This window comes from Denticeps clupeoides, chromosome 6 (assembly GCF_900700375.1).
Source record: "Denticeps clupeoides chromosome 6, fDenClu1.1, whole genome shotgun sequence".
Classification (NCBI taxonomy): Eukaryota; Metazoa; Chordata; class Actinopteri; order Clupeiformes; family Denticipitidae; genus Denticeps; species Denticeps clupeoides.
The window spans coordinates 8,567,544-8,636,794 of NC_041712.1; the positions used below are offsets into that span (position 1 = coordinate 8,567,544).

The window sequence follows — 69,251 nt, forward strand, 5'->3', positions numbered from 1 at the left end:
TTTTGGTTCTGGGGTTCCTCTGGGGAACCCGGAGGTCCGTTCCCGCATTATTTTCTGTCTGTGTTTATCTGTTTGAATACAAACACTGATCAATAATTCAGCTGTTACCATGACTGCGGTTCAGATCTGCTGTGTGCACCAGAGGGCAGACAATGACCAGCTAAACCCATGGACAGCTTCTATACAGACTTACATGAAAATTTGTATTGAATTGAACTTTTATAAACTTGAAGACTAAAAACTACCACAACATAACTCTTAACTGGACTGTACAGAGAATGTTTCATTGCAGTGAAAATGTTCTGTAGTTCTGTAATAAATCTCATACCTGTACCTGACATTTGGAAATTGCTAGACGTGGTAGGATAATACAGTCAACTATCTTCAGATCTTGACATGGATCATTATGAACACTGTGATGTCACTGTGAATCAATTCCTTTCTTGGCATGTTATTTATGCATGAGTTACGTTTGCAACTTCTGCTTTTTTAAAAAAGTGAAACAGTAAATGAAGTGAAACGGTAGTGAAACAGTAAAAAGAAGGGCTTGTCTCCCTGTTTATTCCAAAACTTCTTTTTGGAGTCATTAAAATGATTTCACTGCTGATCCGTGCTGCAGTCTCAGAAGACTGTAGATTAGTGTTCTCTTAGGTGAAATTTTGATGATGTTCTAATTAGTCTGTTTTCACTCTCACCTCAAGGGAATTCTGGGTAATGACCTGACTGGAGCCAGTCTGTAAACAAAGATTGACTAAGACCTGAGAGCAAACTAATTAATCTCAGACTGCTCTAATGGAACCATCCTCTTTTCCTCTTACAGTAGGTACACACTTAAAAGTGTGAGCTCTCCAGCATTAACCATATGCAAGAGTTACACAATCTAGACCTTGACCTCAAGGTCATAGCTGTGAAACATTTAGCTTAGACATATGATCTCACACTGATCTTCATATTTCATAACAGAATATAAATTAAGACTTTAGTTCCATGTTATGACATCTTAAACACTATTTTAATTTACTGTAAGATAGTTTGAAAGCTCATAAAAAGTTATCATATAATAATAATAATAATAATAATCATACATGGACTTAAATGGCATCATGTTGTCATTGTTTTTAAGCCTACTGATTTCACTCAACAGTTTTGCATACTGTTGCATGTGATTTTTCATGTTCTCAGTGTAGCTGTAGCTTACACCTGTACATTGACCACATGACACATGACAGTCTACAGATCATTATGAATTTTCCCCAAAAACCGCAATGACCAGACATTGTTCTGTATGAAGTGAAATATTTAGTAAATATTTAATACATTTAATAAAACTAATTTACCACATGTGAAACACTCTTCCCAATCACCGAAAACAAATTTACAAGCAAATAATATGGAAAGGATAGTTACTATATATTATATGTAAGTTTGTGTTTCCATACCGACCGGACCAGAGCCTGACTAAAATGATAGAAATTGAGTATGAACCCGACTCGACCCGAGCCAAGATTTACAGCTCTTGTCTACAGTGCATCCAAATTCAAATTTCAGTTTTATATGTCACATACACAGTCAAACACGGTATGATATGCAGTGAAATGCTTTAGCGACTGCTATAGACCTCAATCTTGCAAATATTGCAAGTATACAGTGAACCAATATGCAAACATTGCAAACAAATATTACACTTTTATGTTTTTAACATAAAATATGTGTAACAGGTAGGGTGAAGGTGTGCAAATGTGTAAAGTGAAAGTAAAGTAAAAATTTGTGCAAGATTCTAGGGGGATAGAGTCCAGAAGCTGGAGTGTATTAGCGTTCTGTTCTATGTAGCGGTGTTGTTGTTGAGAGCTCGTATAGCCAGAAAGTATTCATAGCACATCACTTTTCCCACATTTTGTTATGTTGCAGCCTTATTCCAAAATGGATTAAAACATGTCACATGTAGTAATTACAGCCTCAAGTCTTTTTGAACATGATGGCACAAGCTTGGCACACCTATTATTGGCCAGTTTGGCCAATTGGCTCTTTGCAGCACCTCTCAAGCTCCATCAGGTTGGATGGGAAGCGTTGGAGCAGCCATTTTATGATCTCTCCAGAGATGTTTAATCGGATTCAAGTCTGGGCTGTCCTGAAGAGTTGTCCTGAAGCTACTCCTTTGATGTCTTGGCTGTGTGCTTAGGGTTGGTTTTCTGCTGAAAGAGGAACCGTCGCCCCAGTCTGAGTTCAAGAGTTCTCTGGCACATGTTTTCATCCAGGATGTCTCTGTACATTGCTGCAGTCATCTTTACCCATATCCTGACTAGTCTCCCAGTTCCGGCAGCTGAAAAACATCCCCACAGTATGATGCTGCCACCACCATGCTTCACTGTAGGGATGGTATTGGCCTGGTGATGAGTGGTGTCTGGTTTCCTTGAAATGTGATGCCTGACATTCACACCAAAGATTTAAATTTTTGTTTCTCATATAACTTTGGTAACCTCAACACATATAAAATTCTGTACCCCCAGACCCCAGGTTGGGAACCACTGCAGAAGAGCCTCTTTAAAGTCGGTCACTGAAAAAAAATGGCCTTGCCATTTGTTTAAACATTCAGCCTGCAATTTCTTCCAAGCCAATTTCATTGACGGTAGTTGCTTAATGATTAAAAGTGCCAGAATGCAGACTTGAGCTCATGTGTGAGGAAAATGAAATAAATGTAAGCACCACTTCTCCATGCACAGTCAAGTAGAGCTGGTGCCCAGGACCGCGAATCGATGTAGGGTTCATTAACTGCAGCGCACAGATCCTGGTGGGCGGTAGGAGTCTCCGCAGAGGCGACTCACTGCAAACATTAACTGACCTTAATTAGTACTAATTATGAAAACAAAACAGGCCTGTTGTTGTAACCAGTTAATGCCCAAATGGGCAATTTCCTATCTGCTCACTAATCAGTCTCCAAAGCACAATATAATGAACCATGAATGTCATAACCCTTTTAATAATGTTGCAAGGGGAGAAGAGCCCTGCATTTGACTGGGAATTAATACTAAAAGTATTCATATTTTTACACTACACCATAGTTTAATTCATTAAAGGTGTCAGATGATAGATTTTTAAATGAAACATTTTTTTTTTAATACTTTTAAAGGGTTTTCAACTCATGATGAAATAAAGGTCAATGACAAAACGTGATCTTTTTTTGTAGAGATCCATTACACAACGTTCTGTAATAGATTTTGCTGATGAAGGAGGAAATGGATAGCTTTCGCTCAAATTTCAATGGCAGCTATTATAACTGAAAATCTGCAATGAGGTTTGTCTTGACCTGTCACTTCCTTTGGAATCCAGTGGAAAACTGTCTTCTAGTTCCGGTAGAACTGAATGTTTGGTAAGCCCTTTTAAAAACTGGCCCACATCCCTCCTGCCTCTCAATACCGTACATTTGGTTTTCACACTATTTGATGCGTGTCGTTGTCTTGCACTGATTTTATTGGCTTGTAGTAAATCGCACTGTCTATCTCCTGCGCTTTAGTTTATGTCTTGCACTTTTAAGTGTTGCACTAGTGTTACAGAGAATTCTATACACTTGCATTTGGCTGGGAAATAAGCCATTCATTCAATTCTATTCTATTCTTGGATAAAAAGCAAAAAGGTTTCTTTGGGGGGACCACACAGCCCTCCTTGTACGGAGGTAGTCTGACTGCCATTAGGTACCAAGATGAGATCCTCAGACCCCTTGTGAGACCATATGCTGGGGCGAACTCAACGGGGCACATGTCGGACACCATGTCTCACTCCATCCACCAAAGCCACGTTACACCACAGACTGTCCAAGAGGATGCCTCAGGAGACCATCCACCACCTCATCAGGAGCATGTCCAGGCATTGTAGGGAGGTCATACAAAGCAAAAGATAAAGTGATTGTTACTTGTGATACACAGCAGCACAGCACATGGAGCACACAGAGAAATTTGTCCTCTGCATTTAACCCCTCACCCTGAGTGAGCAGTGGGCAGCCATGACAGGCGCCCAGGGAGCAGTGTGTGGGGATGATGCTTTGCTCAGTGGCACCTCAGTGGCACCTTGGCGGATCGGGATTTGAACCGACAACCTTCGCTTCCTTAACCGCTAGGCCACCACTGCCCACTACACACTACTACTACACACACTACTACTGACTACACACACACTACTGAGCCTCATTTTACTCATTTTAAAGACATCAATGCTGGATCAGCCTGTAGTGTGTTTTTCCACTTTAATTTTGAGAAGGGCTCCAAATCCAGACCTCCATGGGTTGATAAATTTAATTTCCATCAATAATGTTTGTGTGATTTTGTTGCTAACACATTCAACAAAGTATTTAATAAGAATATTTCATTCATTCAATTCTAGGATGTTTGCTTTATTTTTTGAGCAGTGTATTTTAAATGTGGTAAAGGTTTTTTTTATGTAGCTTCCATGGAAATGTGTTGTATATATTTTCTTGAATACTTTTTTTGAAATACAGACAACGGACCAAATAATATGCAATGAACTGTGCTAACAGCTTTCAGAAAAACTCAATTTATATGCTTCCTAATACATTAGCTGGAGCCCAGAACTTCATGGTTAATATGCTAATGCCATTGAAATAGTCGCTTGACCTGATGCCTCGAAGAATGATGTGGAGCGCTGCCAGCAGGCCACACAAAGGAGCTGTCTGTACCGTCTGCACTGCCGAAATGAATAATTTTTTGTGGATTTCCCTCTTTAATCTTCACCTTCATTTCCCCCCCTGCTTTGGTCAGCACAAATTCCCACCCAATGCATAAGAGTCAGTCAGTCGGATTAAGTAATTGACTTTCCAGAAGGGACTGTGGGTTTAAATGGAGTGGGCTTGAAGAAAGTTGGACTGGTTCCTCACAAAATGACTGAGCCCTGCTTTCAATTTTTTTGTTTGCACGTCCCTTTACTGCACTGTAAAATGAATAATGATTTTAATCGAAATTTAAAGTGATTCTCACATTTTCCCCCTTTGCAAACACTGTTTTTCTACTGGCACCAGGCACAGCACGAAGCATGGGGCTTGGGCACTATTGTAAGGTAAGTCGTCCTCAGGATTCCTCATTCCTACGTATCACAGCTGCATTCCTGCTTACAAGATACACGCTGTATTACTAACTGCCACTCTCTCTTTAAAATCTGTTTTTGCAATAATATCCAGTGTTCTTTGTTCCATGTGTTGCACACCTTTTTCATTCTTTTGGAAATGAACATGGTGGTTGCGTCATAGTCTTTGCAAGCTATAGGGGTCAAGGCCTTGCCTATCATTCGCCCTGCTTTAATTATTCATTCAAGTCAATCCGCATTAACTGGTTACGGCTGAGATTGGGTGAAACACTGTCATCCCTTCCTCAGACGGTCCTGGAGTCTGGACCGGTGGAATGTCTTGACGTTAATTCTAAATAGCATCTGATATCCTGAACACCAGTAACTGGCAGGCTAACGACGGAGATCTCCTTCTGACTGGAATATCTGTGCTCCCCCTGTTTAGATCACCTTAAAGGTTGGTGTTTCATTAAACGGATCAGTTTTCAAAAACAAACATAGGACAATTATAGTATCTGTAGTACCAGAAGAGCATGAAGCCATGATTAAAATGCCAATTCTGAATTCATGACTCTTCATGAATATTTACATTGAAGATATATGTCACCAGAGGTGGAAAGTTCAGGGTTAGAAAGTAATCCATACTAGTGCCACCCAGGTGGTGAAATTTGATATCAGCAAACTAATGACCAACTAATAAAGATCTTGAGTGTGTTTGTGAGTTCAGTCTGGTGTGGTCCAGGAACAGGTTTTAAAAGCCATCGTCTAACCTTTTACTCAAATTAACACATTATTTTGTGTTAAACGTAAATGTGTCTTCTTCTGCACCAAATGTGGCATGGTAGTGTGGCGACTTTTACTTTCTGCTCCTGCTTTTCCACCAGACATCAATTATGTATTCCACTAGACTGCTTTCCAAAAATCTCTCCTTGGACAGTGTCAGCCTCAGGTCTCTGGAAGATCAACAGAGGTCCACTTGAGTCCTGCAACGGGCACGGATGCTCGTTTGACCTTGCAGAAAAAAAACCCATGCCACATCGTCTGGAGTCCATTAATTAAAATGGGTAAATGAAGCAGCGTAATTTATAGGGCATGGGAGTGACTGCGCTCCTTCGCTGCTGATGAGATTAATCCCGCTCCTGCTATAATTATGGCCGAGATTTGTCTTCAGTTCTTGTCATGGTACTTTTATTAGCAACAAAACCCTCTCATGTGGCCATCCGTTAAGTGAAAAGATAGCCTTTTTTGACAAATAATGATTTAAAAATCCCCCAATGCCATGGGGCATGTCCTGCCCCCCGTAAAAGATGAATAATAATACATTATGGTGCATTGGCCTGAAGCAATGGCCAGGGTCATGCTACATGTGATAAAAACTTTCATCTCTAGTTCTGACATACGACGTATAAAACATCAGACTTGAGTTGGAAAAGAGATGGAAAAAAAGATGAGGATTTGCACAGTTTTATTAAATAGCATTGCAAATCATTATAGTTAAAAAAAACTCAGTTGTAATTATGCTCTAGATTACATTATAGTTTCACAAATATCATAATGTGATTTTGTGCATTTACAACACAATGCCAAGGCATAGATGACAGAAACACAGACATCTGTGACTTTGGTCTCAGACTAGAGACTGTCCCTCTTATTCCCAGACATGCTTTCTTAAATACAATTTCAGATTTTATTAAAAGTTCCTTCAGATTTTGTGAATATTTGGCACAGTTTTAAAGATTTTTAATAACCCCGCCCCGGTCCATCTTGCTCTTGCTGTTCCTCAAACACACACACACACACACACACACACACTACACATATATACACTTCTTGAAGAATCTCTGTTATTATCAATTATATCTACACATTGTTCTAGAACTCTAGAGTCTGGGCTCATATGTCCTGGGATAAGTGGTGCCTTCTTATTATGATCATGGTTTACCATGTATGTCTATGGTATAAACTCTACTTATTACATGCTCTGATCGTTTGAATCATCACACGGCTTTACAGTTTGCCATTACATTTTCACCCCGGCTAATCCAAACAGCACCTCTATCACTTTTTTAGACAGTTTGTCTTATTTACACCTATAAAATTGAGTTCTGAGTTTTGAATGGATACTTTTCTAAATTCCACACTGAACCGAGGACCTCTAGACCCCATAACACTATTAGGACCAATTCCATTACATGTTAGTTACTGAAGAATACAGAGGAACTGGGTTGGTTTGGAGTTCTGGAGAGCCTCAGACAGCCACGTTAGCCAGCCTGGGGTCCGAATCCTGCTCGTATCTGTAATGGTAGACCTCCATCTGGTCGCGGCAAGCTTCCCGAATGTTGTTGAGCCACCGCTTGATCCCCCCTCGGTTTAAATAGAGCACCATGAGGAACACCACCCCGATGAGCGCCAGCACGATGCCCAGGAAGACGTAGGACACGGCCTCCAGCTCCGCGCTGGCGCACTCCACGTCCTCCCGCCGAAGCTTCTCCACCTGCTGCCCCCGTCTCTCGTCCGGCTGGGCGCAGAGGAGGCGGTGCATGTCCGGGCATTGCTGCGAGGAGTTCTTCAGCCAGTGGTAGAACGCCTGGAGCTCGCAGGCGCACCGGAACGGGTTGAGGGCCAGGTAGACGCGCAGGCTCCGGAACTCGCCCAAGCTGGTCACGTTCTCGCCGGCCACGGTCTCCAGCGAGTTGTTGGTCAGCACCAGGGCGTGGAGGTTGAGGGTCTCGAAGCTGGCCAGGGGGATGGTCTTCAGCCGGTTCCCGGACAGCTCCAGCCGGAGGAGGTTGCGCAAGCTGTCCGAGGCGAGCGCGCCGGGCAGCTCGGCGGCGGCCGACGCGCCCAGCGTGCCGTTCAGGTACAAGTAGCGCAGTTCGCGCAGGCCGTGGAACGCGTCCGCGGACACGGAGCGCAGCCGGTTGTAGCTCAGGTCCAGCAGCTCGAGGCGCGGGAGCCCCAGGAAGGCGTGCGCCCCGATCGCCCGGATGCCGTTGCGCGACAGGAGCAGAGAGACCAGCTCCAGCTCGGTCCCGTTGGAGCAGAACGCGCCCGCGGGTAGAGCCGACACGTTGCCCCCGCGCGCGTCCAGGGTGCTCGCCCAAACGGGCACGTCGACGGGCACGTCGCCGTCCCGCCACTCCGGGCAGGACACGGTGGCGCTGTCCTCTGCGCACGTGCAGGACCTCGGACAGCTCCCCGCGCCGGAGCCCGGCAGCGCCAAGGCGACGATTACGCACAGAGGAAAGCTGCCTCCCCAGCCCATTTTCCCGAGGTGAGAGCAGGAGAATCAGAGGCTGGCGCCCACCTCTCCCCGCCCGTCCGTGCAGAGATGTGAAGAGGAGACGGCGCGCTCCTCATGCTCTCCGCTCAGGGGACCCCACCGGACACCCGTCTACACACACAGGGTGCAACATTAAACCTGCGGGTACTAAACTGTTCCTTTCAGTTGGTTGTACCTCCAAAGGATCAGGACGGATCATTTGTGAGCACCGCTCATACTGCAGCACAGCACACGTGACACAACGAAATGCGTCCTCTGCCTTTCACCATCACCCTTGTTGAGCAGTGGGCAGCCCTGACAGTGTGGAGCAGTGTGTGGGGACTGTGCTTTGCTCAGTGGCACCTTGTCGGATCGGGATTTGAACCGGCGACCTTCTGATTACAGGGTCGCTTCCCTATGTTGTACCTTTAGAGGTACATGATTCGGGAAAGTACATATTTGTACCCATGAGCCTGTACCACATGAAAATAATCCCAATGAACCCCAATGTACCAACAAAAATGCTTGTAAATTGCTAGAACGGCTAGTGGATGAGACCAATTTTTCCAAAACTGGCTGATGAACACAACAAAGGACAAAAGGACATATTTATCTGAAAATATGACAGAAAAAAAAACACACAGACAGACAGCCACAGCAGCATGTAGCTCAGTGGACTGAGACTCTGTGCCTGTGAGTTGAAGGTTGCCGGTTCGAGCCCAGCCTCCCCACATCTGTGGCTCCTTACGCAAGGTTTATAACCCCCAGCTCCCTACCCATTGCAGACCACTACATCATACTTATATGTAAATGTCATGACAGGTACACAATTGTGCCTTAAATGGTACAGAGGACTGAGGTACAAAAAAGTGCCTGCGAGGACAGGTCCATTACTGTTCTTCCGAAGGGTGCTGCCCCTGCGAGTATTTGTACCCATGTAGGTACACAGTGATACGTCCATTTCTCTGCGTGTACTGAAGCTCGACCTTTCCGCCCAGCAGAGGATAGATGTCAGAGTGACAGTGAGCCAGGGCGACTATTTGTTTGCTTGCGCAGTTATGCAACACATGGGACGCATGGGTTCCGAATGTGCAATAAAAAATGTTGCGTTCAGGTCAAGAATGAATAAAAAGTGAACCCCAAATATTTATTAAACGAAGACTGAGAATGTTTTTTTTTTTATGTTAGATGGATATAAGAATCTGAGACACATGCAGGTAAAACCTGTCAATTAATGGTGCAATTGCATGCAAATGTTTGGGCTAAAGAAGGCACGTTCCTTTAATTCTGTTTCGATCATATGCAGGCTAAAACAACCCACCCAAAGAATGAAAATGGACAGAAGCCAAAGATGGCATACCAGTCATGGTAAGGACTATGTATCACACATTGGGAACACTTTTTGTTCAGAGCTAAGTGTCTTTCGGTTCTTAGCTGCAGAATCTTTGCTCATTTGTCCTCAGGAAATGCCTCTAATTCCACTTCGTTCATCCTGCATGCACTATTGTCTTTAGATTTATCCTCAGATTTTTAAGGATGTCAGGGAATTGTGAATGCGATGGCCAAACCATCGGCTTGTGTGTCTTGAAATACATCATTTTTTCCTCCAAAAATATCTTTCCGCATTATTGTCAAAAAAAGTTCTTGTTTTGAACTGATCAGTTGACTGGGCTTTTTCTCCTCTAATACACAGTGGCCTGTTCAGAGGTTCAGGTGCAGACGTCAGATGCTGAATTTTGGGACTGGGTCACAGAAAAGGTTTTCTTCTGCTGACTCTACCATGAAGGTCACATTTGCCCAGGTGTCACTGCACAGTAGAGTCTCCAGAGTCCGAGGCAACGCAGATGAAACAGAATTGTCCGTGATACGAGTGAACCCAATTGCAGAAAATACGCAAAAAAAAAAACTGGTGTGTATCGCAATTTTTTTCTAAGGCAGCAAACACTGCGATTTCAACCAGTTGGAAGAGGCGCATTGAACAAAAGCAACAGAGAGAATGATGGGGCTTACTTGCTTACTTGATTAAAATTTGATCAATTAGACATTTTTTCAGCCAGAGTGCACACATTTTTGTGTCTCTGTATATTCCAGCGTAGTATGTGGATGTTCCGCAAAGTGGAATTTGACAAAGGATCTGACATTGCATGCGTCACAAATCTACCACGATCTAGTGCAGTGTCTGAAGCAGTCACACTTTTGCATGGCAGCCCAGCTCAGCCCAGCAGACTGTGGAGGTGTGTGCTGTGTCAGTGAATTCTAAACCCCTCATCAGCTGCACATTCGTTTCCTTATCACTCACACTTTCATTACGACAAAGCAAATTTACACAACCATGGATTTGTATAAGCTTGCTTGCAGTGCTGCCACAGATTTGTCAGGGTGTAAAAATCCCACAAAAATAATTGTAAGATGTACAAAAGTGTAGTTGTTGCAGATCAGTGGTTCCCAACCTGGGGTCCACGACCCCCTTGGGGGGAGGGGGGGGGGGGCGCCAGAGATTGCAGGGTGTGTGTGTGTGTGTGTGTGTGTGTGTGTGTGTGTGAGTGCAGAATTATAGCTGAGGTTACCCGATCCAGGCCAGGTTGGGTTCAAACTAATTTCTATCATGTTAGCCAGGCTTGGGTTCAGTTTATAGTACTGGTCAGGACGAAGTTCGGCGGATGCAGACGCGGACATAGGGTGAGAGGAGGCAGCGTTCGTGGGCGTGGGAGAGGCGGTGCGTAGATGGCGGGGAAACAATGGACAGGTGTAGTCAGGAAGCAAGAGTTAGGCAACAGCGTGGGGACTTTGCCCGAATCGGTGGGCAGAAACATACAAAGGGCGATCCAGAAAGCGTTAGTCAGGTGCATGAAGAGAATAAGAACAAAAATCCACATATGCTGTTTATTTGTTTTGCAAATAAAAGATTTTAATTAATCTTTTTTAAATTATTCTTTTAATGTGTGTATGGGCCACCAATTGGGAATTGGAGTTGTGGGGTCCTGGCTTCTATTAGACACAGGCAGGGGGGCTTCGGGGAAAAAGGCTTGGAACCACTGGCCTAGATAATGTGCAAAATCAACAAATGCATAAAACACTACAGGGGGGATAATATAGAGATCGTGTTTACAGTATTGGCATTCATGTACATTGCAGACAGCATTGAATGTTGTTCACAAAGTTTGCACTTCAGGAAATGTCATTTTACCATGTGTGTTTGTGTGTGTGTCTACAGTCTGTTATCTAAGCCTGCTAGACAGGCATGCAATATGATCATAGCGGTGAAGACCTCATGTCCTCAGGGTTTACTGTTACTTAACCCTACTCCCACCCCTCTCACACACATACACATATACACACCATGCACACCACACAGGCACTCAAAGTCAGATCAATCTTTTAAACAGGTCTTTTGTACAGGACAGGAAGGAGAGGCAGGGATGCGTCTGTAGATGAAAAGACAAGGATAGTAGTCATATGACTCCCATCCTCCGAGACTTCATATTAGACCATCAGTCATTCCATCCATGTTCAGCAGTCAACAAGGTTAATTCAATTTCATCCCACTTTTCAATACACAAGTGCACACATACACATCAAATGAAGTGGCAATGGGGATCAAAAGGATTACAGCTGGAGTAAAAGCAACAGGTACAAAGAATGCGATTACGTGAAGTGTCATAATATGACGTCCCCTCAGGACCCGGGCAGGAAGCCAGCGCTCATTAACTGTGTGCCGCATCTCTGTTACTGTTTCATTCAATTAGGCCTCAGCATTGCGTGAGACCCACCTCAGGACTGTCACTCTTAAATGGGACCATTCAGTGCACCGGGCCATGCCTGCTGGATGCTGGTCTCATTGGCAATGTTTTGGCAGAGTGATGTTATTCTGTGCCCCGCCCCCTCCCCCTGGCTGTACGTGTTTTTGGGTTAGTAGCCCACTAATGATTCTCTGAGATCTGACAAAGCAGGACACACTGCATCACTGGATATCAGTCATTAGATAGGTATGGGTTGACAGTCTTTTTGGCAGGTGTGTGTTTCCTGTGTTCCAGTTGGCAGGTTCTGACAGGTGAGTGTGTGAATCGGTGGGAAGTGTGTGTCAGTATGTGTTCATTTGGCAGAGTGGACAGCTGGAGTACATGTGATACTTCCTGATCTCCTTAGAAATCGCATTCACTATGTAACAAATAAGCATGTGTCTAACAACACCAACACCAGCAAAACTTCTGGGGACAATACTCATACAATACAAAAACAGAACAAGACAAAACTGATGGCTTGTGTCTATGTTAAACTTTTTTATTCCTCAGCAAACTACTATCACATTTGAACAATAATTATGTCATCCATAAAAAAAAACAAAAAAAAAACAGGGTCGTACGGTGGGCTGGGGGTTAAAGACATGGACTCACACCTCAAAGGTTGTGTGTAGGACTCCCTGTGTGTGTGGCAAGTGTCTATGGAAAACGAGCTACTGAGTGGGAAAAAATAATACATAATAATACATAATAATTGTACACATCTAACTAAATTATACCAGTGTGTACGCACTATTCCAAAATATAATAAATGCCGTCAACAGTTGTAACAGGATGAAATAGGAGATAGGAGAGTTTGGAGAAAGTGTGTTGGGGTGGAATTCAACAGAACGATTGCCATAGACAGGCAGTTCTGTTTAAGTAGGTCCCTTATTTTCTCCAGACCTGTGGACGCACAGATAGAAAAAAAATTAATGTGACGGATGAAAAGAAAACATAAAAAGAAAGATGCTTGTTGAGTACTGTGCGCAGATGTACAGGGCGAGCACTCGCATCTACATAATGTATTTTTTATTTATACACTTTGAAGGACACTCATTGTTGGTGGCAATACCCACAGGAGCCTTCGTCCTTGTGCTAGAGTGGGTGTGTGGGCGAAGGCAGGCGCGTCAAAAGCAAAGATTAGTTACCCTTTGACAGAGGCCCACATTCACAAGCACTGATGCATGTGTTTGCATGCGCGTTTGCCAGAGGATGCGGTAACAATGGGTCACTGGACAGACCCGACCCAGGGCCTGAATGCAACGCTCTGCTGGTGTGGCCAGATAAGCAAAGTGCTGTGATAAACAAGTTTATTCTTCTTATTATTATCATTTCCTGCCATGCGGGAGGGGTTGTGATGGATGTGATGGGAAGGCCGGCACCTCTGCACCGGGACGGCAGCAGTGCAGAGTGCGGGCAGATGCCTCGTCTGCGGCAGGATTTATGGTGTGTGGATAATCCAAGCCTGTTGTTGTCATATTATTACCGCTCGGCTGGCGCCGAGTTGACATTGAACCCTGAAAATTGATTTAACTGAGGAAGTCCGCGGGGAGAGTGGCTTGGTGTGGTCAGCCCTCTCCACAATTAAACCAGAGCGGTCTTCTCCTGCGCTCATCCTCCACTCTCTCTATCTCGCTCTCTCTCTGCTGTTTGTGGTCTTTGGCTCCGTCCGGTTTCCCTGATTGCATCATTCCACACAGCGCAAAACAAATCATAGCCCTGTGTAAGCCTAATGAATTTTTATCATTTGCACAATGAACAAGACAAAAAAATGATTTAAACATGTGTCCCTATAAGTCGTAAATCTGTGAGCATGGCAGCGTATTTATTACTCCACAAACTGCACGTGCTTTTGGAATCTTTCTCCGTACAGAAGCATGTAACTTCTGGCTTGTAGCGAATGCACCTAGTGGCACTTTGAAAGTAGGGCCCAAAGAGAGGCTGCTTCTGGATGAGAAAGAGACGAAACCCCGGCTATACAGTACTTGTCCAGCAGCTCTTGCGCAGAGACGATGCACGTGTCCACTCCTCTGCCATGTTTCATTTCCTCAGCTATGCGTTGCAATTCAGTGTCAGCAATACGTGGCCAGCTGATTTCACACAGTGCCAATGGCAAGCAGTAAATTGTCCAGTTGTGTGTGTATAAGAGCTTCTGCTGTATATCAACAGAAAATGGTGTGTTGGGGGGTGTGGGGGCTGTGCTTTGAAAGTTATCCGTAGAAGTCATGTGTGAGTCAGGTTCGGAACTTGTGAATCTGCCCAGTGGGGCAATTTGTTTAGCATCAGGGAATGAAGGGTGTCCCCGGGGTCAGGGATTTGCGGGTAAATGCTGCAGTGGCACCCCTCCCTCAATCATCTGCCTTGTCCTTCACAGCTGTCTCTGAGGCCAGGGTGAGGAGTTGAAGGACTCCTGGCAGTGAGACTAATCCGACATACACGCACACACACTCTGCTCCACGTGGATGCTCTGTGGAGACAAGTGCTCATTTATCAGCTTGTAAAAAAAAAACAAGACACCTGTCTCTCAAGACAAACTGCACCACAGCATCACAATAGGGCACGTCTGTCAGAGCAGCGTGATGTTTTGTCCTCAATGCTGAGCTCTAGAGCTATTTTATCCCGTCTTAAACCTCACAACCCCTTAGGACTACTTGATCCAGTAACCAGAGAACAGAAGAGTCATACATGCCTGCAATCTAATCTCTCTGAAAATCAATACACTTTGAAAATCATCGGGATGAAATAAGTTGTTTAGAGGTAAATGGAATTTTGGGGTCAACCTTGAGAAGCAAACCGAGGAAATAACGGAATTTAGCACCCGAAACGTTTGTAAGGTGTGAAATGTCATACTGCTTCCCAAAGCAATTCTCCCAGTTCACAGCTGCAACTTACCTTACCTGTGAAGCTTGCTTAAAGGGCCAGCGGAGCCCTCTGCAGAGTAAAGGAGGTGGCGTGCCTTAAACACTACTCCTCGCCCAATGAATTAGTGATGCCGGTGGAGTCCTCCACTGCCTGCTTTGCATGTCTAATGTGCCCCGTGGGACATTTTGTAATGGATATATATATAAAAATGGTGTCACTTGTCGATGGGCCATCAATTAGTCATTCAGTGTTGTAATTGAGTGGGGCAGAGTAGCTGGCGTGGCGTTCCAGAATGGCAAAAAGCTTTTTGTGTGACTTGCGGTCAAAAGGCTCTTCAGCGCTCTGCTTCCAGAGCATGCATTGTCCTGACCACAGTACTGAACGCTGTATGCTTGCTGACTGGGACACTGTGTCACTGTTCATTGGTCATTAAGTGTGTGAAATGTGCTTGCATTCTGTGATTTTGCAGTCATTAATAAAAACATTAAAATTCTTTTTTTATTTGAATGAAAAGGGTTCTAATAATGAATAATGTATTTTACCATGTTAGTCATATTTCCTTTGAATCTGGAAAAAATTGGTATCCTGGTATACAATGACCAACGATCAGAGGTGACCCAAAGTCACAACAAATCACATCAGGGCTTTTTTTAATACAATTCCCTTTGAAAGCATCCTCCTTAGCAGAGCTCGGGTGATCTCTGTGGATGTGTTCTTTGGAACTGACACTACCTGTGTGGTGCAGGGCAAGTACTGTGTTGCCCTGCTGACACCATATGTCAGTGTGTCCATTATGATGCCGGTGGCAGGTCCACCCTGTAAATACAATACAAGAATATCGCAATTAAAAAAACCTGATGAGTTATTATTTATTTCAGTTTAACAGTGTAGGAAATACAACAGTTTGTACATGTGCATGTCACTTTTAAGGGACCAAAGGTAATGGGACAAATTAAAAATCATAAATTTATCATTCACTTTTTAATACTTTGTTGCAAATCCTTTGCAGTCCATTACCACCTGAAGTCTGGAATGCATAGACAACACCAGTCGTTGGGTTACATTCCTGGTGATGCTCTGCCAGGCCTCGACTGTCTTTAATTCCTGTTTGTTCTTGGGGAACAGTTTGGTCTTCGGCAAGTGAAGTACAGGCTCAATAGGATCTCTCTGTTGCTGAAAATCATGAAATAGTTGAATGCCTTGAACAAGGTATGAAAACGTAAGCGTTATCATCATGCTAAGAGATTAGTGGCTGATTTAAAGCACACACAGGTTTGCGCAGATAAAGGTACACTGAGGAAGGTTTCTGAAAGACAAATACATCAGATTAGGAGAGCAGCTGCTACAGTGCCATTACAAAGCAGCAAACATCTGCCAGTGTATAACTGCAAGCCTCTGGAGGATCCTACACCTTGACGTTCGTTCATAAACCATCTATTCAGTTACCATTAAGCATAGCTCACAAGCAGAAGTGGTTATAGTGGGCCCAGAAATACACAAAGACTCATTTTCTCACTGATGAGTACCGTGCAACCATAAATGAAGTGGTGGATAGTTGGTGGATGGCCACAATGTCCCAACAAGGTTGAAGGCGTGGAAATGACCTCCAAAAAGTATGTGTTCCTGATAGAGGACTTTCTTCCTTGGTACATAAAGAACAACTGTGATTTCTAGGAGCTGTTTCTCACTAGTACCCAAAGATTTCTGGGATTGGCTCCAGCTTCTTTGTGACCCTGACATGGACAGTGGTTTTAGAAAATGGATGAATAGAAGCTGTCAGTACAGGGAAGCCTCATCATGAATCAATTAAGCCGGCTGTAATTTCGCTGTCGACTTCCCATACAAATGGTGCCATAAACAAGACCCTGAACACCTGGTGGTGCTATCCAGTGCCAGTATTGTGTAACTATAAAACAACCTAGAACTTGACAAAGGGAAAGTACAAAGTTAAAATGTAAAAAAAATTCAATGTGGACTTTCAAAGTTTTTGAAAGTGCGAGCACACCTAATAAATTTACGGAGTCACCTGTGCTCTTTAATGGAGGCTGAGGAATAATTAACAGCCATGTTACCAGCTTCTTCTCCTTTCAACTGCTCCCCTAATGGTCACCAGAGCGGTTCTTTTTTCAGTTCTTCCAGCCTCCTTTCGGCTTTCGGTACTGTTTACCCTCTGTGTCTGGTTCCCTGGTATGGAAATTTCTGCATATTGATTTGGCAGTAGTTGTACACTGCACACACCCTCCGGATTCACCCATTCTTGCGAATGGCACACAGAAATATACTGGCTTGGGCATCCCCAGTGGTTGCAGTGTAAAATTACATAACACCACAACAAAAAGGTCTTGTATCACAAATGCATAAAAAGGGAGTGTAGTGAAATATGAACCATCATGAAAACTAATGAAAATATAGGGGTTTATAGGGGATTATAGGGGATAGAGGGGTTCAATCTATACATTCTATAAAATAAAAACACAAGAGTATTTTAAAATCATAGTTATAATAAGAGCAAAGTAAAATGATTTAATTTTCTTTTTTTTCATTTCAGGTATTAGTCTCAAAATAATATTGTAAGGGAAACCAGCACCGGCATGAAAATCTAAAATATCCAATTGACTTTTGAGATACGCCAAGTATCCTGTCTCACTGTGTCTCATAGTGCTTCCTTTCACTTGAAACCCTCATAGTGGAGCATAATTACCTCCAACTCAGGACATAAATCTCTCTCTCTATCTTTGAAATGAGGAGACTGGGCAGTGGACCTTGCTTTCTGCTGTAGGTAGTGGACCTTGTGGACTTTGATGGTTTCACTCTGACTGAATTATTTAATATTTATTATTTACAGTTTCTCCTTCTCCCAGATTCTTTCTGTACGTCAAGAAAACACACTTGATGTGAGCAAAAATCCGTGACTGGACATTTCAGACCACCATTCTTTGATTAATTATTGACAACTCTCACACATGCTGTTTTGTCATTCAGGATGATTTAGCCCATTAATGCCACGTGCACAAACATCAGGATTTCTTTCTTTTCATTTATTCAAAAAACCCAAGAACACATTTGATCTTACACCAGCAAACATGCCCCACGCTTAGCAGCCATGCTATATAAGAAACAAATGTTTTTTTTTCCACACCCAGTTATCCAGGTCAGGGTCGCAGTGACGCATGAGCCAATCCCAGAAGTTTCCAGGTGGCGGGCAGGAGAAAAGTGTGCCAGACCATTTCAGGGTGAAAACACATGGGCAATTCAACATTTCCAATTCACACGACCTTCATGTTGTTGAACTATGGGAGAGAAGTGGAACACCCGCAGGAAACATTCACCAACACATGCAGAACATATGAAGGTCTCAGTGTTGTCCTCCCAACCAACAAAATTCCAGAGTAAAAAAATTTTTTTTTCTACTGTCCACTAAAACATAACTTGACCCAATGCACTTAAACACACCTGCACACACCCTCCAGCACTCTGCTCTTAGAAGGTACTATTAAAGATTCACGGTTCAAGGACAGGCCCTCAATTAGTGAGCTTGCTTCATATATTACAGTAATGGGCCCGACAGGGAGAGGAGCTTAGTCTTTTATTCAGTTTATGTTATGGAGGTTAAGGCCAATCCATCATGGATCATGCGCCGTGGAAAATGGACACCTTGGATGATTGATTTAGTCAACATCAAACTGGGGCAACTGGGAGTGGTGGCCTAGCAGGTAAGGAAGCAGACCCATAATCGGAAGGTTGCCGGTTCACTCTTTCTGTTGTCTGAGCCAGCCAAAGTGCCACTGAGCAGAGTGCACTGAACTGAAGTGATTGTCATTGTAATACACAGCACAGCGCAAGGGACACAACAAAATGTCACCCTTAGTGAGCCATGAACAAAGCAGACGTGTTGGCAGTGTTTGCTCAGTGGCACCTCAGTGGAACATTGGCAGCACAGGATTTGAACCGGCAACCTTCTGATTGCGGGGCCACCACTGCCCTATCATGACTGCTCACTAAGGGTGATGGGTTAAATGCAGAGGACACATTTCCTGCTTTGCTTGCTGTGCTTCACAGTTACAATCACTTCACTTTCACTAATAAAGATGATCTGGGGTGTGTTTGACCCAAGAGCTTTTGACCTGCTCAGCGCAATAACCCAGATCTTAGAGTGTATTTACTGTGTTCTATGTTCATTTGTAAACTTTTCACTAGATGGAGGTACTAGATGGTGGTTGGGGATGGTTTCCAATAATTCATATACAAGGCGACGTCTGTAGCAAAAATATTCTCTTTCCAGTTCTTACAACAGACAAGTCCAGGAGGCTCTTTGTCTTAATCCTAGCATGTCGTGTGCACTGTGCCCTGAATCCGGTCTGTTCAGCACATATATTTTAAGATGCAGGGTGCCTCGGCACAAGGGAGATGTGTCTATGCATGGAAAATAACTTGCAGGTTGTTCTGTTGCTGACGTAGGCCAATCTGCATGCAGGCGGTCAACAGGCAGTTTTGTTTCTGAACACCTTATACAAACGACTGTGGAAAATAAGTGTGAAGACTGTGTGGCTTGATTACACACTTAGAATGATCCCACCAAATCTTTATTACCATAAGAACTACATCACCATCATTATTACACATGCTGGGCAGCTCACAGTGGGACACTTTCATTAGAGGCAGCTCCTCTGTTGAGTGGGACACCAGTCACTTTCTCCTTGCCTGGCTCAATAATTATGCTAGTTAGAAAGACATATTGCTAATTTGCAAAAATGGGAGAAACTGCAGATTGAGAGAAATTTGATTAATTATCCTATGATGCCAAATAAAATTTTGGCTCTGGTGGTTCAAACATGTATGCTTGTATTGGTCCAATAAAGCTGCTAGATGAAACATCAATTATTCAAAAATGGATGCTCAAAAATTAGCAAAAAACATAGAATTTCCTTGCAATTTAGAGTTGCTGGCCCATAACTATCCTCCTTATGCAGCACAAAACCGCTTTTGATTGCATTTTGTATCACATCATTTGATCAGACCCAGATCGATAGCAGCCAGCAGCCTCCAGGCTGAGGTCTTGATCAGACTGAAGTTCAGACTGTAGGCTAACCTCTTCCATCCTGCTCTGTGTGACCTTGGCTCCAACCTTCACAGTCACAGTAAGAGTTGATTGACGGGCCTGCGCAGTGGAGAGTGGAGAACATCTCCGTCATTCCCTCCTGCTGCTCTGATGACAGAGGCGGTGACATCAGCAGAAAAGAAAAAACCCTGACACTTCTCTTTCGCCGATTTTAAGTCACTATCTGTCAAACCACTGTACTTATCACAAGCAGCTTAGAAGTGGTCAGGGCATGTGGATCAGGGGATAGAGGTCTTATATACACGGGATTTGTATAAATCCAGTGCGACCTGAAGACATTCAAAACTACCATCATAAATAGCTTATTTGAAAAACACATTGGTCCAAGCTTTCCCCTTCCAATACATCTTACATTTGCAATCTAGACAAAAAATGCAATGGCAGTAGATGGTTTTGAGCTACGAAAGGGCATATGCAACATATTAAATAAACACCATCTTTGTATTTTATTCAGCCCTAACACTGAACATCAGCATCCAGCTGCATACATTTAGCAACCAAAACCGCCCATTATCTAACACTTTCTGATAACAGTCCTGGGTTACCCTGTGGGATAAATCACATTTTTTGGAGTGCTAAAAAATTCAATTCAATAAACAAAAATCACTGCTTTGTGTTGTTTATGTCATGACAGGAACCTAGAACATTCAAATGACACAATGTGAAAGTGAGATTCTGTTCCTCTGCATAAGCTGAGCCATAGTAATTCTTATACAGTAAAAACAAAAAAAAACAAAAAGCCAGCTAACATCCTCATGTTCATCCTGGAATAACATTATGATGCTGCGCTGGTGATGTGTTGAGGTAGGAACAGGGCTTGTGTTATTCCGGGATGAACAGCAGTACGGGGATATCAGATTGTGCCTGTTCGGCAGGATTGCACGAATGGTTCCAGGAAAAGCCTGAATGAGATACTGGGTAGCTGAAGGGTTTGGTGAGTATGAGTGATTAAATCACGGCAGTGATTGTCTGGTGGTGTCGTGATGGGCCAAGTTGGAAATTGAATTAGGCTCATTACACATTAACTACTGCTACTATCTGCAGCATACAAGCAAAACCACAGGCCAGAATAAATCTACATTTCTTTTTAAAATATATTTGCTCAGCATCCATTTACAAATTTATTTCTTTGTCATGGAAGGTTGGAGCCAATTTCCCCACTCCACTGAGATCTGGGATTATATATAAATAATTATTATTACCCAGCAACTGTAAACTGCACATCCTTATACTAGCAGCATTTTAAAAAACTTGGTATCAATCATTTTAAACACTATTTCAATGCTAAACCTTGAAACTACACATAGTAAAAAATAAATAAAACTCCCAAGCTGTTAGGCTGCTTCTTTTTATTCATAGTTAATAAAATTTCCTTGTTATTGCTGTATTATTTAAAATCCTCACAGCTGTCAGGAGTGACGACAAGTAAACAGGGTGATGTTAAGCAGCATGGCTGTATCTGTGGTTTTCACAACCAGAGCTGGCACCGCCAGTGTAAACACAGATGAGACCACTGCCCTTTGGTAAATTGGTAAATTATGTGGGTACTGAACCAGCCTGGAAGGCAGAATCTAATGAGGAGACACACACACACACACACACACTAAGAGAGACTAACAGTAAAACAATATCCACAGGGTCTATTGTATCTGGCAAAAGCCATTACTATGAAATTCATGATTGCAACACAAAAAATATCAGTTTTCAAAACTCATAACTGAAAATCCTGAAAGAGGTAAATATCGCTTACCTTCAGGCTTCTCAGCCACCACAATACAGTATTATACTCAATACAGCATTATACTCACTGTTTCTGTGCAGATTGAGAAAAATTTTGTTCCCTGTTGTCTGGGGTTTTATAGTTTTTATTCCGTATAAAAGTATAATCTGTGTTTATTACTATATAGCATTAATTGAAATCCACTCTTATCAGAGCACCTTGATTTGACACCAATAACTAGGAGCATAAAAAAAAACACACACACACACACACAAATCAATTAAATTACCAATTTATTGTACAAAATAAAGCATTCTGACATCTTTAATTTTCTTAAAAAGAGATTCAATGCAAAAATATAATGGTTTCAGAACTTGAAAGTACATTTATCATAGGTCAATGCATCTGATTAATTGTGTGTGTCTGTCACAGTACCCCCTGTAAACATTCCTCCATTGCTCTCAGCTCCTGTAGCTCCTGACAGCGTGGTCCGCAGTGCCGAGCGAGAAGATTCCGAGCTTCAGGGATCACGGAGAGCGCATGAACAGCTTCCCCTCTGTCAATTTCAAACATCAGTGGACCATCACATTTACACACAACACTACACTCCACCTTGAAATTATTCATGTTTATAGTATATGTAATACTATAATTAGACAGTAACTGTAGGTCCATAACTAAATTTAGTCAATTACCACTGTAAATTACCTCATGTCACTTTGACACATGAATAATTGACCAATAAATTATTCTCCTCCACACATTCTATAATTAATAATCAATAATGTAATTGCATAAAATCATAAGACCCTTACCCATTGAAGTACAGCTGTACCAGTTTGAACATTTGCTGTCCCAGTTCAACACTGTCCTCCCCATACTGAGAGCGAATGGCTGCAACACTGCGACTCAGGTGGGTCGCAGCAAGATGCCAGTTACCTGAGATGAGAAAATCCTTTTCAGATTCTAACATCATGTAGTGAACACTGTGGAAGCGTGTGAGCGTGTTTAACTCACCCATGCTTGCATACACCCTGGCTGTGGTGTCAAAAAGCTGGCCCTGCAGATGGTGTGTGTCCTCCAGATGCTCTGCTTTGGTCGCAGCCTGCTGCAGATACTGCAGAGCCTGGCCTAAAGCACAGAGAGACACAATCAATGAGGGGGATGAATCCAGGAATATTAAATGATCCATTGCAAAGCTGATTAGTCCTTTAGCAACATGCATCCTGATGGTAACATGAAATTAAAAAAAAAAATGAAATAAAAAGAACATAACGATAAAACCAAAAAGTTTGGCATTTCCATATGCCTGCCAAATTTAGTAAACCCGGAAATGCACAGCGTGCAGTGACTGTCGGATTAGTAACAGATTGAAGACCCGTTTCATTTGATTTATTGGGTCTGCTGTATTTCATGACCTTTGATCTCTGGATTTAATGATTACTAGTCCTTTTTAATTATATTTATCGCCTTAATTTTCGAAAATTTAATTTAAGACTTTTTAAAAATTCCCAGAAATCCAGTTAAAGTTTAGTTTGCAGTAGATACTTTCAAGTAATTTCCGGACAGCAGAGAGACATGAACACTATGGAGATCACCATAGATGACCAGTCTGCTCACCCATCACTCCATCAGTCTGTTATACATGTACCCATGTTATACATCAGTCTGTACAGGATTATTAGTAACCTATTTAGTTCTGCAGATCACCACATCATTCTGCTCACAGAGATCCAAAACCCTCAGATGAAGAAGCAAATACCCGAACAACATCTGACATCAAATCTAGACATGCTGTGTGGAACGCAGGTGACACCAGTCTTCACCTGGCCTGTCTGCATCAATGAGTTCCTGTGCCTGGTGCAGGAGATCTCTGGTGCCCTGCAGGCTGTGCTCCATCTCAGTCCTGGAGACCTGGTAAGCACATGGGTCCTGCACACACATGTACCTTTCTTCAAGATTACTCCAATCACTGTATTAGTTTATTTGGCTATTTTTGAAGTGAAGTGATTTGCTCAGTGGCAAACTTTGTGGTTTGAGATTTGAACCCTCCACCTTCCAATTATTGGCTCCTCTTCCTTACCCGCTAACTGCCCAGTTTCAAATTCAAATTCAAATTCTATTTGTCACATACATAGTCATACACGGTATGATATGCAGTGAAATGCTTTTTGCAACTGCTACAGACCACAGTATTGCAAATGTTGCAAGTATACAATGAAAACCAATATGCAAATATTGCAAACATAACCAAATATTACACTTTTACATCTTTAACATAAAATATGTGTAACTGGTAGGGTGAAGGTGTGCAAATGAGCAAATGAGTGAAAGACAAGTTTCCAGTCACATCTTAGCCTTTTCAGTATATTTAACTCCACCCCACCAGTACCTGCAGGAGGTTTGCACACTCTGGGCATCTGAGGTGTGTGGGTGGAAGTTTATCTGCCGCTGATACCTCTGCTCCAGGCTGCAGCTCCTGTAGACAGGCCTCACATGAGCACTGGAAGCAGTACTGTTCCAGCAGGAGGCGCTGCCGATCCCTCACCTTCATCCTGCTGAAGTGTGGGCCTGAGCAGAGTAACTGAATAATTCATATCTATATCTCTAAGTACGGAGTTACATTTAAAAGACATTTTATCTGTGTTTTGCTGCCGTGAGTGTCTCGTTCTTCTGGGAATGTTGAGTTTAAGCTTGTGGTATGGGCTCTCGTGAACTCTCTGTCTCTCTCTCATACTGTTTGCCCTGTTCTCAGTTGGATTACGGGCTTGAACTAATGTTTAAGCTTGCATTGGAATTCCCTGAATGTATGATTTGCCCTGGACTCCCCTCTCACCTGGGTGTGTTTACCTCTCTTACATACAGAGAGTCTGCCTGCCCTTCAGTGTTTACTATGTTAATAAAACCTTTGTGTCTGTGTGTGGTTTCCCCTCTGACTCTGACATTTGCTGAAGAACAAACTTTCTATGTTCATTTACATTTTTACTTTCAACAAATTGAAATCCACATCTTACAATTCACATGAGATTTGAGATGACACACATCATGTATATTTTGCTACAAGTGTACATGCATATTTTAATACAAGTGTACCTGCAATAGCAGCAGAAAGATGGTCTAAAGATGTTTTTTCATTTTTAAAGATAGTGAACAGGAAGATAGAAGGAAGTATTCATTTTTTTAAATTCTTGTATTTTAGAGTACTCTGTATAAATATTTTTCATATATAAATAAATATTATTCATATATAAATATATATTACCGTAGCAGTGCAGCAACTCCTGTCCGGTGTGCACGGCTCTGGAGGCACGAACGGTCACCCAGATGCCCCCATCTGAGGCAGTGGCCTGTGATGGAGCACTGAAGGACAGACTAGTGTTGGGACGACAGGAATGGTTCAGCAGGCTCAAGGTGGGAAAGACGACTGTGGCGATGCGGATCTGACGGCTGGCCTGTACTGCCCCCTTGTGATCATCTGAGAGAATACAAAGGGGGGAAAATGATGAAAAACTAATGTAAACTCACAACAAATGAAAGCTTTTAGAATGATATACAGTGGTACGGAAAGTATTCAGACCGCCTTAAATTATAACACTCTTTGTTTAGCAGCCATTTGCTAAAATCTTTTAAGTTAAGTATTCAGACCCTTTGCTCAGTATTTAGTAGAAGCACCTTTTACTTTGACGGGATTTATCAGACGCCCTTATCCAGAGCGACTTACAATCAATAGTTACAGGGACAGTCCCCCTGGAGACACCTAGGATTAAGTGTCTTGCTCAGGGACACAATAGTAGTAGAATAAAAAAAAAAAAAAAAAAAAAAAGGAAAAAGTGGGGTTTCGCTCCTCGCGAAAATGTCAAAGTCGCATCACCTGTGCAAAACCACGCCTACTTGCAGTATGAGCCATTAGTTTTGGGTGAGAGCACAAAGTGCAAGACAGGGTTTTCATGGGTCTTTAAAAAGTCCTAAATTAGAGTTTACAAAAAAAGTAAGGGCTTAAATATAATTAAAGGTGTCTTATAATCCTTAAATCTAGAGTTTAAAGGTCTTAACATGCTAAATAAATAAAACAAAACAAGCCTTTAATCTGCTGGTCAGTGTGTCAGAGCCCAATCGGTTCCACGCCTGCGATTGGGTACTGACAGCACACATGGAAATGACCAGGGGCATCCTAGCCTGTTTGGTGCCATGTGCATTATGATTTTAAAAATCACAAAATTAAATCTTGGAATCAAGGAGGGACTGGATGATAAAATATGAATAAGAATAGTGTTATTTAAATATTCTCTGACAATATTGAATGTAAACTCGACAGCAGGGTACAGAAAATCATAAAGATGTATATAAATCACTCACATCATACAAATACCTGGTATTTATCTGGTCTTATGGGTGTGACAAAGTCCACTTTCATTGCCCAGATATTGTTTTATCTAGTATACAGTTATGACATATGTTGAAGTAAAAAGTTTATTCTACAACTTCCCGCTGCAGTGTCTGTGCTATAGGACACGTTACCCTTTCAAAAACATTTACATTTAAATTTACGTATCAAATTATATACTACAATATATACAGTCTATGGCTCAATTTATATCGCAATATGAATTTTATGCTATATCGCATAGCCCTAGCCCTTAAATTTTTGGAAAATATAGTTAATTCATAGTTATTAGAAACTGTCCTCAGACAGGCTGTAATAAGCATGAATGTGTGTGAGTGTGTTCTAACCTGAAACTCGTTCTGCGCTGATGGCCTGAGCGTTACACCTCAGCTGCAGCAGGTGCCTCAGTGCCGTCACTCCCAGCAGGCTAAGCTCAGGAGGCCAGAACATGTTTTCTGCCGTCTCGTCCTCGCATTGTGACTGGCTGCCATGCTGGTCACTTACAGAGACACAGTTTGTCCATGATGGAGGAGGAGGACATGCTTCCTGCAACCTCTGGTACAGCATTCCCACGGTAATTGCATACAAGAAGCGCAGACTGGCTGTATGTCCTTCCACATGAGGCAGGAGGCTGTACACCCATGTATATGTGTTGTCATGGCAACCAAGGTCAAAATCCTTAACAGTGTCGCAGCCTGTGCCCTCTGCTGCTGATTCTGTCTGGGCACTGCAGCATGTTTTACAAACCCGCTCACTCTTTGGCTTACATATTTGTTTGGGGGCATCCTTCAGGCTGTCTTGTGCTCTCTTAAGATTCTCCACTCCAGCTGTAAGTGCCACCCTCAGTGCCAGCTGGGCCAACACACCCATGGCCAACAATTCACTACCCAACGGGCATTCCCAGCGATGGTGCCCGTGCCATGCCTGCTCTCTGCACCTCTCCCCACAGTAGCGAGCATAGCTACAGCCTGCACAGGGTACTGGATTGAGGGTGTGACCCAAGCAGCGGTGACAATAGCGATCTTCTGAGCCAAATGTGCAGGCAGCATTCTTTTTATTCACATCTGGACTAGATCCATCCCCTGGAATAAGAACAGCACTGAAGGCACAGTCCTCAAAGACAACTTCTCCTGGCTTCTTAGTCTTCGTTGCCACTATGTGGCGTCCCTTCTCACTGCTGAAGCACAAGCATATGTCTTGCTGGGTGTCTTTTACATTTAGCTCAATACGGTTTCCTGTTGTGGGTTTGCGCTGCACCGCCCCCTGTTGCTGAAGATGACTAAGACACTGGGTCTTCCTACTCAAGAGTTTGGGTTGCAGGTTCGATGGATAGCCATGAGCCAGAGCTCTGTTAATGTCTTCAAGGCACTCCTACAGAGAAGAGAGAAGGTTTTCCACTGATAAATCAACACTCAATTGGAGGAATTGCTTCTCAGTTAGCAGGCAGGTGGGACAGCAGCAGCCAGACTTAATGCAACCTGCAGATGGTGCACAGATAACCAGCATTACGCCTGTACTACTAGGGAGAAAACAGGTTCTTCCGACCTAATCTTTCATTTGCTGCATTATTTTACCATCTCTGTTTGCAGTGCAGACACACCTTGTAATGGCAGAGGTGGAAGAGGGCTGCGGAGCGGTTGGCATAGCACAGCGCCAGCTGTTCTGATCCTGCTGGGGCATAGCATACACCCTGCAAAAAATATGATCAACAGCAATGCACTTCAAACAGCTATCCATAGTCCTTGATGTCCTTTGAGTACATGGACATGCTCACATGACAGAACATAGTCCTACCCTGGAATATTGAAGCACAGCTGAGGAATAGTCCTTGGATTTGAAGCAGCTGTTGCCTTTCTCTCTGAACTTTCCAGCAGATTCGCAGCCCTTGTGAACAAAGTAGCCCTCAGGGACACCAGAGAACATGTGCCCATCTTCTGCACTGGTATAGTGGAGCAGAGACAAATATAGAACACCGATCTATGTGACAATGTCTGACTGTTTCACACATCCCACAACTAACAACAGCTCTTGGATAATTCGGATCATGTTATTTCATTCAAATGAACGAATATCGATTCATTTAACACATTGGCAAAAAGGTCCAGACGAGTCACAAAAATTGTGCCCAAATTCTAGTAACCTACTGACGTTATTAGTGACCGTCCAAAGCAGAACATCTCGTTGATGTCTGTCAGAGTCGAGAAACCTCTCTTTTCGGCCACATCTAGTCGGTTCCACTTCTTTTCAACGTGTTCCGTCCAAGCGGCACAAGGCAGATCCATGTTTCTACACGAGAAGGGTCTGTGGCGCTCTACAGTAAGCAGAAACACGTGACCTCCACAGTGAGCGGAAACACGTGACCTCTACAGTAAGCGGAAACACGTGACCTCTACAGTGAGCGGAAACACGTGACCTCTACAGTAAGCAGAAACACGTGACCTCTACAGTAAGCAGAAACACGTGACCTCCACAGTGAGCGGAAACACGTGACCTCTACAGTAAGCGGAAACACGTGACCTGCATAGATACAGTGGAAAGTTCGCGAGTGGAGGTTGGTACAGAGTCGTTCATATACAAATGTGCTGTTAGTAATTTAGTAAACTGATCATGTCGGCACTTTATATGCGTTACAACATGGAAATATTTAAAACGAATGTCTTTTTTTTTTTTTAACTTTTCTTATAGTGCTCCATGGCAGGCAAACACACAGACATGTTTATTTCCTTGCCCTGGTCTCTTAACCACATTTTGCATTAGAATATGATTTGTTTTCTTCACTACTTTTCACTATCTGTAACATCAATGTACATTGTTCCATTTACTGCATATTGCACTTTATTCATGTCTCTCATTCCACCTGCATCAACATTGTAAAGTACTTCACAAAGAGATTTATATATTTATAAATATATCTATTCTCTGTCCTATTCTCTACTGCTTTTTATTGCCCAGTTTTTAGTTAGCCTTTGTTAGATTGTATGTCACAAATAGAAGTATCTTGTAATTTTTTGTAAAGACTTTTCTCTTAAAATCTTCGTTTGTTTTTTTCATGTTATTCTGCTAAATCATTATCACAAAGCAAAGTAGTTTTAAACAGTAATTGTTGCCAATGAAACATTGAAAAACCACTATTACATGCCAAGTGTAATGTGTTATTTCTGCTAAAACCTGAACTGGCTTATTTTTTCTTTTTTTTTTTTTTACATCCAAAATGTATTTGATCTCATAACTTAATCTGTTGTCTAGTACATTTTCTCTGCTCCCTCAATGTGTTCAGTGGAATAAGGGTCTCAGCACTTTGAAAACCATAGCATAAAGTAGCATCAAAATAGTTGTATGTGTATAAGGTGTTTATCTGCTCTTCTCTTTGTTTTAGATGCACATATCAATCTGTAATTCTGCCTCGAAGCCAGTATTGCAGGAATGCACAACATGTTGCAGAAGACTCTTTCACTGCCCTCTGTGCCCCACTTTCAGCCCTACTGTCAGGGCGAAGATTGAGGAACATATAAATGGGCACATTAAGAATGCTTTGCCTTTCAAAGGTATGTTGGTATTAAATATCATTTATATTTATAGATATAAATATAGTTATGTGCACTTTTTTTCAACACTTCTGCACTCTCTTTGTTGACTTAAAAGTTGCTAATCACATTGTACAGTTCAGTGCATTCATCAGCAAGAAAAAGATTGTATTTTTATTAAATGTATTTTTCTTTCCTGTTCACCACATTGCTTGATGGCACTTGTGATCCATACCCTTTTGCTTTCATCATATTATAAGATTGGATGGTCATTATTTTATTTGTTTTTGTTAACATGTACACTTTGATTGTTAGATAAATTGATTGCATTCTGTATAACTACATTTAAATTACATGTGTTCTTTTATCTCTTACAGACAAACTTGTATGCCGGTGCAGGCTGACATGTAGGGCGAAAGGACACTTTCACTGCCCTGTCTGTAATAGGACAATCATACGGCGTGGGGACATGGCAAGGCATTTATTGTTATGTCAGCATTCTTCAATGCCAAGTCAGCCACCACTGTCAGGACTGCTCCCCGCTGTACTCTCCGAGGAGTTTCGTCTCCCTCCGGCTGCACTGTCCAAGGAGCCCCGTCTCCCTCCGGCTGCACTCACCGAGGAGCCCCGTCTCCCTCCGGCTGCACTCTCCGAGGAGCCCCGTCTCCCTCCGGCTGCACTCTCCGAGGAGCCCCGTCTCCCTCCGGCTGCACTCTCCGAGGAGCCCCGTCTCCCTCCGGCTGCACTCTCCGAGGAGCCCCGTCTCCCTCCGGCTGCACTCTCCGAGGAGCCCCGTCTCCCTCCGGCTGCACTCTCCGAGGAGCCCCGTCTCCCTCCGGCTGCACTCTCCGAGGAGCCCCGTCTCCCTCCGGCTGCACTCACCGAGGAGCCCCGTCTCCTTCCCGATGTCCTCTGTCCAGTGTCTAAACAGTCCTCTGAATTTTTGGTAGACCATTCATATGCTATACCCTCTGTCCTGAATGAAACTGTGGCTTATGGGAAGCCAATAAAAATTAAATGTCCTCACTGTGGCCTTAGTCTATGGTTTAGACACATTAACAATATAAAAATGTTCTGTTAAGCTATGGCAAGCTTTTTGCACACTGGAGAGAGGACACAAAGCTGTGCTTCAAGGACAACATGTGCCCATTTTCAGACTGAAAAAAGTTACCGGAAGTCAGTCAGGTCAGTATTCACTTTAAACACTAGTGTAATTAAATGGCAAAATGACTTTTGACTCACTGTTAAAATAATTGTTCTGCATCTCCATTTGCTTGACACAGGAGCCAGCAGTTGTTCAAGATCTGCATACTGCTGTGCACTGGGTGTTCCAAAAGAAGGCGCTTTTCCATGGACATGTAACCACGCCAAAATATCTGTCCTTAAATAAAGAGGGCCAGCGGAGGGTCTTAAGAGACAGTGACTGAGAGGGACTAAGGGTCAATGCAATCGTTGAGATATAATGGATGGAGGAAGGCACTGGCTGTTTGTTTTTTAATGTGTTGTTTTTTTTATGTAAATACTAAATTTCAATTAAACTTTTCACTTTTGTTCACTTGTTTTCCATGTTCATACTTATACTACTAGAAATTAAAATGAAAGATTACAGTGTAAATGTAACATCTTTGTTTATACTTTCATCTTTAAAATAAAAAGCTTAGTTGCTATTAACAGTCTGTTAGTAATGTATTACCTTGTAATCAATCATATTTGTATACATTTTACGCATTAAAAACATTGTTAATTAGAACCACGTTTATTTCTCAGTAACAACAACGCAATTTATTTTTTGCTGTCAGAGTCGATTGTTCTTAATGTATCTATTTTAAGTACATCCTATGTTTTTTTAACCTTTTATTCCAATATAATGCAATACGGGATACAACACAAAAAGAACATTTCTCATGCGACGAAACTGTGTTTAATTTTGACGTCACGAGTTTTCGCCTCCTGTGGAGCTCCACACACCTTACACTGGAGGCAGCCAGGGAGACAGGTGCTGTTGTTAAAAACGCCGCCATATACAGGCGGGCTGGCTGTCGCGCGCTGATGACGTATGGAAACGCGCGACGCCTGCGTGGTGACGCGACGCACGTTGAAACGCGCGGAAGTAAAACAGCTTCAGTAATCAGATTCTATTCATATAAAAGCTTTATTACTAAACTACCGGCTTTGGTGTCTTCGGTGCAGCAAATCGCCCGCGTAAACTTTATTTTTGCGCATTTATCACCTGCAGTTCATGGACGGAGGTGTTCCCGCGCGCCCATGTTCATGGTTCGAACGTGGTTCAGAAATCAGAACCGTGTTTTTTGGAAATTGACCGACGTGTGTACTTATTTCAGACGTACTGGGGGGAAAGGATTACACCCAAATGCGGAGCAACGTTACTTACACGTTACTTATTCTAATTGTTTGACCATTTCATTATTTAAAAAAAACTAATACAATGCATAGAGATGACAAACGGTTTAATGGTCATTCTGACTTTATTCCAGTAGATGGCGCCAACAACACACATCATTAATTTACTGACTAAGAAACGTTGCATGTTCGATTCTTACACGATTAAGAGATTATTACTCTTGAGTTGATGAAATGGAACAGGAAGGATCTAGTAATTTCAAAGTGTTTGTGTCTGTGCCGGTGTGCTGATCTTGGTGGTTATAAGAGGGAAGTTAGTGCTGTATATTCAGCAATGCGACAGATGTTGGTGTAGTGCTGGTGTATCAAATGAATGACAAAATAAGAAAACTTCACACGTCTTAAAATCAAATCAATAAAAAAAAAAATACAAGCTATCTTCAACAGTACAATTAGTGGCTTCAATCAGTTTCACACAGTTTCTGAAACTGAAAATAAGTGGAAACAAAACAAACACAAATAAGGCAAAATATTAGTTTCCCTATTCAACCTATTCACTAATATTTTGCACATTAAAAAAAAAAAAAAGGAAAAAAAGCAACATAAAATATGACTGGTGACCTGCAAGCACAGTGGACTCCTGCGGAGCCGTTCACAAGCGGGCAAGTTGCAAGCCAAAACCTTTCTCCATTGTTCCAGGCCACCAGGTCTCCACTGCCCGCCAACAACCACACAGTACAACAAAGCAGCAATTGGTCCAGTCATGCCACTCGACTGGACAGTACGTCAACAACAACATTTATTTCTTATAGAGCCCAAAATCACATATAGTATGGACTCTGCAGTTGACCTAGACCCTTCTGTACGAAAAGAAAAAATGAAAGGAAGAAACCAAGTAGTGAGACAGAGAGGGACCCCTGTCCAGAGTAGAGTGAGCCTGCAATTGCAGTGCAGGGTTGGCTAAAAAGATGTGTCTTTAGCCTGGACTTAAATATTGACGTTGAATCTGAGTTCTGAACATTAGCAGGAAGGCTGATCCAAAGCAGGGGAAAAGCAGAAAGCTCATCCACCTACTGAGAATTTGTTAATTCTTGGTACCAGTAAAGGCCTGGAGTTTTGTGGGCATAATTCTTGTGAAACTCTGTTAGCAAGTCACTCAGGTAATGAAAGTATTCCACTTTTAACCATCACCCTTGGTGAGCAGTGTGTGGGGACGGTGCTTTGCTCAGTGGCACCTCAGTGGCACCTTGGCGGATCGGGATTCGAACCGGCAACCTTCTGATTAGGCCACCACTGCCTAGGGACCCACCAGGGACCAGTCTATGTTTAGCTTTGTATGTTAGTAAAAAAAAAAGTATAGTCTATGCAAAATTTAACGCCAGCCATGCACCCTCCAGACGGATACTTCTGCGCACCGAAGGAGCCTTATGTTGCTCTACTCCACACACGGATCCACTACAAGCCACGGGTTACTCGCAGAAGAAGTAAAATCACCTCAGGGTCTTGTGTGTCTATTCTGTCGGCCTAGCTGCCGAGCCGCGGAACCGGAGGTCGGAAACAGGGAGTGCAGACAAAACAATACTAGGGATGTGTGGGTTGATCCAAAATATCGGTACTATCGATACCAAGTTGGTATCAGGATTGAATTGATACTAGCACAATGGTATCAATATTTTCAGTACCATGTTCCAACTGAATTGGCCAGTAGAAATGCTGCTCCTCACATATCATCCTGACTCAGCGGCATCACAGAAAGGGGCGGTCCCAGCCTGTTTGGTGCACTGTGGGGCAAGCCTCATTCCCGGCACCGCAGGACTCCTGACAGACACTTTATATTTAGATTTTTCGAACACATTTAGTTTTTGTATCAGTATTGGATCAGTATCGCCGATACCGACCTGAATTTCACTTGTTGCCGGATCAAGAAGGAACTTTCTACAGTAATTCCCTACAGTAAATCCATCTGGGGATTGGTTGACCTTTATGATGATTAAAATAGGCGTCAACCCCAGACGGTAGCACACACCCTATACTGCCACACTGGGTTAAAACGTCGGCCTGGTCAGCAAAGGGTTCTACAGTGTTTTCCAGACACCATATGGGTGAAGTTTCAATGTGGAATCAAACTCTGCTAATGTTCTTGTTTTTTTCAGCATTGTGGATGTTCTGGAGGGCCTTCTAGTGATTCAGCATCTGGTGCATCCAGTGGCAGAGAGTGTGTTGGATCTTAAAAAGAACATCCTTGGACCTTTGTGATCCCCCCACCATCTGTCATCATCATAACATTAAATGAACAGGGACCTCAAGCACTGAAGAACATGGTCTGTGTGTTATTTCTAACATTTTGTTGAAAACTGTCAGCAAGCATTATATAACCATGTGAAATTGTATTTCTAAACAATAATGCATATAATTCCATTATTTGCTGTATGTTTTTTTACACAGTATACCGTATATGTATTGAAATAATGTTTCACACAGACCCCCCCCATATAGTGCAAGCATAAAATAAAGAAAAAACATATGTGTGTGTGTGATGGTAGTAGCCTAGTGGGTAACACACTTGCCTATGAACCAGAAGACTACAGAGTCACAGGTTCAAATCCCACTTACTACCATTGTGTCCCTGAGCAAGACACTTAACCCTAAGTTCCTCCAGGGGGACTGTCCCTGTAACTACTGATTGTAAGTCGCTCTGGATAAGAGCGTCTGATAAATGCCATAAATGTAAATGTAAATGTATACACACTAAAGTGACATGCTTGTCACATGTGATACACAGCAGCACAGCACACCATGCACACAGTGAAATTTGTCCTCTGCATTTAACCCATCACCTTGAGTGAGCAGTGGGCAGCCATGACAACCGCCCGGGGAGCAGTGTGTGGGGACGGTGCTTTTGCTCAGAGGCACCTCAGTGGTACCTTGGTGGTTCGGGTTTCGAACTGGCAGCCTTCTGATTCCAGGGCTGCTTCCTTAACCGCTAGGCCACCACTGCCCCACCACTGCCCACTAAACTAAACTATACTAACAAAAACTAAAAATTAAATACTGTACAGGTTTTTCTACAGGAGAAAAGTTAAACTTTTCTGTATAACGAACAGGACAAACAGGACATAACTGGACAACATCATGTAGGATGCTTGTAAGTGGATATGTTGGGTATTTCAAACAGGACACACAAGACAAGACAAGACAAACATGTGCAAAATGTGCAGGAATGTGCAAAATGGTCAGTATGTTATCAGGTGCTGGAAGTGTATTGTTGTCGAGTTTATCAGTTTTTTGGTGATGGCAGTGCATTAAGAGCTCTGGCTGCTTGTGGAACCTCTTGCAATGTCTGGCAGTTACAGTTCTGATTCTGCGAACCATCTGCCAGGCAGTAGGAGGGAGAACAGGGCATGTGAGAGGTGGTGTGGGTCCTTCATTATGTTCCGAGGTCGATGGATGAGGTGATTCTCATAGGGCTGGGAGATGGTGGAAGTGGAACCCCGACGATACGCTCTGCTGTCTTCACTATCACTATCCGAACGATGTGCTATTAACCTTTATTCACTTTCTTATGCTGTTCAGCTGTAATGAATGATTTGGTTTAATGGAAAAAGTGAAAATTGATTAGTTGTCACATGTGACACAGCACAGCACGCAGTGGTCTCTGCTTTTAACCCATCCCTGAGAAGCAGTGTGTTGGGAGCGTGCTTTGCCAAGTGGCACCTCAGTGGCACCTTGGCGGTTCAGTATTCGAACCTTCTAATTACATGTATGTTTCCTTACCCGCTAGGCCACCACTGCTCCAGTGACCATGTTCCATGTTTAAAGTGAATTATATCCTACAATACTACTAATGATAGAAATCAGGGCTCAAATTTGGAAATAAAGGCTTATCTCAGCATTGTTTTGCTGTTCACAGACGGTGAAAAAAAAATGGTTAGAAGTTCACCACCTAAGAGGTTAACTGACAGCAAGGTGAAGAATCCAGCAGAGCTTCGTCTAGTCCACGGGATCTTCAGAAGCGGATCAATTTCCAAGAAGTTTCAATTGAGACCTACACCTGGTAAAAACCATGTCTTAAACATGTCTTTCTTGATGGTCTTTTTAGATATCAGAAAGGGGTCTCAAACAATATTCCAGGCTGACAATATTGACATGCTTCATAAAAAAATATTTAAAAATGAACAGATAAACCATTACTCTAGCTGTCACGACACAAAAAAAGTGGGTGTCGACAAATAAATAGGAGGATACAGGCACATACAGTTCCGATACAAACCAACAAACCAACATGAAGGGATCTGCTTTGGATAAAAGGGAGATGGAAATGGGAACACGTTCAGAACTGACTCAGACCATGCAAGACAAAGACAAAGCAAGACACCAAGAAACAAGAGTGGTAGCGTGCACAACATGTCTCCCCATCGCTCAGACTGGTTCTTATTCAACACTGGTGCAGGAACCGTTCCCTGCACAGGCGCAGGCGCAGGGACGGGTGTCAGGTCTGCAGGGTGCTGTCAGGCTCTGCCATGACACTAGCAGTTTGTTTCAGGGTCCATCTTTTGTACCCCTGCATATTAAGTACACAGGAATATAGGAACACACAATTTCCTCAAACCTTTTCATAATTGCTTATTGCAAACCAGAGTCGCAGCTGCTGGTGGGACAGTGGGGAGAGGACAGGGACTCACTCCTATGGACAATGCAGGCATTCAAATTCACCAATTCAGTGTGCATGCATTTGGATGGCTGGAGGAAACCTGTACCAACACTTGGAAAAAATGAGCTGTGAGGTCACAAGCCTAACCACTAGTTATAATAATATGCACACTATCACATTTTGCTCATCAGCCTGAGGTGGAGGGTTATACTGATAATTTAACTTCCCCACTCAAACAAAAGTTTTCTACCATAGCTGTAAATGAACCCAGAATTTGAAACAAAGTGAAACTGGACTCACATTACCATCTGGGCTTTTTTTGCTCTGTGGCCTTCCTCAGCTCAGATACTACGTCTCTGAATACTGATGCTCAATTACAGCCTAAAATAGCAGCTTCATCCGTGATTTCCTCCGGGACAGCGCAGTCATCACACATCTTATTATTAGGGAGAGAATGTTGTGATTTGCAGCAGGAGCTGCGTTAAGAGGGCACCCACAGGATTCACGGTCTCATTTCTTGCCAGAGCTCTGCTGCCTTGTAGTAATAATATTTGGCCTGTGGAAACTGACATGTGGTGGATGTTCCTTAATGCTGATCGTTGTGAAGCATGTTTAAGAGGAGTTAGGCAACTGTTTTGTTTGCAGAACTTTTACATGGATCATAATAATTTATACAGCAAATACCTTTTCTGCAATGGTGCAAACGTTTGCATCATCTCCAATGCTCCAGCCCCAGCCAACAAGGCCGCACCAATTTCCCTCCTACTAGCAACAATTCACAGACCCCATCAACATGCACAGTCAGTAGCCACGACAGCATCAGATCTCTGCACAGCAGAGCTGCTCTCTGCACTCTGCACAGCATGGCCAGTGAGTAAAACATAGAGCTGCCCAGTCCCCCCCCGAGCGGATTTCAACCCTGTTGGCTGTAGGCTCCTCATTGGTGCCGAGGAAAGTTATCTATAGTGGCTGATTGTGTTCATCTAGTAGAGGCCGGGGCACATCAGGCTATTCAAGAGTGTGCAACTTTATTAAAATATGCCACTCAGCAAACACAACTCCAACTGGATGCACATCACGATTTCCAACTTTTCAACCATTCGTTTGTTCTCTGCTCTCTACTCCATTTCCTGTTCATTTTGTCCTAAAGTTCCCACTCAATAGTTCTTGCTCTCCTAATGAATGTTTGAATAATATGTAATTAATTATGGTGTTGGAAAACAGAACATTGGATACAAAAAGCACATCCATTCTGAGCTCTCGACACTTGTGCTAGACTGTGTGACATAATGGGTGCGGTCTTGGTGGTGATGGTTACCGTCATTTTGGGACCATATCTGCTACCCAGATCTGATTAGAGAATTCCTAACTTTGTCCGCCCAGTTATGGAGGCAGAATCTGAAGTCAGCTTTATTGTCCTCATTGTTACGTCCTGGTATTTTGGGGTGTGTTTCTGTTCTGTGTTTTGTGTTGTTTGCAGGTGCCTGGATATTGTAAATTGAGCCCACCTGTACCTGCTGTGGGACCGACCGAATAAAAGGAGCCTCAGTCTCCTTTTTCAGGGCTGCGCTTGCCGTGCCATCCACCCACCCGCCTTCCTACCCTTTCCCTTTGACATCACTTCCGGTTTCCCCTGCGCTTCCCCTAGGAGGCGACGCAACTTGTTGTGTCGGCTTGCTTCGGTGTTTGTTTGTTTTTCTCTGTTTTCCTGTTTTGTTTGCCGTTATTCGTTGTAATTCGTTTTGTATGTATTTCTTCTTTATTTATATATTTAGTTGTTAATAAAATACTTGTTAAAATTATCCGTTTCGTCTTAGTAGGGTTACGTTTGTGTCCTTTCTTTTGTTACGGGCCGGAGCCCCTAGACCGGTTCGTAACACTCATTCAGAATCCTTTCGCTGCACTCTGGGGCCAATTATGCAGGAAATGATGCCGCATCACTTCATTTGCACAGCGACTTTGTTTTTCATTGGTTATTGCTCGTATTTTTTTGTCTGCTGTTGGGTTTCTTCTCTCCTTGATGTCACCACACTGCGAGTGCAAGAAGACTGCGTTTACTGCCTGCTCCACAGACCGCTGGAAAATAGTCCCCATTCCGCTCCTCATTTAGTCTTAGCAATTCAAACGAGACTTGTCTCGTTTCAATTTAGTGCAAGCAATGCGAGAGGTGCTGCAAACTGCACACACCCCCACTTCCCTCCTGCCGCCGACTTCCTCAAGTTAAACACAGAGGACGTGGTGTCACCGAGTCACGCACGCCCGGCAAACAATGCATTCATAGCATGGATTTGTCCCCCCGCAAGTGAGTAATCTGTTTAGCCAAGAGATTCAGCAGAGCAGAATAATCTCACAGCAGAATAAAGCTCCAACGTGCCTATAAATTTAACATCGGTACATGATTCTAAATTGCTGACAACATTTATTGGTTTAGTGTGTGTTTATCTCAGCCACGAACCGCAGAGGATCAACTCTGTTGTTAGAGAGGAAAATAATATTCATAGAGCGTCTAAAAAACTATACACATTTCCCCACTAAAAGCCATTATGCCCAAATTCCACAGCGGCAGAATAAGGGCAGGGCTTTGCTGAGACCACAGTTTGATTTGGATCTGTTCCACTGGCACAACAATGTTGTCAGTGGACCAGAAGACTTTCATGTGGCTCTTGCAGTCTGGGCCGTGTTTTTTGGCCAAGATTTTGGTAGACAAAGATAGATGATTTGACAGAATCTGAAGTTGCATGGAGTGATAGATAGATATATAGATCGATAAAACCCCAAACTTGCAATTACAAAGTGTGGTGTGCATATTCAGTTTTGTTGAGGGATGCTACACATCTCAGATTTTTACCAACACCATATACAGGTCCTTCTCCAAAAATTAGCATATTGTGATAAAGTTCATTATTTCCTGTAATGCACTGATAAACATTAGACTTTCATATATTTTAGATTCATTACACACAACTATTGGTCGAATGAAATATGCTAATTTTTTGAGATAGGAACTTTGGGTTTTCATGAGCTGTATGCCAAAATCATCAATATTAAAACAATAAGAGGCTTGAACTACCTTCAGTTGTGTGTAATGAATCTAAAATACATGAAACTCTAATGTTTATCAGTATATTACAGGAAATAATGAACTTTATCACAATATGCAATTTTTTTAGAAGGACCTGTACAGTATTTTTCACAAAATGTGCAAAAAAATTCAAGGGGTATGAGTACATCGTCGAAGCACCAAGATTCAATTCCTAATTTGTCACCGAGAAGTGTCAGGATGGTGCTCATGATGGTCGCTGATGATCTCATTGTTGCTGCTCATTGCTCTCCTTCCTGTCCTTTTTACTTCCCCCTGTGAGCAGATGCGGCCATGGTGGGAATCAGCAGGTGTTGTAATGGCTTATTTATGCCCTGTGCTGCAGTGAAAAGTTTGGCGATCCTGCAGCGTTGTGTTTACCGCTGGGGTCTCAGCGCAGGCTTACTGCAACATGGGGCAAAAAAAATAATGGCACTCATTTTAACACGCTCTCAATTTTTTGGGTGCCCTTTGCGCCCAAATCTAGAAAAATTGATGTGTGAGGCTGGCACTGCAACCGCAACTGAAAATAAAAGGGGTAGGAGGCGAGGAGATGAGTCTGGGGTGGGCCGGTGCAGGGAAGAACAGGAAGACGGCTGGCTTGAGGAGGGTCCCGGAGAGTGGGTCGGATGGGGGGCGTCTGGGGTGGCACAGGCGGATGCTGTTGCTTGGCTCTTGGTGGCAGGAAGGTGGGACAACATGCAGATGTCGTCGTTACAATCGGGGGCAGGAAAACTCAAGGTAGAGGGCAGGCAAAGGTCATTGTAGGACCTTTGAGAATAAGGCCAGCATCTCTGAGAATAAAATTCGCCAAAGAGCGGCCACCTGACTTCTGTTTTGGATGCTGACCCCCCCCCCCAACTTCCTCTTCCGGGTCGCTGTCTCCCTGGCTGATCTTGCTCCCTCTGGGGGGCTGCAGGTGGTACGTTGGCCATGACAGAAAGATATTAAGCAGAAAAATAGATGTTGCAACATATAACAAATATACATAGAATTAACTTATGCCATGGTTCACATTTAGTTGGCCAAATGTTCTACTTTTATTATATTTCAATCAGAATGACTTCTTTATTCCTTCTTTATTCTACAAGGAAACAATTTGATATTGATATTATTACATGGTTAACATTAATGTTAGAAATGCATTTAATCTTCCAGTTGCTTAGGGGGGAAAGCAGGGCTATTTACCCCGCATTATCACAGACTCTGGTGGTGTTTTGAAAGTCATTTCAAACTTTCTGCATGTGTGTGTGTGTGTGCGTGTGTGTATGTGTGTGTGAATGTCTTGCTTGTTTATTTCTGTTCTGGATTAATAAGGCATTTAGTGCAGCAGATATTCACCGTTCTTATGGCTCTCTGTGACCAATATGGAGTCGTCTGAAGGAGATGGAATTTAATCGGATCAGAGAGTCAGACGGGGTCCCTGTCACTTCCTGAGGACTTAAACCTCAAATAAACCAATGAGACGCACGGTCCGAGAATGTTACTCGATCAGAGTACATCATGTTCACAACACTGTACACACACACACACACACACACAAATATTTAACCCCACATTCTCATTTAGCCCGTTCAGCTGTGTAATAATAGAACTGACCCTTGAATGTCAGTGGAGCTGATTTGATTCCCTGGCCAAACAGCAGAAATGAGACTCTTCATGTGTGAGACTTCATACCCACCAGGTCACAACCAGCAGAAGCAAATCCTCCATGTTCACATTGTTCATGTTGAATTTCTCTCTCTCTCTGTGTGGTCTGAGACACTGAGCACAAGTCGATGGAAATAAAGGCATGCAGTCAGACTAGACTTTGAATATTGCCAATATTTCTTAATCAGAGGACACATTGTTCTGCTTACATTAGACAGGGATTCATATGTTTGCATTTCATTAAATTGTATATTTGTTGCGGATGCTGTCTGATAGTCTGCCTGTATAATATAGAGAACTGTGTGTGTGTGTGTGTGTGTGTGTGTGTTTACACTTCAATAATCCAGGTTTAAGTTCCAGGGCTTTGGGCTGTGAAATCGAACTTGCTCCACTGAAGCACTTGACCTCTAGATTAAAATGTTCACATTCTCACGATATCTGCATCTGTATTCAGCTCAAACAGATGCTGACTAAAACCTGCAGGAATGAGCAGCACAGAATCCCACAGCGTGCCCACTAACCAAAAGACATCACAGAAGAGCTGAACACAGATGAAAGACATTTGATTTTAATGGCTTCATGTATGTGGAAAAATCTGGGGCATTGGATGCAGGACAGGGACACACACACCTACGGCCAATTTAGTTACCAATTCACCTGGCATGCATGACTTTGGACGGTGGGAGCCGATTAAACCCCAAAGCCAATTAAAGCCAAACCAACACAGGAAAAGCAAGCTCCTCGTACACACGAAATTGAACCCCCCAACCTCAGGGTGCTACAAACTGTGCCACAGTGCCAGCCTATCTATCTATATTTTTCCAATATCCATTCTATTACACTTATGTTGTAATTCTAATTAATTTGCATTGTATTATTGTTTAAAATATAATATATCATACACTATATTATAATTTTGGGGAAAAATCTAAGTCATCTTCTGTTCTCAATACAACCACAGTGTTCTTAATACAACCACAGTGAAACTGGAGTGAAAAGCGACACCCGGCTGACCAATAAAGTAAGACACAAAGCATGTGCACATGTGCAATTAGTGGATAAGGGCTTCTGTTAATAAAACATAAAAAAAAGCAGAAAGCCTTTCCTTCAGTAATCTCAGAATGGTTGATGTGACCAATAATTAACCAGGCTTCAATCAGTTACAGTCTGACTGTCTGGCACGGCGTGGCACAAATCAGGCCCATTATTCTACTCCGTCCCATTTTATTCGCCCAAGCTGTGTTCTGGAGGAAGTGTACTGTGAAAACGACAGTCTTATACTGCTCAGTGCACTGAGCCAAAAGCTATGGGAGTATTACTCAGTGATTAGCTGATTTTCATTTTTCATTTTTATTGTCCATCGCCTGTCATAAGGACGCCTTCATATGAAAAACTCTTTGTCCTAAATGAGTTGTCATGTTTCCCACAAGTGTTTGAAAGTTTTTTATTTTGTGAATGGATAACACTAGCAAATAGCCTTAATTTATTCCATCCTATTTTAATTATTATAAAGAGGCAGTCGATTTGTGTTTCAGACTAAACTTTTTTGAAGTATGGAAACTTTGATTTTGATTGAACCCTCAAAAGCATTTTACTTTCAAATGTATTTTTACCCTCAAATGTATTTAATTACAAAATAGGCAAGTATAAAAGGTTAAATGCGTATTTCCTGCTCCTTTTGAAGGGCTTGCTGCTGTTTAACATTATTTAAAGTGTACACAGACCCGTCCTTGCTCCAGGCAGAGATCTGACAGTCAAAACTCACCAGTGGCCGTAAGAAGCTGAACGCTCCATGTGCCCGTGGTTGCAGTGGTAACTTGATGCGTATATACAATTATGTAATTTCCATCCTAATTATGACCAACTTCATACATGTTGTGATTATGTCCACACATTGCCGTGAGGAAGGGCTTGCTGGAAATCATTTGCACTTGAAAATGAGCAGCAAGATGGAAGGTGAATTTAATTTAAAACATTACGCACACACACACACACACACACACACACAACACAGGAGGGAGAGACAGAAGCGGCTGTTTATGGCAGACAGCTGCAGTGGGCATTTTTAAAGGCTTTGGACCCACTCATCCCGGTAACATCCGCTGTGTAAACACTATTCTTTCTGTACCCACTGTACTGTCTGTTAATGAGGTGAGGGTTCATCGTGGCTTTATATAGCGCTTCTGTATCTTTTCCCATCACCTTTGCAGAGCCATGATCTCACATGATAACCTTTAACACGAGTACATGTGCTTTCAACAGCAATTTCTCAGAGCTGATAATGCTAATTATAAGGAGAAAATAGCCTGACATTCACTAAAGAGCAGAGCAGGGCATATTTCATATTGCAATCAGCCCAGCATTACGGGGTTTTGCACACTCATCAGCTTTGAGGGGTTTGCAGTTTTGGGTTTACAGTGATGGACGCTAATGATGAAGATCAATTGGGCTGCCTGGTTCAGTCACATAGTGTTTTGGTGACTCAGCTTTGATCTCTGGCTCATTAGTGATCAGTCAATAAATCTTTTAATATGCGGAGACCAGTGAGAAACTACATCAAGTGTTGTCTCTGTGCTCTGACTTCTGTACTCTGCACGTTGTAACAATAAAAATGTTGTATTTTGTCAAAGGGTTTGTTATTCGAGAATGATATGAGATGAGATGAGAGTGGCCTTTTTTCAAACTCATAATTAGAACATACAGTAAAAGATGCACATGCCCAAGACCAGTATTCATTAATTAATTTGTTTATCATGTTTATTTCAACAAGCATTCCAGAATGGTTCCTGAGGAGTCACATTAAATTCTGGGCATGACTGCCTTAATGTTTTTTTTTGCCTTGCTAATTAAATTATGTTTTTTTTTTTTTTAATACAAACAGGAGGTGAATGGTGGTGAAAATGAAATCTTAATTTTAAGTTTTTTTGAAAACAAACAGTTATTGTAACATATTGCATTCGACCAAAAGCTCACATATGTTGCTTTTTTTTTCACTGTTTTAAAAATCTTTTGAATTTGTTATTCATTTTGAATGTATCACTTTAATCCATTATGAATGCAATCGCTCCAAATTCTAAAAATATTGTTCATAAATATATACATTAATGAACAGTAATTTAACAAAACACTACATGCATCTAAAGAGATTATGAGAGTGAATCAGTCAGAATTATCTGCAAAGGAGGAGGTTTTTATTTATTCAGAGCAGTCTATGCTGTCATGATTATTGGATTAATTAGTCAGATCAGATGGTTTAGTTCTGGGGTTGCAACATTCAGTTTGATACCATAAACAGAATTGTCAATATCTTAAACATCTGCATTTGATTATGGGGTGGATTGTTGAGGTTCAGGATTAGCATCCCACCGCAGAGACAGATGCACATTTCTTATAAAAAATGGCACTTCCTCACAGAAATTTAGAAACAAGAGCAGGCATATGTATGTGTGGTGAATTTTCCAAAAATCTGCATTAAAAAATACATTGTAAAAAAGCAGCAGCCTAATAAATCATGCCCAGGGCTGCAGGGGCAAGGAGAATCTCCCTGATGCAAGCCAGGCCATTCTGCCAGTACCGGACTGCCTCCTGGTAAAGGCTTCACTCAGGTCATGGGTGGATCTGCGTGACATTTACACAGCACGATGAAGGACATGAGGTTCCTTCGGCAAGACAGTCATTCATTAGAGCACCGTGTACTCATGCCCAACAGACACACAACACAGCAGGAGGCTATCTGTCTTTTTGAATAGGCTTTAATTTGTGTGTGTGGGTGCATAGACTTATATGTGGGTCTGGGATGTGATGAATACATAATGTTTCATCTCTGAATTATTTATCTTTGGCTGTTGGTCAGTGTGAGTGCATCTGCATCCTGCAGATTTGCGCATGTTCGTCTCGGTGTGTGAGTCCATGCACAGTTAAGGGGAAGGTGGCATTTAGAAGAGAGCCGTGTGTGTGTGTGTGTGTGTGTGTAGTTTGGCCGCGTTGACTGATGAATTGTCACAGCTAATGTAGTTACCTCAGGACTCTGAGTCTCATTACAGCAGCGTATCTGTATTTGTGTTTCTCATTTGCTGTAATGGGACTGATATGAAGCATCGTCCCTGTGACTCCTTTCTCTCACTCGCTAGCTCGCAGGCTAATTTAAATTCAAATGCACTTTTTTTTTTATTTTGCTGCAGGTAATATCTTTCACAAATATGTCAAGCTCAACTCCGCAATCATCAGTACTATTACAGGAAGTACTAACAACAAAACCGCCGACAACAGCCACGATGTAATGGTTGAGCGTCCATCCAATTGATTTCAAAAACGCTCCTGCTGTTCTGAATCTGGTCCTAAATGTCTATGAGGCCTCCAGGCTGTGTTTACGCCTCAAGCTTTTGCTGCCGCAGTCCAGACGTTTGCATCCAGATCATACACTGTGTTTATTTGGCTACCCCAAGCGTGCGGTGAAGCGAATACATCCGAACCAGAACTTCTCTGTCTAAGACCACTTATCCAACTACCGTTCCTCTATTGTTGGTGAAAGGGTGAAAATATCCCGTTCACACTCATGCGTCCAACTCCTCCTTGTCATGATAATTTGGCACTTAGGTCCGCTTTATGGTGTCACAGCTGCGTGAATTGTGGGAAAACTTGACAAATCCATTCTGAATTGCAAATCATCTAGCAAAACTGGACCGCTGACTGATCTCTTTCGGTTCGTATCCCATAAATAACTGCACTGATTATTTTCAACCAGAGATTTTTAAGGGGTGGGACTTCATGATGCTGCCGTTACAGCCGTAGACTAGGCCGGGGGTCGGCAACCTGCATGCGGCTCATTCATCCTTACATTGCGACTCTCTGTGGCTTTGGAAAATAAATTATAATTTAATTGTATAGTATTTCTTTTCCCCCTCAAAATATGCAAAAAAAATGCCATAAATGCGTGTATGATCGCCACCCCGTCTGGCCACCCCCACCAGAGCTGTTAATCAGTTTGTTCAATTAGAGTAGCGTCTCCAAATCTGACGCCTCTTGTGGTGATTAAAAAGCAATTTTTTGTATACATAACATAATGTAAAAATATATATATGCAGTGTTATCTTCATGTTACATGTTAAAAATAATTTGTGGCTCTTTTTTGTGGAAACCGGCTCCAAATGGCACAATGAGTGTCAGGATTGACTGCAGCTGGGCTCATCACCTGTGGCCAATTCTGACAATGCATAAATGCCAGAGAATTCCGCCCTTTCGGGAGGGACGGCATTTTCGTGAACGTTAGTGCACGGTTGTGTATTTGTGTCTTTTCAGTTCTGGCAATTGCTACACGCCTGCGGGTTTGTTTTAGTTGATTTATCTTTTTCCCATTCTTGGCCACCGCGCCATTGTTTATTTGTAGTTATTTATTGTTTATTAATAAAACCCGTTCCCTCTGCGCTTCCTTCCCCCGTAAGTCCGTAGTCGTGACACTGAGTGTTAAAGTTTGCCGACACCTAGAGTAGATTATCTCAAAGCTGGCAAGCATGCATTTAAGAAGGCCAAACCTTCATATGCTGTATCTTCCAAAGGATCTGGGCCCTAACCTGAGACACACTTGACTTGTTGACTTCCTGTGTTCATCATTGCCTACTGCAGGAAGGTGGACATGATCAACATGGAGGAAGAGGCCACTATAAATTCTTTTGAACAACATCTATGATATTTAGGATCTTTTTTTTTTTTTTTTTTTTTTTTTTTTTTTTTGTCTTAGAATGTTCCTTGTATTAACAATAAGAATCATACATGATCTGCATTTTATTAATAATTCAGAGGGATTGTGCGAATTCAAGCCTGTAATTCATTCCAACTTCCAGTGACTTAAATGTATAGTGGATTTATGTCAGAGGAAAGAAGAATAAGTTAAAAAAAAAAAAAAAATGTATGAAAGGGTTCACAATATAGTGAGAGACTGTGAAAGGCAGTGGGGGCATGTGAAGGACACACACCGAAAACGAAAAGATTTCTATCCCCCCAAAAAGCAAATTAGGCCATGCAAGTGAGAGACAGGAAGGGAAAATGAGTGAGAATAAATTAGCAAGGCTATTTGAGCAGGCTGTAGGAAATGCGTTAGAGGCCATAAATCATCATTAAATAGACATGGAACCAAAATGAAGGAACTGTTAAAATAACTGGTGTCTGTGTATGTCTGTAGTACATGTGTCTGTTGGACACACTTGATATGTTGAGTGTAAATATAAATCACTGGGCTAAAAGGGCAATATTGCAGCCATGTTGATTGTTCTCATGCAAATCTACATGTGTGATTTTACTGAAATGCATGATGCATTTTTAATGCTTTTGCTAATTTATGCCTAGCATTAGAAGCTGTCACAGGTCCTGTCGTGGTAAGTGGGACCGGAATGGTCTGGAAATGATGTAGTCCTGACCCCAGAGGGTGCAGCAGAGTGCCGGAATTCGCAGATACTGGGCCAGATCCTGATCAATCATGTTCATGGCCGCCCCTGAGTCGAAGAGCGCCTCGCCCTGGTGTTGGTTCAGCTGGTCATGATGGGCGGGCTCACCAGTGGGCATTGATCGAGGGTGAGGTGGTCGGGTGCAGGGGGCGTGGTCTGTAGCTCTCATCGTTCCCGGGTTTGCTTGGCCTGGCATTGATCCGAGGACATGGCCAGGCAGATGACACTGTTGATTATTTGCGTTTTACTTTTATTATTAAATATTATCACAAGACTGCTGGACGTATAGTCAATTGCTGGTAATTCTTGATATTTTAGAGTAAGAGGATCGCCTTAGCCAACCGAACAGCCGTTTGAGCTGGATTCCATGCACACATTTCTCTGAACGCTGGTTAATACCCCTACACTGTAATATGATGTGATGTAATGAACTGCAATAAGGCATCTGTAGTTTTTCAGGAGCAGAGGAACGAAGGTCTCCACTGATCTGTATCTTTCCTTGGGTGTCACTTGTGATTGATGAGTAAAAAGATGATGTAGAAGGCAGGGGATCACATGCATCAGAGTGCTTAAAATAATTCAGGTAAATGAAGACGTGCAACAGAATAAAAAGTATATATTTTTTTATGAGCAAAGCATTGTAGTTTGACACTTTTTTTAAAATGTTCATCTGTTTAATAGGTGTGCTGATTCTCACAGTGCTCACCAGTTACCTGACCGCTATGGTGCAAATTCAACACACAAATGAAGAACATTTTTCAGTTTTATTTGCAAAACTAAAAGTAAACTGTTACTAAAACACAAATTGAAAGCAAGAATAAAAAAATGACCATGACAGTCCATTCCTCACATGGAGGACTCTAAATAGCACACATATCCTGTTTACTTTGTTTTGCGACTTGGAATGACCATGACATTAACCGAAAAGTCGCATGAGGTGTGGAAATGAGGAAATTCCCATTTTACAGCGATCCTGTGAAAGGCATTGAAAGCGAGTGTGCTGTTGCCGGTGATAGCAGCTGTCCCCGAAGGCCTGGCATCTGTGGCATGTGACGGCGGCTGCTTTTGACGATAGCACGCTTCAGGTTTAATTGAGGTTGGTTCCTAAAAGTGATTGGTGGGTGGGAGGGGAATGAGGATAATGACAAAGTAAATAAATAATACTGCTGTGTGTGAGTTTATGTGTGTGTCTGTAAGTATGCACTAGTGTATGTGTGTGTGTGCACAACGTTTCCCAGTTTTAGAGTCTCCAGGACTCTTCAAGAGACTGGTGGACACACCGATGATTCAGAAAGAAAGAAGTTTCTTGCCATAGTTGAATACTTAATGAAGCATAATGACATTTTGGCCCTGAATTTTCATTTCCACGACTCCCTGTAATGCACCAGATGCCGAGGAACATTCTTAATGCGTGATTTGTGTCCTGAATGTATAAACCTGAATTAACAATGTGCGTGTGTGTATATTCTTCTTTGTTTGTTTCATTTTGCAGCCTTGCACTTTGAGCATGTTGGATTTTTCAACGGAACGACAATGCATTTTTCTCCACATCGCAGTCGTCCTACTCCAGTACTCCTGGAGGTCTGGCATGAGGGAGCTGGGGGAGTAATTTGCTAATTAGCTGTCCACACCAGTTCCGGAGCGCTTGGAATTAACAGAGCCTCTGTGACTCACTGTAGCCTTGAAATATCTCCGAAACAGCAGGAGTCAAAGGCCACACACACACACACACACACACACACACACACACACACACACACACACACACACACACACACAGAGCAAAGTCCTCTTACTGACAGTCGGTCCTAAAGGGGATGGAAGTGTCCCTCCCCTGCTAATTTAACAGAGAACTTCAAAGCGGCCAGTGGCCGCTTCTCTCAAGTGCAGCGACGGCTTCTAAAGCTACAACATCGCTCCGAAGCAGCTGCTGCTACCAACAACTAGCCGTGTTCATCTGTGTTTCATTTTTCCAGGTTAATTAATTTTGTTAAAGGTAATAAAGGTAAGCACGCTGTGTTTGATTCTGTTCTCTTTGAGGTAAAGTTCTGCAAGGTAGCAACCAAAGGATCCCTGGACCTCAGCAACAGCCACCGAGATAATTATATCACAAGCATGTTCAATTGAAAGAAGTTGTAAAGAGGAAAATGACATAAAAGCATCCCCTGAGATGTTTAAGCATCACAAGCTCTAAAATATTCTCCACGCTATGTTATGGGTTGTTCTTCGAATTAAAGTTAATATAAAAATTGTTTTTTTTTTTGTTTTTGCTCATTACATTTTGTCTCTTACATCTGTTACCTTTTAATTAACACATTTTTTTTCTTTTCCTGCTTTTGCTATCCAAGTGACTAGATTTAAGTAGCCACCTAAACTCCTCATTGCTCAGTATGTTTGCAGGACATCACTGACAATAATCAAATTAGCTTTTCAATTACATGTAAATGTTTTAGTTAATCACATATAATGCAGTTGGAATTTGAGCTTCTCCTGCGTGCATTCATTCAATAATGAAAAGGGATAATGCGAACCTCATCAGCAAAGTAATTAAAGCATTGATCCGTGCAGTGACATTGTACTCTATGAGGTACAAGACACAAACAGGCTGACGACAAACATATCAGCACAAAATAAATAAATAAATGTCCAAGTGCTTTACCAGGTTCTACTTTCTAGTTCCATAGATTTACCTGCAAAAAAAAATGAATACTCCCTGCAATTCTTCGATTTTCGCACACAACCCCATTCAGTCCTTTATCCTTTCAAGATCACTTCAGTACTAAAGCCTTTTCAACAAGCCAGCGGTCTAGCTTTCCTTCACAAATTTATCTCTGGAAAAAAACTCATTGGTGATCACAAAAGAAACAAAAACTCAACTTTTCATTCTCTTCCTCAGTATGCACTTCCATGTCAGGAAGTAAGGGAGGCCCTGGCGTATGACATCATTAAAATAGTGGGTTTTAATAAAGTGAAAATAAACACATACCACAATGGTAGGCACAATGGAAATGGTACAAAACAGGAAACTCAAAAGCACACAGCATAACATGGGGTTTGACCAAAAAAAGCATAACGAGGCAGTGAGAAACTCACCAAGATTTAAAGGTAACTGTGGTGAATAGGACCCAGCACACATGTGACTTTGTGCCACCTGGTGGTGCAGGAGCACAGTGGCATTACATGGACTTACCTTAGCATGGTTCCTATGGGTGCTGACAAGAAAGTCCATGACAGTTCCAGCTGCCCTTGTCAAAAAGCAAAACAAAATAAAATAAAAAATTAAACAACTGAACGTATAAAAAACATTTCTTACAAAATATAGACCACAAATGTATGAGGAACATACAATATTTTCAGACATATTATGAAATATTATGTAGTGTTCAGTGTGAAAGTATAAACATGCAAAAAACAGCAACTTCATTCTTTGGCACAACACAATGTTCTTCTCAGTTGTCTTAATTTAGCTTGTTTAATTTGAGGAAAAGCCTTTAATTAAACAAGTTAATTAAAAATTCGACACATTAGTCATGAGGGAAGAACAGAGACAAAAGTTGGAAATTAAAAGTTATTGATTGTTATACACAAGGGAAAGCATGTGCGGTTTCTTTGCACAGACATCACATCCTCTTAAATTAACCAAACATTAAAAAGTCTTATTCTAACACAGTCATAAAGAGTCATGTAAAGAGAAAAGACAAGGAGTTGTAGATACACCCGGATTACAGCATCAGTGTTGCATCAGCATCAGTGCATCTGGCCACTGGCCCAATCCTCTGCATGTCAGGAGATCAAATCTGAGCTGCAACCATCTGGAAGAAACTGATCCAGCATTATGGTGATTTAAGGAGGATTCATGAGACGGTTGCAGGTGGTTTCCTTTAGTGCATGTTGCTTTCCAAAAATATGAGCTCTGTTTGCGCTATTAAGCTGCAACCAGCCCAACAAGACCCTGCCAGCCTACCCAGCCGAAAAACATTTTTGTCAGTTTAGAAAGTGAAATTTATTCATTATGATACACAGCAAGCAAATCACACAGTGCACACAATGAAATGTGTCCTCTACTTGTAACCCATCACCCTTAGTAAGCAGTGAAGGGCATCGGAAAGCAGTCTGTGGGGATGGTACCTTGGTCAAGGGCACCTCAGTTGCACCTTGATGGTCCGGGATTTGAACCCATGCAGCTATAACCTGTTAATGTAATATGTGCAAAGAATCAAGTATATATTTGTTGTTTTTAGTAATCTTTACTTTTGTCACGGCTGGGTGAAGCCGGGGACACAGCTGGCACCAACCAGCTTGACAGCAGGGCTCCAGGACCTGTTGGGCAGCAGACGGACGCGGCTACATTAATGTGACTACTTCATTTACCTTTATGTTTTTGGTGTATGAACCTGGCAATCGCCCCCCCCCTTCATTTACCCTGTTTTTGGCCCTCGTGCAGTTTTACATTTTTTGTTTAATAAATCCCATTTGCAAGTATGTCCCGTTCCTGTGCTTCCTTACCCCGTCAGCCTGTGGATGTAACCACCTTTTTTTTCATAATTGTATTTTAGAGAGTGCAGTGTCTAAAGTGTTTTTTTTTTTTTTTTTTTGGTATTGCATGATTGATTTGCATTAAACACATGACGCATATGCTTGAACTTAAAGTATGACTGCAATAAACATCCTTCGTGATCTTTCTTTCCGAGCAGGGCCAGTACTAGACAGGCATATATGAGAGGGCAGACAGAAATGTAATGGGGGCACATGGTGGCAAAAGAGGCAGGAAATGGTTGAGGTGGAGTGCTCTGGATAACTGTTTTTGTCATGTGATTAAAACTAAAAGTAATTAATCATCAGATTATAAACTAAACATTTACCATAACTGGATGGCCTATATCAAATATATTCAAACCCATCAATAACACTTCTCACCAGTGCCATAATTAACCAAACTAAAAAAGGGTTGACATAGTTGAAAAAAGTATGCATCTCACAGAATTAACTCTGCTCCCCGAGGGAGAAGGGTTAAAAGCAGAGGACACATTTCCCACATCAGTAGTGGTGCTGAAAACATGCTGCTTTGGTCATTTGAAGCACAGAAACAGAGACAGCGGTGCATGTGGCTACACTTTAGAAAGGGAGAACAGAAAAATTCATTTGATTTACCAATATAAATAACATTTCTCCCTGTTGTTCAAGTCATGATTAGTAGGCCAGACCCATTAGAAAAGTTTCCTTGTGTCTGGCAAAGCTGAGCGAACTGAGATACTGTGTGCTGCTACTTTTTTTTTTTTAACCCTGATACAATATATCTTTTTTTTTACTGTTTGACAGACTCTAGGACCCAGCAGAGACATGCATGTTTCATAGTGAGTCACTACTGTGTCGTGGTCTGTGAAATATTGGGTGCTATGGCATAGTAGTTGCATAACACAAGAGGTGGAGTGAGGCAAGGAACGGACAAGAGGGGAAACATGGCAACTAATTTATGCCTTTTCCAATGGATTTTCAGCTACTGTTGTAAATCTTGTCCATATTCAGTTTGACGGTAATCTATTATTTTCTTTCTCATCTTCTAAAAGTTTGATTTAAGGGGGAAGGACATTTGTTTAAGGTGGCATTGCCTCCTTTTGCCCCAGCGTAGTGCCGGTCCCATTTTCCGGCCACTGAAAAATCCAACATCAATTCCAACATTTCACCATGTGAAAACATTTTATTACAGAAATAAACTGCAGATAGTGCTAAACGCATACCGAAAATGGAGCCCTCTCTAGGGGTACATTGGAATACTTCAACAGTTGCTCAATTAATTCTCGTACAGTGAAACATGGCGTGTGAGTCTATGAGGAATATTTTCCAATTAAAAATTGGAAAAAAAAAATTATACATCGCTGCTCAAGCAATATATTTGCAGAAAACTTGAACAATAATATAAAGAGTGAAGTGGAAGTTATGCTGTTGTTCACCTTAGACACCACCTACACACATGTAAGTAACATGTAACATGTATCCATGCCTGCTGGGGGCAGAATAGCTTTTCCTCTTCTGCACAGGGTTCAGAATTCATGTAATGCATCTACTCTGCAAATAGCAGGAAGCTGGACATACCACATTAAATAAACAAATTCAATTTCAACACTTCCATTCATGGATGGTTTTTCTTAAACCACAGACTATGTGTTATGTTTTTTCCCTCAACCCTCTCACTGCTGCCTCTGTACAAAAGCGGCGTTCTTTATTCAGCACATCTTTTTTTTTTTTTTTTTTTTTTTACACAGGCCTGTCTGGGATAATCTGCCACACATTAATAATAAATAAACCCACACATTCATCTGCATTTTAAGGTGCCGGATAGAGAAATGTTGTATCTAGACCAAAGTAGAAAGCTGTGTGATATTTTCATTGTGTAATAAGATCATATTATGACATCATGACTAAATATCATGAAAAAAATGGTTTTGATTGAATTGTTCCTTCCAAGGTAAGACAGGTGTTGTGTCACAATCAACACCATGACAAAATCCATGTTTACAATGATTAAAATGATGATGTTTCATGCAGCATCATGTACATGGAAACTCATGTGAGCACAGTGAGGACAGGATGGAAAATCAGACAGAAAAAAAGGTCAAACAGAAGTCCAATGGGGTGTGGCCAGGTACACCAAAAACCTTACTGAGACACAACATTTCAGTCCATAGCTCACATACTTTGGTCACATTTAATTAATATACTATGATCTGTTGCATGACCGATGTTGATTGTGTGTCAGGGCATAATTGATTTCCTGAGGGCTCTTGGTGATGAGGTGAAAAGGATGTCGACATTCAGCTTTCACCCAGCATCCTCTTCTCTCGCATGCCATTCTGTCATTAATGTTGGTCAGTAATTGTGTTTTTGTTAATGGTGTTTTCAATAACTGAGCTTTCCTTTGTGCTGTCAAATAATTGAGCTGTCATTCAAGTTGGGAACTAATAAAACTGGGGATAATGAGGTGACCAATCAAGCTGTCATTAAATGTTGGTCAATAACAACATCATTGCTGTCAGACAACTTAAAAATGTGTGAATAATGACATTTTCCTTCAAGCTCAGCTTCATTTTCTTCTTTCTTTTTAAATTCTTTCTTAGAGTATTGGATGCTGTGTCATGCTGCTCCATGTGTCATTTTTTGTATTCAGCAGAAGCATTTAAAGTGTCATTTGAGTGTCAAAAATTTTCTGACTGCAAAATGATTTGATGACAGTGTTGACATCATCATACGTTAAATTTTGAGTTAGGCACTCCTCCCTACAATGGAGGTATTTTTTACTTTCAAATTGTGGGGGGTTTAACTAACTTTTCTGTCCAGAAAATGGAGTAAAGACAGACGGAGTATATGTGAGGCATCCAGACCATCTGACAAGTGCTGAATGGCAACCAGATTAGTCTGTTCATTTCTCCTGTTAAAAAGTTTATCCTTCTTTTTCTCAGCCCCGTGTTCCTCCTTCTGACTGTGTCCCCCTCCCATCCCCTCTCTGTTTTCTGGTTCTGGCAGCCAAATTGTTGTGGGATTCTTCCATTTCATTATATGTGTGGACTGTGGTTGCTTTTATCCTCTGTAGATTGCTTTAGGTGAGCTCAACCCCCTGAACTGGACAAAAAGGTTTGTAATGAATCTATGAACAACAAGCTTTTGTTATAAGCCAGAAGATTCCAGCCCCATCCATATATGTTAACGCTGAAGGGCATTGAGCCTATCACGTTTCTATGCTGAATGTATCAGACAGATACAGCTGTGACTGCAGCTCTGTAAATGGAAGCCCTATTAACATTCTACAAATGTAACTAAAACATCAAAGGGCTTCTGAGCTCTCAGAAAACAACATGATACATTGCACAGTCCATATGTAGTCTGCTTAACAAAATAACTGGGTTAATTCCCCCTACAGTTCATTATACTGGTGTGTAATAAAAGATGCAAAGGATTTCAGTATGGTTCCACTGATTTGACCCTTTATTCTTTTGATGGAAGGTTGGGCATCTTTCTCACACCCCGGCAACTGATCACACAATGAACCAGTTTGGGTGTGACCCTCCTTTGCTAATCGGTTGTGTAGTACCTACCCTTATAACCTGATCACAGGTCAGTGTGAAATCACTTAAAATGTGATGTTGTCTAAACAGGCCTTTCAAGACCTTCAGCTTGATGTTCTGAGGGAAACAGCCAACAAATTTCATGGTGTTGCTGTCACATGATTCCATCCAGTTTCGTCCCACACACACTCACGTTCTGGTCCCGAGCCGGTGACAGTTGCTCTCACTGGGGAACTGGATATTCCTGCTAAAATAAACATTCCTTTGTTTAACTCTTGACATGTTACATATATTGGTCTTACAATGCTCGTCACACATCATTGTGACCTCCACCATTTCTGTCCTCTCTTTTCTGCTGGAATCACATATCTTCATCCCTACCCCTGAGGCCTGCCTGTCTGAACTCTGGATTCTCATAATATCTTTTCTCTGCATCTGGAACATCTTTTTAATGCATCTGCAATCAATGAACAATGTTGCTGACTGACATCTTTCCATTTAATAAATCCCCTTATGCATGTCAAGGTCAAGCAGGGCAATTTCCAAGTATGATATTTCAAATATGTATGTTATATTATATATTAGAGCTGCATGGATTTGGACATCTGATATGCAGCATAAATTCGGCATTATTAATGTACAGTGTGTTGTCAGCACTGGGATGGTCTGGGATGATCTGCTCAACAATCACAATATACTCTCGGGGTTGATAAAGAGAAATGGAGATTGACTTTTATTCTCTTTGACCTGTCTGACAGCCACTCTAGACCAGATTACCTGGGCAGATCTCCTTAGACTTGTGCTTCCTGTCATGGCTGCTCCCTGATGGCACTGAACTGGAGTAAACTGAGCTGAAGTGGATTGAACTGGGCTAACCTGGTCTTAATAGGACTCTGCAGGGCCAGATCATGAGAGGCAAAGCAACGAGAAAATCTGTCTGAAGAAGGATGACACCTTTACTCACGTTAGCATAGATCACGGAAGGCTATAAATAATGACCTCCTGCCCAGTCCTTTCAACCAGACGAATTCAGCCGATCTTACTAACTGTAGATACAATTGGAATACAAGGAAGAAAGAAAAACCATCTCAGCCATCCAGTGAATTTCACACACACCAGAGCACTGCTCTCTGATCTTTTCAAACCTGCACTTGGCCACCATTTGGTTAATAAACTTCTTCCCCGACATTCTGACTGAGCTTTCCTCTTCCCAATCTGGCTGCCAATGGACTGCCACTTCTATTGTGAGAAAATGAATGTCTATATTTTGATGGTTTTGGCTAACAAGGTCTGTTCTAATTAAGACACCACATGTTCCTTCACCCCAAACTGGAGGAAATGGCCTGTGTAATAGGTAGTAAAACCGTCAGTAGACTAACTCTGCAGAAAAACAGTACACAAATTCTGCCTGCGCGAATTAATTTCATGCAGAAATTGAAGTGAGACTTTTTTCGATTTTGGTCCCTGATCTGGTTTAAGAGCTTTATTTCTATTGGGGCGAATGATTACACAAGGTACTGACCCTGGGGGGTTTAAGTTAATACATATTATGATATTTTTTTGTAGGGCATGGGTGGGGTTGAAGTAAAAGCACAGCAGTTATAACTGGAGTCATGGTCTTATCTTAATGAAGCTTTGCTTATCTTCCCCTCGGCTTACCACTGTCCCAGTCCATCTCTCACTGATGTCACTGTTTTTCAGGCCAAAATTGCTCCACTGCACTTCTGCACTGATGCATATGTACATGCAGCATACTAATTAGTGGTATATTAATTAGACCCCTTCTTCAACAGAGGACACAACTCACTGCAGAAATAGAATCTTCTACAATCAGTCAAAATAGGCAGAGTAAAGAAAATCATGACAATAAAGCTCAAAGTATGTTTTTGGGTTCTGTCCTTCAGCCCCATTCATATGAGTACAATAGGCACAAACTGGTGCTGTTATATCCTGTTGTCATGTGGTGCTCCTGTAGTGTTTTCCCTGCTCTGTTTCTATGTTTTTCTATGTTTCCATTTTCCTTTGTCTATTGTCCTGTCCATAGACCAGGATGTAACAGATGCAAAGTGCAGCACTTTGTGTAAGGTCAAAGACGGCCTTGGGATTCACATAACTAAATAGCTAAAAACTAGAAAGAAACACAATCTTTATGATATTTGCAGGTCCTGGTTTAAATCAAATGGACTCGATCATCTCTGGTGTAAATAATTTGGACTGTTTTGGTTCTGATTCATACAAACAATTTCAAATACAAATGGATCAATAAACCAATTTTTCATCAGGGATCATGTGACTGAGTTCATCAGTAATTCATGCAGCCTGCCATTTGATCACTGCCTTCAGGCATTGCATGTCTTCCATTGATGTAATCTTTGATACGAATGACTATGCTCAAAGCTTGTTTCAGAATCCAGTAGATTTCAGAATTCAGTTCACTTTATTTTAGTGGGAAAAGGTTAACTTCATGCCTAACATAAAACTTGGGTGTTTTACTGAAATTTCTCGTGCATATACAGTACAGGCAAAAGGTTTGGACACACCTTCTCATTCAATGTGATTTCTTTATTTTCATGACCATTTACATTGGTTGATTCAAAAGGCATCAAACCTATGAATGAACACATGTGGAGTTATGTACTTAACAAAAAGTGGAGACCTGACCTCCACAGTCACCGGACCTGAACCCAGTCGAGATGGTTTGGGGTGAGCTGGACCGCAGAGTGAAGGCAAAGGGGCCAACAAGTACTAAACACCTCTGGGAGCTCCTTCAAGACTGCTGGAAAAGCATTTCAGGTGACGACCTCTTGAAGCTCATCGAGAGAATGCCAAGAGTGTCCAAAGCAGTAATCAGAGCAAAGGGCGGCTATTTTGAAGAAACTAGAATATAAAACATGTTTTCAGTTATGTTGTAAGTACGTAACTCTACATGTGTTCATTCATAGTTTTGATGCCTACAGTGAGAATCTGCCAACGTAAATGGTCATGAAAATGATGTCTTGTACTGTATGTTTTGCAATTTACAAATGTATTGCATTCATTTTGTTGATGGGTGTGTGTGTGTGTTTGTCTCCCCTTCTGAGGCTGGCCTGAGGGCTGGATTGTGTTCTGTTGTCTTCCGTTAAAATGCCAGAGGTCATATCACCTCTCGCTCACTAACCAATCAGGACCCAGGAGAATGATGAAGAGATTTTCCAGCCCAACCCTGCAGAGTTTCATATTCACTGACTCCTTAAGCCCACAGTAATGTGTTATTTGTGTGTGTTTGGGAATCCAATGAAGCTCAGTATACCATGAGACTGTGTTGCTCTTGTCGTGTGAGGCTCGATGCAGATGTGTCCTGTTCTGAGGTGACGGGGGTAATTATGACAGGTACACTACCGAAGCCAAGCTTTAACAGACTCCTCACTCTCACATTGGAGGCTGAGTTAAGCTCTGTTGATGTCTGACAAACACACACACATACAGACACTTGTGTTTAATTGGATTTTTCTGCTTGATGGGTGCCATTGGCAGCTTTCTTCCACCCTAATGCTTGATGTCTCCATGGGATGAGGTGTCTGCCCTGAATAGAGCTCAGATTTGTCATTTAGGTGTATTCATTTGCCCCATTACCTCCCAAACGTGATAAAACTAAACCTAGTCTTTATAAGTTCAAAGTTATGAATGGGCTCAGAATAAAGTTTACATTTACATTGACTACACCTTGTAACCATTTGGGTCTGTATGTCTGGTGGGAAGGAGGCCAGCCAGGGATTTTCACTGTTGGGATGTCCATCATACTCTCTATACCTCAGCCTGCTATACCTGGGTGAATGTGTCAATCCGCTCAAACAAGAAATGGCGGTGACATCACATGTTCCAAATGCTACTGGACTCATACATGGACTCGATAATCACTGGTGTAAATAATTTGAAAGTGAAAGTGAAGTGATTGTCACTGTGATAAACAGCACAGCACACGGTGCACACAATGAAATGTGTCCTCTGCTTTTAACATCACCCTTGGTGAGCAGTGGGCAGCCATGACAGGCGCCCGGGCAGCAGTGTGTAGGGACGGTGCTTTGCTCAGTGGCGCCTCCGTGGCACCTTGGCAGGTCAGGATTCGGTAACCTTCTGATTACGGGGCTGCTTCGTTAACCGCTAGGCCACCACTGCCCAATTGGACTCGTTAAATACAGTTTTACTTGCTTCTTCTCCTATCCCTTACTTCTTTTACCCACAGCAAACTGTTTTAGTTCTGAATAATAAAGGAAGTTGGGGGAATGCTGCAGAGGCCAGAATGGGATGACGCATTTGTGATGGTGAGCGCATTTCACCTTGTAAGATGGGACATCGCAGGACCGCTCTTGACATTTCTGCGCTTTTGTTTTGCATGGAGATTCAACACCTCCGTTTTCCATATCTGCCTGCAACAGGTTCTTGTGATACCCCGCCCTGCCTTTGTCTACCTTCACCAGACGGGAGACCATGAGGGCAGGACAAGACAGAAACAACACATTCTGATTGGTCGGTGACAACTTCCTGTGGGCCAAATGTATAAAGGATTGTTCACTTGTGGTCGGGGACTTTCTTTTCTATCGGAGGGAAATTTTCCCATCAGTAACTGAGTCTTTCATATTTTACCTATTTTTCTCATGGCTTCTGTCTCTCTCTCTCTCCCTTTATTCTTTCATTTCATCTTGGTTTTCTCTGTAACATTGGTATCTTTTACATACAATATTTAACTGCAATAATAATTTACTGGGGTTAAAAAATTAGAAACTGTTCATCCTTTTAACCTCTATTGTGCCATGCCTCTTTCTGCCAGGTAACATCAAGTTGGAGTGGTTTGAATACAGTGCTTTTGTGTAGAGAGAGAGAGTTTTTTACTCCGCTCTCCCCGGTTTTTACAACCTCGACAGGACTCCTCGCTGGAGACTCACTGTGCCTTGTGGAGTCTTTGGTTCCCTTTGTTGCTTCCCCTCCTCTGCTTATCTCGGTTGCTTATTTGCTTTGGTTATGAGTGCCTGCATTCTGTCACGACTTGGGGTGAGATGGAAAATGAGGCACAGAAGTGGGACATTGTGATGAAAGTGTTTTTCAAGGACCAGAAAACAGGGGAACAAAAGCTAACTGTCAGGAGCAGATCAAGCACCGCGTACGTACCGTCCACATTAATGCCAACTACCTGTTCTTATTGAGTCCTGATCAATTCAAGCTGAAACAATTACCAAGGTGACTTGACAGCAGTGGTGTGCGCCCAGCCGCTCCTGGGCGTTACACACCTAATATTTTAGCATTGACATCATGTAAATAAACCAGTCAAACCTGCTGTTACCTGCGATGCTAAAATGTTAGGTGTGACCTTTTTCAGTGTGTCATATGTACGTTTCATCACACCTTGCTCAGAGTGCATCTTCACAGCGAGTGCCGTTAGTCTTTCGAAACAGCTCGTGGGTAAAAAGATGATTGTGTTGGTGTGACGGGAGGCAGGAAAGAGATAAAAGGAGATTACAAATTACTGTGATGTGTTTATTCCTGATCTCTCGTCGCAGGTGGGATCAGGATTTTGGGGCATTTTGCTTATGTCACAAATGGCAGACAGGAAGAAAGGGTGGGACAATGTAAGATTTGTATAAAAAATAAATAAATAACATGTCAACTGATTAAAAAAGCCTCATGAGTGGAGATAGGGATGAGAATGGGGGGTGTGGACAAAGACAACTGAATTGAAAGCGTCTCTAGGGAGCATGTTTGGAAGTATACATGTGCCTTGATATGGGGAGGCAATAGGGAGTCTACTTATTAACTGTCCATAAGGAGAACTTGGAGAGCATTGGAAAACACTGAGATAAGACGCGTTTATAATGTGAGTCATCCATCGTTTGTTATGCAGGCAGGATTTTGTTAATTATGCTGTGCCCATGTCTGCTTGTGCATCAGTCCTCATTCAAGTGAGTGTCTGCAAAGGACTGACTCATCTGCAAAACATTCATCATTACTCACACAGTGTTTGTGCATTATACTATGCTTCGTCATCACTGAGACATTTAAAAAAATTACAGTCACTGGCTTCTATTAAGTTTATAGTTGTACTGCGATATGTTCATATTTATGATTTTTTTGTTGTGGTAGAGCGAGACTGACGTGCTTTTTCTTGTGACATGCAATGTGGTTTGGCAGTTCCTGTGTCTGCCTGTGGTAATGGAGGTTAAGCTGATGACCCTTCAGAGGGGCATGCACAGACAGACACACACACACACACAGCCCCCATTTTGAGTGACAGACATTTGGCATGACAGAAAATAAGAATCTGTGGAAAGCGAGACTTAAGTTTCTGACTGCAGTTAAGACAGTTAAATCCTTGAGTGTCCCCACAAGCCCAGTTATGCCACAGACGAACTCTTGTTCCACATCTTGTGATAAGTAACTAAAGCAATCCTCTTTTGGGAGAGCTCATCAGGCATCTGTAAAGAGGCTTACATCCTCCAGGTCTGGCCTTGTGCCTTTTCATTGAAGAGCCCAGGGTGCACCTTCACGTGCATTATTGTGGCCTTGTTTTGCTGGTGATGATATCCTGTAAAGTCCAGCTGCTGATGTATTTAATTCTAGTGCTTGTGTAGGTCTGTGTCTGCTTGTCAAGGGAAAGTGAAAGTGAAGTGATTGTCATTGTGAAACACTGCAGCACAGCACACGGTGACACAACGAAATGTGTCCTCTGCTTTTAACCATCACCCTTGGTGAGCAGTGGGCAGCCATGACATGGGGACGGTGGGGACGGTACTTTGCTCAGTGGCACCTTGGTGGATCAGTATTCAAACCAGCAAGCTTCTGATTACGGGGCCACTTCCTTAACCGCTAGGCCTCACTGGCCAATGGATGAAAGGGCAGATTAGTTTACTGCAAGATTGTTATTGAAAGGAAAAAAAAATTGTGCATATCATTTTTGGTTTGGCCTCATGCCTCGCTAACTTAAAACTAGATAATGGAGAGTTTTCACTGCAGCATTTAATTAACTAAGATGTAACAATTTTGACATTTCACTTACTTTGCCACAATTGCTATTTTTGTGTCTAAATTACATAATGCTTTTCTCCTTGAATCTAAAAGTTCCACAAATCCCCTTTAACTATTTTGCATGGTCTGTTGTCAGTGTCCCAAGCTGCCACCAACAGCCGTGAGCCATGCTTTACAAAAAGTTTCATAGCTGACAAGTCTGTTGCTTACACTGAGATCCCCCAGAAATGCATTTTTGTGTGAACTGTTCCAGAGTAGAGATTGCCTTGGGAAAACAAAGCCTGTTTTACCATGTCTGGGTCAACCGTGTGATCTGTGAAAATTGCATGAGCTACTAAGCTAAGCACAGAAAACGGCAAAGATGACAAAGAATGTTTACGGCAGCCTGCACCTGTCAGGAATTTTGTGTTCGCATGCCATGATGTCCGAGGGAGGGCCTGGGGGCGTAGTTGCAGAAATACCTGATGATGCATTGAGGGCCATGGGCACTTGGGTTGGTGTTGTTACGTCCCTGGACGTATGCTCCCACGTGTTCTGTGTAGCTGGCCTGTAGCTGTGTCCTGTCTCTTTTAGGTTGACTTCATGGGAGGAGTTGAATCCTACAAGCTCCACCTACCATCTGCCTATTCGTCACCACCACCTATATAAAGAGACTTCGAATGGTGTTCCCATGGTCTGAAAGGCCCTTACTCTTTTGGGAGGTCCCCAGGGTCCACGGAGATCTGCAAAGAGCTCCGTTGGGGATCTCATTCATGTGTCTTGTTGTTTTGTGTGGTAAACCCTGTTAGCTTGATGTGCCCTATTTGTTGCATGTTTGAGTTATCCCCGCTGGACCACCCCTTCCTTTAGTCTGTTTTGATGTTGGTTAGCTCTGCTGAGTCCACTTTTTTATTGTACCTGTTAGCTAACTGTTAATAAAAAGACTGTTTGTATGCTTTGTTTGGTTGTTTGTGTGTGTAACAGTGGACCTCCTCCTCTCCACACCCTTGTCGCGTTTCTTAAACCCCTAGACCCCTAGGAGAGTGACAGTGTGAGAGGACTGGGAGAACAGGAGTGCTTGGGTGTAGGGACACAGTTGGGGGCAATGTCCCTGGGAACTGTGCAGTGGCGGAGGGAGCACATGGTGGGGTATTGAGCTCAGTCTTGAATCAATGAGTGCAATGAGTGATCCTGAATCGATGAGTGCACACCCCTGGTGTTGGCAGGAGGGATGGTTGACCCAAACGATTGTCATGGACAGCGTGCATGGTGCACTTGAAATCAAATGCCACTGGTGGCATTTGACAAGTGTAAGGTCAAAGGTGTTCTCAGGATTTACCCAAATTGTTTCAACAAGAGATGGGTTCCTGCCCCATCCTTGCCAAGACCCAATTTGCCTGGATGAGCTCAGACAGCCACCACAGTTATGGACGGTGAGTGAACTTATCTCACTCTTGAAGAAGTGATACTAACTACCATTGTCATTGCAGTATATTTCTTTCTGTCACCCTGTTTATTAACAGCTTAAACAGAGTCTTTCACAGGGACACAAATGGTGACTTTGTGGTCATCAATTCATAATAATTATTGTAGTTACATGTGGATATTGATTGTAAAAAGGTATCAATGTTACAGAGAAAATAGCCATGAGAAAAAATGGGAGAAGAGAAAAAGACTCAGAAGCCTTCCGGCTTCCGATGGAAAAACCCCTGAGCAAGGAAGCTCAGTCTCTTTTCCACATGTGAGCAGACCTTTATACCCCTGGCCTACAGGAAGTTGTCATTGGCCTACAGGAAATTGTCACTGGCCTACAGGAAGTTGTCACTGACCAATCAGAACCTGTTGTTTATGATGTCACGCCACCGGTGCCTCCCATCTGGGGAAGACAAAGAGAGTGGGCGGTCCTGATGGCTGACACTTCACATGTTGCCGTCAGACAAAAGGCGTGTAAAACAGAGGTGTTGAATCTTCACGCACAACTATTGACACAGGAATGTCACATATCTTCTTGTAGACGGTTGCTATGCAAAACAAAAGCATGCTCCTGTGATGTCCATTCTTACAGGAGATTGTGTTAACCTTAAGGCTACCTCCACCCTGGGAGGACCCGAATTATTGACTGATAATAACAGAAGCACCCTTCAAGTGTTCAATTGACAATGTTTCCATAGTCTATTGTAGTGCTTCCAAGCCCTGGTCCAGGAAGAACATGTACTAGTAAGATTTTTTTACAAAACGACTTCCTATTTGCTCCAAACATTGGTGAATGGAGTTGATGATGTCATTTCCATGAATACCCGCTCACTTCTATAGGCAGTTCTCCTTCTCATCCCGCCTCTCTTCTCCTCATTAGCATTTAAAGCTACAGACACCGAAATGGTGCGTCCTGGGAAAATCTCATTGTGGGACTGGCTAAAAGTGGCTGTAATTCTGCACCATATCTGAATTTCAAAAAGAGATTTCAGATGATATAGTATTAGGGAACCACTAAGAGCGATATAAAAGCAAAAAAAATTTGGAGGGAAGACATTCCGCTCGGACCGGAGTTTGGAAACCTTGGTGTGCGAACTCAATGCCCTTATTGCAGGCTAGAGTTATCCTGTACATTACATCATCTGGACTAGGCATAGCATTTGAAGTTGTGCAAAAGAGTTTTTTGGCTCTGCCTTAAGACAGGATGTGCTGGAGGCATTCTCTGGTAAAGAAACAGGAGCAGATGGAACTTTTTGCTGGCCTGGGATATTCTTCTAATATTCATATTACTGTGAGTTTTTTTTTTGTTGCTGTTCTTCTTACAGAATGATATTTCTCACTTTCTCTTTTCTTTGGGGTTGCCTCTCTAGAAGTCTTATGAATACTCATGAGATGACTGAGATAAGAAACATTTTTCATCTGTGTGCCAACAAGTGAATTTGGGGTACAGCAAAAGCTTTTTAGAATTCTCCTAAAAAGGAGAAATGTCTCCCTTCTTGCATTCTCTTTATCTTTTATTAGCAAAATGCATTCAGATAAAAAATCTACTTTTTAGAAATGTATTAGAAATGTATTTTATCAACTTATTTTCAATTTGAGTCTTGCCTGAGCTTAGTTTATCATGCAAAATGTGTACATGAACATTTTTGTGTATATATATAAATAAATAAGTGCACCTTTGGTTGATTACATTTATTTGCCATGTATAAAGTTTTTTAATCAGGAATATTCACATTTCAAAGATTTTGTGAGTCAAACCCACAGGTTAAGTCATCTTAAGAATGTCCCAAAGATTCTCAAAGGGATTAATGTTCAGGTAGTCAGCTGACCTAATTTAAATAGCCTGTCATGGAGTGGAATTGCAGGGTGCCTCACATACTTTGTCTTCTTCTGTACATTTTGTCTTCACATAAGAACTCGATCACCACTGCTTTCCATGGCATGGTCTTTATAAGTTCGTATGTGGCCCAGAAACCTTGAATATTGAAAGGTGTTCAAGTTTTCAATTCAATTTGTTTTCATAGCAATGCTCTCACATTAACCTTGATTTACAGATCACATTTATAGCCAAAGAAGATTAGATGAGTTCTTATAATCACTTTTGCATCTTTTCTGTTTGGACCAACAAACTGGCCTTTTCACGTTCGCTACCCTTATTACTTTCAGGAAGTTTTATATTGTGTTTATTCTATTTAAGTATTCTATTTCAGATAAGTCAATGTCAATAAGTCTCATTATTTCTGCTGCTGCAGCACTTGTATACACACCTGCAACAATGAACATGTTGGACTGAGCACCTCATTTCAGGACACCCACTACACGCACCACACCTTTGCACTTACTGATCACAATACTTTATATGTTTGGGACATCGGCTAGTGGGTGGCTGATCTACGCTGAAGTTATGTTGTGAGTGCATGTGAGTGTGCGCAGTGTTCCTATTTTGGTTTGTTTTCTGAGAGTCTGTACTTGAGTCTATTGCCTTCACTCCCTTCCCGTGGAATGGCAATTAGAAACATGTTGAAATCTTCTTCAATTCTCTTCCTGTCACAGGCCAGTTCACATTCTGAAAACTGTTTGGCCATCTCTTTCTGAGAGGTTGTTTCGTTCACCACAGCCTAGCGTAAGCCTGTGGAAAAAGATTCTTTTTTTTTCTGCTGTGATTTATAAATACACCAGACTCTGTACACACACTCAGACACTCTTGCTCCGGCTGCTGGGATTAAACCCAGGGCCCCACACACACTCTCTGGCAGCTAGAATTCAATCCTTTCCACTTTATTTAGTCACACAGACAAGTAGGCTGTCAGACATCCCATAATTCCATCTTCTGCTGCCTCTGCTCTTTTCTCCTCCTGTCTTTCCACTTTAAAAAATAGAAGCTCTTTTAGAGAGCTTTATCTTCATGGTGGAATTCTATGCAAGGCCTGTGAATCTTTAGTTTGTTAGCGACCCAGTTTTGTTTTCGGATGATCAGAGTAAGCAGCACAGGAATAGTCTATAATAACAAGTACATACCTTCTTCATGAAGTCTGTACTAGAATTATGTATGCGACTTCTTTAAAATATGTGCGTATATGTTATATTTAAGTTCATGTCAAAGAATAAAAGAAAGGTACATACATTATACATTGCCTGTATGCATAGGAAATAAATGTTATCAATAATCTGTAACCATTCAGATCAAGGCCATATCAGATCTTGCAGACTTTAAGTAGACCGGGGAGGCTTATCTACTGTTCTTGAACTGTTCTCTGCTGTTAGTACTGGTGACCTTTTCAATTCCAACTCCGCCAGCCCTCCACAGCATAGTTCTTCCCCTCTTTCACCACACCCGATTCAGCCCACGTCCTGGTTGGTAATGTGCAGAGTGAAAACTAAAACATTGTTCACTCAGTCCATCAGGAAATCATCAGTAAATGTCCCATTCATTTAAACCGTGAACAATCTTGACTAATCTAAACAAACTCAGCACTAGCATTGAAAACCGCTTAGCAGCACAGTCATTTAGAACCCCTGGCAGTGAGACGTGTCCCAGGTTAAATCACTTATTCAATCGTGTTTGTTTCATGGACAGGCCCCATAAAAAAAAAAAAAAAGTGTCCTTGAGGCTTACTTCAACATTCCACCGAGCAACAACAGCCTTCTGCTGCCATTAATGGAAGTCTCCTGGTCATCTCAAGTTAAGGTTCGATGGAAAAGAAAGCCACCCAGGACTACAGTATAAATAACAATGACCGAACATTTCACACTTCTTGTGCTTATTTAACCAGTTAATTTCAGAACAATATAGTCTTGTATATATTGTTGGGTTGTTTATATCACTATTCCTCTTGGAATTACAGCAACACTATTACGGGTTTAGTAAGGATAGTTTGGCGATAAACCAGGACAAACATCGTCACTGGGATTTCATCTTAACCCAGTATTCATTCAGCAGGTATTTTCTGAAAAATCTTTGTTTTCAGTGGGTTATAATTCTCTGAAACACAGACGGTTTCCCATTTCCTTCCACTCTCTGGGTGAAGGCAACTGCTGGAGTGACAATTTGAACTTCATCTCTACATCAGTTTGGCCCAACTCAAAAATCAATACTGGACTAACAATGGTGAGATAGTAAAGAAAAGGACTCTTCACTTTTACGGCACACAAGAGGAGCAGCAGAGATGGATTTATTTCTCGGTTTTACTGGGATGTCACAGAGGAGGAGCGTGTATTTCAGATGCTCTGTTGATGTCGAACAGACTCTGGGGGTTAATGTTGCCCGTGAATGAGCTGTCATTTATTACACGGAGAATCAGGGATGGAGTGAAAATGGCTTTTCCATTTTTATCGATTTATTCAGGATCCTGTGAAAAACAGGCTAAATGACAGCAGTGATTGTGACCAACTGTTGTCCCCATTATTTGCTGTCTGAATCACCAAAGGACTCTCTCTCCCTGCCTTGCTCTCCCCGCTGTCATGATATTAAAATAGCATTTTCCATTTTTTATTTCTTTTTGGACTCCGTAACCGATGAGAAGTGAAGCAGACCACAGGTCCGGCTAGATGTGTCTGCAGATGTGTCTGTAGAGTGTTCAAGATTTAATGGGGCCTAACGGATCCTGTTAGCTGCTGATGTAAAGGTCATGTCTTGGCAGCTGAAAAGGTCCACACTGGTTAACCGTTAGTGCGCTCAGGCTGAGCAATGTTAAAAGACACATAGTTTTGAGTGCTTTCTCCCCCTGCTTTATCTAGAGAAAGCGGATCTATACTGCTGGCAGAGATGTCTTGGGAAAGGTTTGTGGGGGATGCTCATGGGGGTGTTTAATTGCAGACATCGATTAGCCAGACAGCAGT

The 69,251-nt window shown here is 42.2% G+C and overlaps 3 protein-coding genes across 6 annotated transcripts; 1 reads left to right on the top strand and 2 right to left on the bottom strand.

The window, feature by feature from the left end:
• Positions 1 to 6,717: 6,717 nt before the first annotated feature.
• On the bottom strand, positions 6,718 to 8,490 carry tpbgl (trophoblast glycoprotein like). Its single transcript, XM_028984351.1, has one exon. The coding sequence runs from the start codon at positions 8,333 to 8,335 to the stop codon at positions 7,319 to 7,321; it is 1,017 nt and encodes a 338-aa protein (XP_028840184.1). The 5' UTR covers positions 8,336 to 8,490; the 3' UTR covers positions 6,718 to 7,318.
• A 13,601-nt stretch (positions 8,491 to 22,091) lies between these two features.
• Positions 22,092 to 28,530, bottom strand: smyd4 (SET and MYND domain containing 4). Of its 4 annotated transcripts, none has more exons than XM_028983875.1 (10): positions 28,348 to 28,530; positions 27,994 to 28,138; positions 27,800 to 27,889; positions 26,547 to 27,570; positions 25,078 to 25,290; positions 24,274 to 24,386; positions 23,642 to 23,747; positions 22,833 to 22,946; positions 22,631 to 22,754; positions 22,092 to 22,371 (listed from the first exon to the last, which is right to left on the bottom strand). In XM_028983875.1, the coding sequence occupies exons 1-10, from the start codon at positions 28,479 to 28,481 to the stop codon at positions 22,242 to 22,244; spliced, it is 2,193 nt and encodes a 730-aa protein (XP_028839708.1). In that variant the 5' UTR covers positions 28,482 to 28,530; the 3' UTR covers positions 22,092 to 22,241. The 4 variants fall into 4 exon arrangements, with proteins under 4 accessions (XP_028839708.1, XP_028839707.1, XP_028839710.1 ...); XM_028983874.1 differs by having other exon boundaries at positions 24,208 to 24,386; XM_028983877.1 differs by having other exon boundaries at positions 24,208 to 24,386; positions 27,994 to 28,133; positions 28,348 to 28,482.
• Positions 28,531 to 28,710: 180 nt separating this feature from the next.
• On the top strand, positions 28,711 to 31,278 carry LOC114792978 (uncharacterized). The gene is made up of 4 exons (XM_028984541.1): positions 28,711 to 28,750; positions 29,576 to 29,744; positions 30,101 to 30,908; positions 31,007 to 31,278. The coding sequence occupies exons 2-3, from the start codon at positions 29,576 to 29,578 to the stop codon at positions 30,802 to 30,804; spliced, it is 873 nt and encodes a 290-aa protein (XP_028840374.1). The 5' UTR covers positions 28,711 to 28,750; the 3' UTR covers positions 30,805 to 30,908; positions 31,007 to 31,278.
• The last annotated feature ends 37,973 nt before the right edge of the window (positions 31,279 to 69,251 follow it).

Coding starts and splice junctions, on each gene's coding strand:
- tpbgl (XM_028984351.1), bottom strand. CDS start 8,335: ATGGGCTGGGGAGGCAGCTTTCCTCTGTGCGTAATCGTCGCCTTGGCG.
- smyd4 (XM_028983874.1), bottom strand. CDS start 28,481: ATGGATCTGCCTTGTGCCGCTTGGACGGAACACGTTGAAAAGAAGTGG. Junction 27,890..27,993: donor CTGTGCTTCAATATTCCAGG/GTAGGACTATGT, acceptor TATTTTTTGCAG/GGTGTATGCTATGCCCCAGC. Junction 27,571..27,799: donor TCCACCTCTGCCATTACAAG/GTGTGTCTGCAC, acceptor TCTTCTCTGTAG/GAGTGCCTTGAAGACATTAA.
- LOC114792978 (XM_028984541.1), top strand. CDS start 29,576: ATGCACATATCAATCTGTAATTCTGCCTCGAAGCCAGTATTGCAGGAA. Junction 29,745..30,100: donor GAATGCTTTGCCTTTCAAAG/GTATGTTGGTAT, acceptor TATCTCTTACAG/ACAAACTTGTATGCCGGTGC.